This window comes from Lepidothrix coronata, unplaced genomic scaffold (genome assembly GCF_001604755.1).
Source record: "Lepidothrix coronata isolate B3197 unplaced genomic scaffold, Lepidothrix_coronata-1.0 Scaffold58, whole genome shotgun sequence".
In the NCBI taxonomy this organism is placed as follows: Eukaryota; Metazoa; Chordata; class Aves; order Passeriformes; family Pipridae; genus Lepidothrix; species Lepidothrix coronata.
Window position 1 is genome coordinate 4818148 of NW_016690238.1, and position 71016 is coordinate 4889163.

The following is a 71016-nucleotide window of genomic DNA, read 5'->3' on the forward strand; positions in this document are numbered from 1 at the left end:
ATGTGTATGTATGTAGAACAGAGGAGATACATATTTGTTAAAGGTCTAGTCCATATGTCCTTATTTATTTTAACTTTCCCATTTTGTTTTCCACTTTTGAGTATGTGTTTTGTCTAAAATTTGAGTTGGGTGGTAAATGAGGATATTCCAAGGTTGGATTTAGATAAATAGTATCCATTAATGTTTGTTTTGCAGAACTGCATTTATTCTTCTTTTAAAGACAAATGTATCTGTAATGTGGATTCAGTTCTCTGAAGTTAGAAATCTTCCTGACTTAAAGTATCTTTGGGGTTTGGGGGGAGGTTTTAACTCTTGGGTTTTTAAATGTCTCATATGCATCATGAATTATCACAGGAGTGGTAAAATACTTCTTGATGAAATGTGAGCTGTGAATATATCTTATCACTTTGTGAAAACATTATAAATAAATTAGTTATTGTGTACCAAAATAGAAGAAGAACAGAGGAGCAGGTATGTGGCTCAGAGGATGCTGATTCTTTGGCCTTTCAGCTTGCAGTGTGGGAAAAGGCCAAATGTTACTTATTTATCATTGAAAACAGGAAATAATGTTGTTATTTCTACACTGATAACGTGTGGACAGGTAAGATACAATGAGGAAAACCAAGCAAGAGAGTAAACCAGGTTCTGTCATTGAAAAACCGGAGAAATTACACTCTTTGAAAACACTTCACAAGTGTCTCATATCTGAGGTGCTGGAAACAATTTTCTGGCTTGGCAGTACTGGAATTCCTAAGAGGAAGAAGAAAAATACATAGCACAGTATTACTGAGAGCTTCTTCCCATAGCTGGAGAGTTCCTCAGGAATTCTGAACACTGGATGATTTCACTTAAGTGTCTTTTCCAATTTTTCCGTTGTCCATCTCTAAATGATCCGTGACATTTAATCTCCTAATATGTGGTATGACCTGAAATATCTCTGTCAAAGAGATGGTCTTGGTACTCCTTGTCCTGCAGATGGAAACAGGAGATAATATAATGGAATCCATGGATTGGAAGTAACATTCCATGAGAATGGAGCAGGAAACCACAAATATTGTGTAGAAGAGATGGCAGCTGAAATCCAGAGCACAGCAAATAAAGGCAATAAAAGAGGAATTAAAAGACTGGGAATGTTAGCAGAAAGATAGGCTTGTAAGGCCATTTATTCAGAATGGCATAAGCCAAGCACGTCAGAAATGCAGTGTTATGAGGCAAGTTTCACTGACAAGTGTCCCATAGAAAATGCTGTGTTCATGCTTGTACAATGACATTTTAACATCAGGAAAGTGTTTGTGTTTGTTGGGATGTATGTTCTGTAGAGAAGTTAAAAATGCATATAAATAATGTGGCCAGATTTTTTTAACAACCCTTTTAACACACAGAGAGCTTTCTGATACCGATTATCTTGTAATTAATGAGGTTTTAAAAGGGAAAATTTGCAACTTGGTGGCTGGTTGATATTTAGAATATGCTTGGCACGTGCTGTGAGTGAGGGTGGTGCTCTTTGTGCAGTGAATGTTCTGCAGTGGGGCTGCCTGGCATTCCTGTAGGAAAAGCCTGGTTTGTAGGGTTGTTATGGCAGCAGTGGTGGCCTGTGGTTGCCTAACCTTTCCACTTGTGCACTGTATTACAGTTCTGCTGTTGCTGACTCACATCAGAGTGCTATTTTAGAAATGCCCACTTCAGCTTTATAATTTTTCTATACAAGTGTTGTATCCTACCATAGAGTTATAGGGTTTATGTGAAATGTAGTGTATTTGAGGTAGTAGTTTTGCTGATCCCATGTTTGTCTGCTCTCCATATTTAATGGAAATGATGTTTCTATTTTTAAACTTGAAAAGCAATATTTGCTATGATTTTTCCCTTCCTTAAAAAAAACCCTCACAAAGAGCTAATTGTGTACACAGTTCTCCATTTCTAACTATATCTTACTGTGCAATAAGAGAAGCATTTCTTCTCTTATTATTTAACAAGCAGCCCAGTATATTGAATTGCACTGCAATTTGGCTGCCTGGAGAAAATGTTATCAAGGGTTTTATAACATTTCCGGAGTCAAAAGCAGTGGAACTGCAGGGAGAGAGTGATGTGTTTGCTGAGCACACAGAGGGAGCAGTGGAGCTCTGTCTAATCTGCCATCAGATACAGGGTACCTGAGGCAGGGCTTGGCAGGAGGCTGCTCAGCCAGCACCCCTTGGAACAGAGACTGCTGGCAGGGTAGGAGACAGGCTGGGACACTCCTGGCAGTGCAGGAGAAGACAGGCTGGGACACTCCTGGCAGTGCAGGAGAAGACAGGCTGGGACACTCCTGGCAGTGCAGGAGACAGGCTGGGACACTCGTGGCAGTGCAGGAGAAGACAGGCTGGGACACTCCTGCAGTGCAGGAGAAGACAGGCTGGGACAGTCCTGGCAGTGCAGGAGAAGACAGACTGGGACAGTCCTGGCAGTGCAGGAGAAGACAGGCTGGGACAGTCCTGGCAGTGCAGGAGAAGACAGGCTGGGACAGTCCTGGCAGTGCAGGAGAAGACAGGCTGGGACACTGGTGGCAGTGCAGGAGGAAGCAGGCTGGCTGTGCAGGGTTGCTCCAGCCCCACCAGCCATCCCTGGCCCATACAGAGGATTCCTGTGTCTCCTCCCCGGGTACCTGCTCATGGAACAGGCCCAGGGCCCGAGGCTGGCAGGCTGAGTGGCCTGGCCTTCAGCACACTCTGTTCATGTGTTTGAGAGAAACAGGGATTGAGAAACACTGGTTATTCCAGTGCTGTTTGTTTGGCAGCTCCTGGATACGTTTTTCCAGCAGCAGACCCTGGGGCCCACGGGAGTTCTGGCTCTGTGGGCTCTGAGGAGGCACAGGGTCACTGGGGGTTGTCCCTGTCCTCAACAGTCAGTTTGTACTCCCAGCCTGGGGGGGGAAAGTCAGCTGCAGATACAGGGTTGGGACTCCCAACATGTTGCCAGCTTTTGATACTGACAGAACACTCTTATTTATTCAGGTAGACAAGTTGGGGACTGCAGATTTTTGGTACTGCCATGTGGTTTCTAACAGAGGTAGATAAAAAAAACATATGGAAGTAACACCCATTCTGTGACAGAGCATCTCCCACAGCCTTTAATAGGATGCTGTTATCATACTCTACTCAGGGATTCTTTCTGCTCTGAGGAAAATTTGCAAGGTAGCTGTGAAATTCTGCCTTTCAGTTTGTGTATCTAAGGAAGCTATGAAAAAATGGGATGTTGTGGGCTCTTTACAACAGAAAGCTTTGTCCTGCAACTCCAGGGACAATTCTCCAAGGGTGATAATATCCTGGAATTATGGACAGCTTCAAATGGGGTGAATATCTCATTCTCTGATGAATATCTCATTAATCTAATACCTGAAAGTAAGACTACTGCAATTATGTGTTTGGTGTAAGCAGAAAGGCAGACTTGACTTCTGAGACTATGCTATAATTTGAATTATTTTTAGTGAATTATTGTGTTTTATAATAAAGGAGTTTTTAAATCAAACTCTTTGTAAAGCCATAGACTTACAGCTCTTTTTAAAAATTTACCCCAAGGTATGAGTGTGGAAGGGTGGAACAGCTTAGAAGTTCTTTTATCTTGAAAAGGCTTAATTCGCCATCCCAACCATCTTTTGTATTGTCAAATAAGTGTGGATGGAAAGTTCTCTGGACCTCGGTGTGTGCCCCACAGCTGTTGCTCAGTGCTGGAGGGAGGAATCTCGGCTCAGCCTGGTGACTCAGCAGTGCTGGCCCAGGAGGTGACTCAGAGCCCCGGTGTCCCCAGGGCCTCCTGCAGGAGCTGCAAGGGCTGACAGGAGGTTGAGCTTTTTATTTTCTGTGTTCTATCATCAAACGAGCTTGGAGCTCTGTCTTCCTCTTGCTGTTAGAGCACCTTGCCTGCCTGGTGATTTAAGTCTCCTGCTGCTCAGATAGGCAGTCCTGCCTCTGCAAAGGGACTAATCTCTGTGACAAGTGTCCCAAATAAGGCACTTGTACTTGATCTAAGCAGTAAATAAACTTGGGATAACCTTTGCTGATTAATGGGAGCATTTTACCCTGACCATTGTTCACTTGTTTGCATTAAGTCCCTAAGAGAAACCTTGTGCAAGAATAGTTTACTTTCACTTGAATTCACTTTAAATTAAGATTATTTAAAAAATGGGTTGGAAAAAACCCTGTATGTTACTGTATGAGTAACTTACTGAATGTCAGGTGTTTTCAGTTGGTCACTTCTCAAATATAAGATACAATTATATAAGTTAGATGGGAGTAGTTCATAGGTATATTTTTTTATTATTTTATTTTTTCCCCATTATGTTGTCAATGAGTTTAGAAATAGAGAAGCCTGTGACTTGAGGAGAGGCTGATGAGGAATACAGAACTCAGATTTCTTTTTAATTGTTTTTTTAATGATGACTTCCAAGTCCCTTTTTCCTCTAGTGAGCAACACAGAACATTAAATGTCTTGCACAAAATATGGATATCAAGAAAAGTAACAAATGTGCAGTGTTTAAAACAAATCAGTTATCCTGGTGCATTGTTTTTTTCTTTGTGAAAGTGAAAGTTCTTACTTAGTCTTCTTCCACCAGACATGAACTGCCAGTGACGTTTAGCTTGGGAGGTGAAGTGCTTTGGTTCAGCACTTTTAACTGTGCAGTTGAAGCACTTACACTTCCTGGGAGGGCAGATTTATAGTAAGGCAGTAAATTCACTGAGTAGGCTGGATTTGATTATGCTGCCTTTTCCTCATGCCCCTCGTGGGAGCTGGAATAGAACAGATTTCTGGGAAAACCCGGACGTGAGAGGGAACCAGGGGTGAGGGACGGTCACCACACCCATGGCCAGGCTGTGCTGGGGATCTTTAGTGCTTACCAAGGGAAATGGGGGCAGCCTTCATTTTAAAAATGGGATGAGGAGAGCTTGGAATTGTTGCTCCTCACTCTGTCAAGGCAAATAGTTTTAATCATTTGCCAGGAGCAAGGCTTGAGTTGTAAGTTGGGATTTTTCAGATGAGGAGGGAAAAAAATCAAGATACAAAAGTCAAAATCCCCAGTAAAATGGAATAGCACAATTGTTCATGTAATGTATCAGAATAGAAAAACAAGTATATTAAACTCAGAAGTAAATGTGTTGTAAAAGTCAACTTTGATCTGTCCAGTGAGGGATCACAGTGACAAAGGTCAGGTGAACTTGGGAAGTCACAAACTAACTGATGAGATGAAGGCCATGGGAAAATAAGGTTGTGTATCCCACACATCACCCAAAATGTAAGATTTCCTGGGGTCAGGGGCATCCCCCTGGTTTACAAAGACTGTCCAGCTATGGACGTCTGTACTTCAAGCAGCTCTACATTTTACTGTTATTGTGCATTATTGATAAATGATTTTCACTGTTCTGTGCTTTAAAAGAGTACAATTTTTTTATTCTTTTAAAAATGCATTAGATCTGCATGTTGTGCTTTTACATTTGTTCATTTTTATTTTTAGTGTATTTATTGCATTTCTTTTCAGGACATATAGATGTTTTCACATCAAAGCTTATTCTGCTAGAAAAGATTTCTCCAGAAACTTTAAGGGAAAAACTTGGATTGATCAAGTGAGTATTTTTAGTAAGTTTTTTTAGCAATGAATTTGAAATCCTAACAAGCCTTGCAAAGCTACTACTTTTGGTATTTTTTTTTCTTTCACAGGCCTGCAAATTCATTAAATATACTTCATCACATTTTGAAGAAAGTGTCTGAGTAAGTCCTCAACTCTTGTTAATTGTGTTTATTTGCAACATTCCCCAACTAATCCTGTGTTTTCTGCAGAATGCTTGTCTACTCTGATTTGTATTTCTTCAGACACATGAAATATTTTACAGGTTCTCTTAGGTCTATCATGGCATAATGCAGTACTGTATAAAATGTACTCAGCATTACAAGGTTTGTCCAAATAATGCAAAATAATAAGAATTTGATTTTTATGAACCAGTTTTTCAGGAGAGGAGACTGGACCCTTCTGAGCTGATTGAACAGTTTGCAGGAGTGAGTTGGAATATTATGTATATAGGCTGACATGTAACATTTGGGCATCTGCTTTTGTTAGTCTTTTTGCTTAATTTGTAGAAATAATACTGTTTGTGTTCACTTCTGCTTAGTTTGACTTAAAACAGCACATCTTTCTCTGTACAACACTGCAGCCTTTCCCCTGCTCCTTTATTTAGCTGCTTCAAGACTTTCAGACTGCAAGTGGTTTAGGTTTTTTGTGAAGCAGGTTTCTTGCACTGAGTGCAACTCTCAGAATTCAAATTACAGAGGAGTTTTCCTGCACTTGATAATTTTTGTAGCTTCATGGTTTGGTTGACATTTACCTTCCTGCAAACCTGTTTGCCCCAGTGTATACTGAAAGCACGTCTGTGCTTTGTGTCTGTGTCCACAGATGTATTTCTGCTTTGTAAAACACTGGTTAAGGAATTGGAGTTTGCCCAATGTGGATGGCTTTCAGTTGCATGTTTAGTTGAATATGATGACAATCTGTACATTGCTGATAAATTAGTACATTAAGAATACATTATAAGCACAGTAATTAGTGTGTATTTATCAATACAGTTTAATTAATGCTTTCTTGTCCACAGTCTTTTTATAAAACAGGGACTGATAAGTAAATATCTAAAGATGTTTTGCTTTGCATTAAGAACATAATAGCTATTCAGATCAAATAAAAAACCAAACCACCCATTTAAATACTGTTTTTCATTTTGATCTTCTCTCTTTTTAGTCTGCAGGAGGGCTCTTATTTATTGTCTCATGCTGCAGGAGATTCCTCCGTTTCAATTTACAAGAGTTCCCTTGACAAGAGCACAAGATCATCCTATAACTTACACAAGGCTCACTGTGACCTGCCTGCTGTCCCTGCCACTCTGTCTGTGCCATGGGTGCCCCTGGATCCCAGCCTTCCTTTGCCCTACCACATCAGCCATGGCAGAGTGCCCTGCACCTTCCCACCCGCCCCCCAGGAAGGCTGGAAGCACAGGGTCAGTGTCCCATTGCTAGGAAAGCAGATTAGTAGCTTAGAAATGATTTCTTTCCATGGGGTGTATAACTGACATAGTGACCTGTTGTCTTTGGGAGCAGAGACCCTTTGGAGTTCTGGATCCACTACCAAACATGAGAATGAAAATGGTTTAGGGGAGGTTCTTCTCACCCACCTTTAACCATGACAGTGTGGAAAAACCTTTAGGTTTGTTGTGCTCTTAACAGAGGGAAATGGAACGTTGTGTAAGATGCATCTGCACACCAGGATGGGCCTCTTTGACTGTAGGACTCAGGCTGTTAGAGTTGGCATTTTCTCTCTAATGACTACAGGAGTGACAATGATTAGCACAACTGTAGACAGGTAAAACCAGGGGAGGTGGATTCTGCTGTTAGGGTCTAATCCATTGGGCTCTTAGTACAGTTCTCTGGGATACACTGCATTTTGTTTTGTTTTGTTTTTTTTTAATCTTTTTTCTCTCATCTGATGGCAAAATTCTTGCAAAATGAAGTTTTGCATCTTTAATATGACCTAGTGGTACTTTTGGACAACAGAAATAATGTGGCATTTGGCTTAATGAAAAGCTTTGTAATTCATAGGCTTGCAGTACAGCTGAAATGGGCACAATATTTGCATTTATAAGGATTTTCTAATTCTGCCTCTGTGGTGGTGCTTTTTGTTGATGCACTTTTTCTTCAAATGCTTTCAGGAAGGACCTTTTAACCTGGCTTCAGTTTTTTCAGTTCTGCCTTGGTCTCTACTTGTCTCTTTGTCTTTCCCCTAGAACTCAAAATCTTTAACTTAACTGTTTCAGCAGAAACTGGTATTTCTTTGAGGGCTAGGACACTAAAGTCTTACAAGTTTATTGGGAATAACTGGCTGGGTAGAGGAGAGGAATCCAGATTGTGCTTCCACCGTGGAGTGTGCAGTGAGCACTTAAACTGTAAATATTTGATACCCCAAATGTCATGGAGACAAGGGGTTGTGAGCAGATCAACCACACACAGAAAATTGGCAGTTTTTACACTTCTGTGTGTGGCAAGGCACAAAAACAAGTGACTTTAGTCTTTCCTGAAGGTTTTAGTACTTCCCTCAGTCCCTTCATGCCATTCTTTGAAGGCTTTTGTCTTAACTTAGTGATTCCTGCTTTCTGCAGCTGGAGTGGGGGAGAGTCTTGGATCAGTTTGTGGTTGTTTATAATTTTAAACAAAGCTCAGGTGGGGATAACTGTTTGTCCACAGCAAAAGTCAGTGTTCCCTTGAGCCCTCCAAAGTGTGGTAGCTCAGTTGGACTCATTGCCATTGATCATCTGCCTCTTCACTGAAATTCCTGTGGCTTCCCTGACACACAGAAACTTCAGTTCTCATTGCTGTGTTGCTCCCTGTGCAGCACAACATTCATAACACAGATGCATGATACTGTTTCTAAAGTAAGAATAATAAGTTATTTTATATTAAAGGCATATATGGTATGTGTAGAGGCATGGAAGTACCTTACTGTAGGAGAATACATATGTCTCAGGCAGAAATATGAAACTGTGTATGGGTGGCTTCCTCCTGTTTACTGAAAATTTTATACAGCATTTATCTTCTGCATTTCTTCAGAGCAAAGTTAAAGAAATAAAATATTTTAGGTGTTTGATGTCATCTTCTGACATAGGATAAGTGAAAGTTAATATAGCTTAAAGTCATTAATACCTCCTTTTTTTTGCTGTTGTTTTGAAAACAATGTAGAATTGATTATGAGAAGAATTATCTGCCTCTAAAGAAACTTCTGATAGAAATTTTTTAGGAGTCCATGGTGCTTTGTAATTTATGTTGGTGAGGTAATGATGCCTGTCATGCTTTGGAAATGCCCCGAAGATCCCACTCTAATGTGTTTGAACAGCTAGTTATGACACTTCAGAAGTGAGAAAATTTCCAAGCACTGTTTTTCTTCAGCAGACCTTGACTCGTTTGTGTAAAAGCCCTGTGCTAACTATGCCTGGCTTGGCAGGCTCTGGGATGGTTCTTAGGCCCTGGTACACGTTTTAGCCACATCCTGACTCCATTGAGGGCAAACTGGAGTCGTGCATCTGTTCCTGGTTACCTTGGGCACGTTGGGTTCTGCCAAAGGAAATCCAGGCATGAGCAGGAGGCAGGACTGGTGAGATGTCACTGTGACAGGAAACCAGCTGGGCCTGCCCTCCAGCCCAGATGTGGCCTGGGAGTCTCTTTGGCTCTGAATGTTTTTGTATATGTTTGTGCTTACTGCACATTTAAGATGATTCATTCTGGTTTGGTGTTCTGAGTTGCTCTTTCTTTGAATTCTCTCCCCCTCTGTGTGTAGATGTCTGGGGCAAAAGGACAGTGGAACACACCCTGTGAGGGACAGCCAGGAGCTGTGGAGACAAAAGGCAAGCCAGCAAAGCCTGTGAGAAATGAAGGTGTGGCTCCAAAGAAGCTGGGGAAGAATTTCTGCAAGCAAAGAAAAATGAAGAAAAGATGGAACACTAAGTACAACAAAATGCAACTGAAGTAGGAATGGAGAACAAGAGGCAACAACAAATCTGGGGCTTTCTTGCATCTTCAGAGGAGGCAGAACAAGCTGGCAGGGAAATGGCTCCTTGGCTGGAGCATTTCCTAAACCTTTAACCCCTTCGTACCTCAGTGGAAGTGTTTCAAGGGAAAATCCCAAATTCAGTCAGAGGAAAAAGCAAGTGGCCCCTTGGCTGGTTACAGGGGAAAAGTGTCTTCTCTTGGCCTTGGGGTTTTTGCACACCTCCATCATGAAGAATGAAGCAGTGGGTGACAATACTATGATTCCACATAACAACCAGAAATATAACTTTGCAGTTTTCTGAATTCTTCCAGAATCGCTGCAGATTTTTATTCTGGCATATTTTAAAGCTACATTTTACTTTGTGTATTGTGCATAAGGAGAACAACTTCAAGATCATTATCGAGCCTTTTTGACACGTGGTGTCTCCCAGCTCTTAAATAACTTAAACGTTTTCTCTTTAGGTTGGGGTAGCAAATGAGGCTTGGGGAACAAAAGCTGTGTGTATTTGAATAGCACGTGCCATAAATTTGCACTGGGAAACACACACAGCTAAACCATTACATTTTGCACAGCTAAAGAAATTAAATCTCTTTTATGCTTCCCCAGAACAATTTCCAAGAATTGTTTGAGTTCTGGTGTGTCCTCAGAAATGACTATTGCACTTCCTTACTGTGTTTCTGAATGGCTGCAGCCTGAATGTCCTCTAAGATCCCTTGGAGGTGCAGCAGTGCTTACCTGGGGTGGTGATGTTTACCTGGAGGAACAAGTGATGGGATCAAGGCCTTAGTCATGTTCCAAAACCCTTCAGACTCTGCTGTGCATCAGCAGTTTGAGTGATGTTTGGAGCCCCTGCAGTGAGGAAAGGAGTTCCTTGCTGTCTAGGAAAAGGCCAAGCAGTGTGATGTGGTTTCCTGGAGCACGGGAGTTGTGTGGGAAATTAAAGTTGTTTGGAATGCTGGTGTCCTCTGTTGTGTTTGCAATGGGGTTGCTGGGGAGGGAAGGTTTCTCTGCATTGCAGCTGGTTTAGGGTATGTACTTGGAGTATTTCATCAAACAGAATCTCAACACAAACAGGCCTTGAAATCGAGGCTTGAAAATTCTATTCTGTGATTCTGTTTTACATTTTCTGGATTTCTCCCTGTAATTCCCGTTTTTAGAAGAGCTCGTGAATTCTAGAGAGCTCCAAGAATGAGTCCAATAATTTTTTTCCCATTTTTGTCTTGTAAACAACACAACTATTTTAAACTGTCTGAGCCAATGTTTGTTTGATGTTCTGGAGAGCTGTTTGGATGCATTGCTTAAACTGCTGTCACAGAAACCAGAGGCCTCAAAGGTGTTCTTCCAAGGTTTTTGTTTGGATTAAGGAAGTTACCAGCACACACATCTGATCCAGCATTCCTCTGCTCACTGTGGCTTGACATGACACGTTTGAATGTCATGAAGGTAAACACAAAGAAATTGTTCACTGGAGTTTATCTGTTACAAAATCCTGAAGGGAGGATTTTTTTTAAAATCAGGCTGAAACAGTGAATGTATATTAAAAACTGTTCTTCATGAAATACAGAGCATTTTGTGATGTGGGTTTTTCCCCAACTGTTAGATATGTTCATGGTGTTATTCAGTTTATTCTTTTTTTTTTTCCACTGCTTCTTTTAGCTGCAGTAATAAGCTAATGACAAGCTGAACTGGGGGTTGCAAATTACAAACGGTTCTGATTCAAAACCCTAAGTGCCCTTAGTGACTCCTCATAATAGGAATATTTTAGCTGTGAGTCATTTTTCCAGATAGCTGACTCTGTGTGGAGGATTCAGAGCAGTTTTCAGTTTGTAGATGTAAAAACTTTTGCCAGACTTGTATAGAATTTAGTTTCCTGGTGCAGTTTCATGTGTCAGAAATGGATGGTCTGTTTGCCCATATATCTATATGCCTAAAAGACTTGCTTTTTTCTCTTAATAGTATACTGTTATGTTACACTAGTATGTTATTAATGATAGCATATTAATTGTAGTTTCTTATCTGTTTAGAACAGGTAGAGACTCTGGAGTTTGGATACAACACGTGAGATGGTTTTTTAATTCAGTTATGTTTTGTTTGATCTCTTTTGGATTAAGTGGGACTGAAGTAATTTGCTCTGAGTTAGTGCTTTGAAAGGTTTTGTTCACGTGCCACAGGTGGAAGTACCAAAGTATACTCCATTTATAAATAAAAAATAAGTCTATTTAAAGGAGTTTCATGAGAGGAGAAGGGAAAAGGGGTAGCGTGTTTCTTTCAGGCAGTAACATCTGAAATTTGAAACAAAGAAAATGTGTCAACAAAATAACTGGTAAAAAGTGTTTCAGTAAAGCCAGAAGATGTGCTGGATATGAGTAGCTGGGTCACTGGTTCTGTTTGGACTGTTCCTGAAGTGGTGGTTAGCTAAAGAAGAAAGAAGGAACCGGGGGAGCCTGACTGTTGTGATGCCACCAGAGTATAAATTCCTGAATATGACGTGGGTTGTAAAGCTGTGGGAAGCAGGAAACCACAGCTGAAGGAAGAGTGAGTGGGCCTGGCTCTTACCCTCCAGGTGAGTGTTGCTCTACAGCAAAAAATTCCTGATATTTTTTATAGCCTCAACCCACTGAGTTTAGGAGAAAAAGCCCACAGATCTCACAATCCTGTCCTGGAATTTCAATTTTCAGCTCTGTCTGGAGTGGGGTGTGTGTGTTTATGTTGCAATTTGTACGGCTTGTTTCTAAATATAGCTACTGCTTCCCAAATCTTCGTTGGCAAAGCCTAGCCATGATGATACTGCTTCTTGTCACTGTTGTAAGAGTATCTTTTCTGTCTCTTCATCTACCCACTGTACCTGCCTCTTCTGCCATGGGCTGTCATCTGCAGAGTGGGTGAAGATTGATTCAGCCACGTTATCAGAGGGCAGAAAAGTCCTGAGCAGGACTGGGCCCAGGGCCAGCCCTGAGAGCTCTGCCCGGGACCAACTCAACTGGTCACTCAGCTTGGAGCTGCCAACCACTGCCCTAGACATGGGAGGAGCCCTCTGGGAACAGGGGATAAGATCTGGTTCTCCCCGTTCCGTGGTGGTTGTTAGGAGATTAAACTGATGGCTTTGTGTCATGGTCAGACAGTTTGAAGTTAGTTTTGGGGGACTAGAGGCATTTTTCCCTGGCAGTTGAGGTGACTGGTTGGCATATGTGCAAACCCATGTAGCTTTTATCAGTTCTTTGTGTTGGTGGGAATAACTGCATTGGGCTATTGGCTGTGAAATCTTAACTGTTCTTCTATGGTATAAGAGGGGTTTTTAAATTTCATTTGCACTGTGCACCGATGAATCACTTACAGGCTGCTTTCATTCCCATCTGGGACTGGCAAAACCTCTTCACCTTTTCTGTTGGACTGCAAAAACTCCTAGGACTACAGTAGGCGCTGTCTGTGTACAGGATATTAGGAAAAGATTGACTATATTTTTTTCTCTGTCTGCTGGTGCAGCCTGGCACTGGAACACAGAGAGCTGGGACCAAGTGACCAGACATCCATTCTGTGCTGGCAGGTGGGAGATGCCAACAGCAAGGGGCTCTCCAAGCCCACGCTGGGAAGTTCAGGAGCAGCATTGAGCCATTTGAAGAGGGATTTCTTTTGCTTCTGTTTTGCTTGCCCTGTGTTTTAAATAGCACTATGTCTCCAAAAGAATATAAAAGTCAGTTCAGGTGTAGTCTTTCAGAATGTTTAGTGCTGACCTCCATTTAAGCTTGCTTTTAATTCTGCCAGTGAAAGCTGGGCCATTTTCAGTCTCCTTGTCTGACTGTGTGTGTAACTTCCTCAGGTGCTTCTCTGAGAAGTTCCATAACTAAGCTCCTTCTTTCTTTGTAAGATACATTCATTCTTACAGGTGTGGGTACAGTCCTTCCCAGAAGCTTTGTTGTTGCTTGGTATGTTAAATTTCTCTGTGCTGAAGGTATGTTTGCCTTTTTGGTTGGTTTGTTTGTTTGTTTGTTTGTTTTTAATTGCTGTTAAAATGTATTTTTCTACAGAGATTCTTGAATTTTGTTTGCAGGTTCAAATTCTGTTACTCTGTGTCCACATTACACTAAAATGTTTTCAAACATATATTCCTGTATTGTTTATCCCAAATTAAGTTTCCTTCTCAATGCCAGAAAACACCTTTGATGGCCAGGTGACCATCTGTTTAAGCACACACACATCGTTTGAATTACACCCCACCTGTTGTAGGTGGAAGACTGTCATTGACAAAAAGCTGATTGGAGCCATTCTGAGCCTCAGGAAGGTCTCCTGTGGGTCATCTCAAGGCTGCTCATGGCTGTGTGAAGGCAGGTTAGTCCCCACCCAGCTGTGAGCCTGAGAACACACCATTGTGCTGTACCTTGGTGAGGGACTTTTTGGCTGTTTTTGTGGAACTCTACAATATGCTGGAAACTTTTAAATTGTTTGTAGAATAGTTTAGTGTCATGATTATTAATCAGTGTCAGTCCTAGTGCAGCCTTCAGGGCATTTCTCAGCATTGATACTTCTCTCCTCTGCTTTTCCAGTGAGAGAAGGAAAAAGAAAAGGCATGAAAGCCTTGTTCTTCCCCAGGACAGCATGGTAGCTTTGTATGAACTGTAACAGTAGAGGTAATACAGAGGAAACAATCTTCTTGTTATTCGAGATTAAAATCTTCCAATAAATATTAAAAGACTGCCACTTTTGTATTGCCACTTAAATATTAAGAGATTGTGACTTTAAACTCAATATTAAAAAGAATCAGGTAACAATAACTGTGTTGGGAAGGGAGGGGCTATTACAGCCCCAGTGACACATTCTCTGATGGTTGAAGTGGAGAATAGCAGCCACATCCTTCTGTTCACTCACAGCATACTTGTACAAGGGTGCATTTCCTATCTGTGATAGCCCTAATAGAGGAAGACCATTTATTTATTTTTCCAAGGGCAATGTCCTTGTTCAGAAGAGCCAAAAGGAAAAATGCACTGATATTGTACCTAAGATATGTAATGCAGTGAGCCAGGGCAGCTCCCTGCAGCGTGACAGTGGGGGTTCCCATGGCAGTATTCAGAGCCAGCTTTCCCAAAGAGGTGTAAATACATCTGGGTTTCACTGAAACTTGGCCAGAGGTACTGAGCTAAACAGCTTGTCACCTGTGCATGAGATTGCTCCGTTGTGAGGCAGCAGGAATGGGCAGGAATGTCCCCTGCCCTGCCTGTGCCCCAGGAACAAGCAGGTACCACGTCAGTGCTCTCATTGCTCAGCTGCCACCAACTGAGTGGGATCAGTGAAGACAGAAAAGAGCAAGCTCTACCACAGCAGTACTGTCACAATTCTGTGAACAAAGGTAATGATCCTGACTCTTAAAAATCTAGGGGTTTAAGATAATTCTGGGGTTTGATAAACCTTGACACGCTTTTGAGTGTTTCAAAGGTGTTTCAAGGCTTTTGCTACTCAAGGACATGTAACCCAGATTCCATTTTTGTAGTTTTACCTTGCAGTGAGAGCTACAGACTCCCTGTCCATTCCCTTGCCACTGCCTTGTCCAGAGCATCCTGAATTCTTGCATCATTGCAGGCTTTTAGGAACTAATGCCTCCAGGGGGACAGCAGACCTCTCTGGGATACTCCAGTGGTGCTGATAATATGATCTAAATGCAGTCAGTCCTTTGCTGGCACTGCCCAGTGTGAGCACCCTGAGAATAGTTACAGGTGTATGTTTAGGTAGGAAAGGAGCCAGTTAGTTCCTCGACAAAACAATATCAAAGATGATAAAGTGCCAAATGAAGACTCTCTCCTGTCTATGCAACATGTACTCAGGGTGTTCCTGGGGAGGTCTCAGTGGTATAACTGCCCATCTCTGCACAAACAGAGTCAAAGTTTGGGCATCTCCTTACAAGGTTTTTGTGATCTCATAGTAGACTTCCAGAGTTTATACATAGGTTCATGTGCAAGAACTTTTAGGTGACCATCTATTAAAAAAGGAAAGTAGGGACCAGTCTAGTGCTTTTTCAGAGCTGGAACTGAGGTACAAAGTGTCAAACTGTGCCTCTGGGTGCAGAATCTGTTGCTGGCAGCAGTTATTCTCCACTGAAGTTTGTTTCTAGATGAATTCCCTGACTTGAGGGTGCATCTGTGTACCTGAGAGCTTGACTGTTCTCCCAGACACATCTAACACAAAGTCTTGCCTGTGACTGTTCCTCTTGCCTCCCCCAAGGTTTGCTGCCCCCAGAGCTGCTGCTGTAGAGCATTTGTGCTGTGATTTTAAAGGATTGTCCTAGTGAGACTCCCTGGCTCTTCCCACATCAGTTCTTTCTGATGTACTTTAAGCATGAAAAGAAGAACATAAGGATTTTCTGTAAAAGAATTTGTAACTATCCATGCTAATAATCAGTGCTGAGATCAATGCTTGTATTTTTCAGAAACTATTTTAAAGCATCTATAAATGAAATGAGAATATTTGTTTAGAATTTAATTTCATCACTGAAAATGAGATTTGGAGTAATGGTGCACCCTTGAAAATAACTCAAGTTGTTCATGACTCTTAATCTAATGCAGGCTTTAACATTTGTTTGTCTCATAGTTAAGGAACAGCATGAGTGCCATCCTGTGCCAGGCCTGCTGCAATTGATTCAAAAGCTCCACCTACCAGAGCTTTGCACAAACAATTCAAAACAAAAAACCACCAGGAATGCCAAAAAAAATTCCTACTGAAATAAGTCACTCATTAGTCTGTCTAGTGTGGGCTATAATGCCAGGCAGACAGAGCACTTCAACAAATATTTTAATGATCTGATTAAATTTGAGCTTAAAAAAGAGGGAAGGAGAAGCTGCCAGAACCCCATTGCTGAGCAGATCATGTAGCCATGTTAAAATCTACCTCAGCAGTCAAACCCCATTTATTTCAGAACCGTGTAGTCAACTGCAGTTCTGTTCCCTTGACTGACAGGAATCTTGTGCAGCTCTCTGGATATTCTTTGTAAATAGCAGAATAAGGAAATAAAAAGGAGGTACAGTTACTGCAAAGCTGCATGTGCTACTTTCAGCAGCTTTTGTGGTACTTCCAAATTAACAAGTGCCCACATCACAGTTGAAATTCTTTGGCTTCTTTTAGGTAACCTAAGCAGAATGCACAGTGAGATTGATTAGACTGGCTTTTTTAATCCAAAAGCAGCACATTGAGGTTAAGAAACCTGGAGAGAATTTTATACTGACACTGTCATTATGTCTGGAGAAAAACAGTCTTGTGGGTCAGTAGACCTGTCACTGCAGCCTCTTTGGTTGGTTGTTTTAATAACAAGCAGTAAATTTATCTGGTGGTACACGAATAACTAAGTTTTGTTTCCTGCCTTCTTCAGGGAAGATATTTCACACAACATCATATTTATCAAAAGAATACATTGTCTTCCATTTACAGGTTTTCCACCAGCCCAAATAGACAAACTGAGAAGGTAAAATATTGTACAAATTTCTTTGGCTTAAAAACTGTCCATGGCTTCATGCTGCTGTGTGTGTGTATATATTTCAGGCTGAGGCTTAAATTTGGGGTTCTCGTTTTCCCTTCTGGCAAGACCTTCCTGCAGCTTCCGTGGTCCAGGCTGTGTGTCCCAGGAAGGAGGTGCCTGCCTGTCTCTCCATGTCTGTTCTTCACCAGCCCTCTTGGCTTCCCCTCCTTTCCTCTGCTGCTTCAAGCTCAGTTATTCACCACACACTGGGGTGGCTGCTCATCCTTGTGTTAATGACTTCTGGAGGGCAGGAGCAGTGGGAAAATAAACCTTAGTGCTGAGAACCTGTTTGAAAATTGTCTGTGGTTGTGTTGGCACTGCAGCCTTTTGTTCTGTCCCCCCCGTCCCCAGTGTGAGCACTGGCTGCGGGTGTACAGACACAGCCGTGGAAGTCACCCAGCTCAGGCACAAGTGTTTACTGAAGGCATGTTTGAAAGCAAATGTTAGTGAAAATGTTAAGTGTTACATGTACTCCTTCATGCTAAAACAACAGGCTTTTAATATATGTTTTTCTGATTCATTAAAGGAAGAGATCTCTGGTTTTAGAATTCAAACCTGCGCTTCTGACCTGGAAAAGCAAGTCAGCCTGCCTGGCAGAAACAAATCTCTTGATAACAGCCATTCCCTTTCTCTCAATCTACAGCTTTTTTGAAGTCAAGTTACTTTGTCTTAAATTTTCTCTAAAACTGTAAGATGCCACTTGAAAGAGTAACAAAATCACCAGTGTAGACAGTCCTGTGTAATCAAGAATCTGTGATGTTCCTTTGTCTTACAAGGTATCGTTTGTTCTCAGTATCTCAGCTGAGCCTGATTTAGGTAATGAAGTTCAGGCCATGTAAGAACTTTCTCAAAATCATGTGTTTTATGTGATTTTTTTGCTCAAACAGGGTTGATGTTTTAAAACAAATAAGCTGCTAAAAAACTTCCCTATAATTTCACAGAATGGTTGATTTTAACAGAAAATTTGCAGCTGTGTTCCAGATTGCTGTAATAACAGTGTGCTGACTTCTGCCAGGGAACTTTACACTGTCAGTGATTTTCAAATTCATTTCCATGGGTCGTTTCAGAGGTGGCCTGATGTTAAACAACAAGGAGATAATTTTTGCAGTATGCAGTTATCAGCCTGCAGATTTGCCGTAGGGACCTGTGGTTTAAGGATTTTTAGAATAAGTTTAGGTGGTGCTTAATTAGATTGCTTGAAACTTTCAGAATTATTCCCCAGGATTCCCAGGGACATATTTAAGGTGTGACAGCCTCCCCAGTGCTTTGGCAGAGGCCAGGAGATTAATCCAAACCATGGGACTGTTTTTGTTATGAGTCACTAAAGTGGAAAGAGCACATAATGATGGGAAACAATGAAGCAGAACAGACTTGGGTTTACATCAAACCTTTTTAACGCTGTTCCTAGGAAAAAATTCCCTGAGGACTTTTGGCAGCTTCCATCTTTTGTAGCTGTTTCTGTCCTTTGGCAAGACAGGCCCAACTCTGCAGTGATTATTTCTGCTGCTCTGTTCTGGGTGATGTCAGGGGCTCCTCCTGCCCTGATGATGTTTCCTGCAGTGTTTTCCAGCGTGGGGCAGTCTGGGGAAGTGCATTCCAGAGCTGGCAGCCTGGATCGTTTTAGACCTGGGACATGTAAATGGATTTAAAATGTCCCTTAAGTAGCCTGTTTATGCTGGCAGCATTGTGCTTATATTGGTGAGAAAGCTGAGCTCAGCAGAGTGGGTTTGGGTTTGACATGGGTCTGTTTAACCTGTTAGAGGACTACTTAAAGGATTAGTAGTAGGGCTAAAGACAGCATGATACCTAGGTTGGGATGGACCTACAACTCTCCAACCCTAAGTACTTTAAACTGCGATTGAGGCTGTTGATGATAGTCTGAGAACAGCAAGTAAAATTCTTTAATGTCTGACAGTGCTTTACATCTTTTTTTGTCTCAGACCATCTGATCTTTGCATTAAAAGGCAGCCGGCTCTGAAGCAGCCTCGGGAAGTCCCCTGGGGGGCTGAGGAAATGCCCTGCAACGTGGTTACACACATAGTGACTGTTTGTTTCTGTATCCTGCCACTGTTTCATTCAGTGTGAAGACGCTGAGTGTGTTCCAGCTGCCAATACCAGCGCGAGGGGTTTGGCAAGTGTTTCATTGGTGTTTGTGTTTGTATCCAGGCGACCTCTCCTCCTCACCAGATGATTACTCTCTGAGGCAGCTGAAAAACCAAAGTGCTGGTGATTCAGGGTTTAGGTTAGAAATGGGATTGAGCTGCAGAGACTAGTAATGCTCATGCTGAATGTGTGCCAGAGGAGTTCCTTTGCTGTTCTTTGCTACACATGCGCCTGAATTGCTGGTTTGGCGTTTGTTCATGGTGCATATTCCTCTCTGGCTCTCTGTCTCACTCGAGCATAAACCTCTCTGGCTTACTGTAATTACCATGCCCCAAACAGGAGAGAAGGTGCAGGAGCCTGGACTGAGTCACAGAGGAAAAAAGCCTATTGCACCTTTGAAGTTGATGGCCCTTGTTGTCACCGTGTCAGCCAGATGAGAGTAACAAAGGGCTTTGCTTCCTTCTGAGCACCTGCACAGAGCAGAGATGAGTCCAGGTTGTTTTCTGTGGACAGTGGACAATGAGTTGCACCACAGTGACCTAAACTTTACAATTTTTGTCAAGTGGTAGTGACTTTATTTAGGCTTATGTGTACCCTGAGACAGCTTCGTTTATCATTAGGTTTTGTGAATATTTAAAGGACTTTCTTTCTGACTGTAACTATAATCTTAGCTAATATTTTGCTTTGTTACTCTCTTGTCTTAATTTGGGATCCCAAGTCACCCAGGCATCTGGTTCTCTGTGGAGGCAAACTCCTTGTGCCCATGGGCTTGGAGTGGATGCAGCCACTGAGAGTGAGAGATGAAAGGGGGAGAATGATGGTGTTATTTGCACTGGTGAGGAGGAAAATCTTTGAAAATAAATGAGAGTTCAAACTAAGGTTGTGGTCAGATGTGCATGAAAGTGTCACAAGAGGGAGACTGAACAGCAGACAGACATTAATTAGCAAATATAGAGTTGAAAAGTGTAAGAGGAAACTTTTAGAAGTCAAGTGCAAGATGCAGCCAACTGGCAGAGGATGGAGATAGATGTTTTATTGGCTATGAAGAGCATTTGCTGTCAGGTTCTTATGTGTGAGGCACTTTGAGATTCTGCATGGGAAGTACCTGTAGGACATACTGCCTGTCATGTCTTTGCCAGTCACAATGACTGCTAAAATATACCCTTTAAGAAGGTTATATCAGCTTTCATGTTATGTAGACTTTTTATGAAACACAGGAAGGTAAACTGGAAACAATTTGATTAATCTAATTTATTCTTGTGTCTTGATGAAGTAATTTGTGTTCTTTACCATTTTCTTTAGCAGATGTAATACTTAGTCTTTGCCCTGAAGAGTCAACAGTCAAAAAACAGGCCCTGATCAAGGCAACAGTGTAAGATCACCCAGCAAACCATAACACTGCAAGGCATCCAGTCCAGGGGCCAGGTTCTATCCAGGATGACCTGCTCATCTCACACAACCTCTCTGTTCCCAGACTGGACCAGCAAATGCCAGCTGCCTTACCATTTGTGGAACACTGGAGATCTGGCCAACACACAAGATCATTCCAGAGATTAAGTCTAGCTCTTTAAAAGGGATTATTTCAAGTAAATGAAATTCTGAGTGGAGAATAACATTTGTGCAGGAATGTGCATGTAGTGTAGGAATGAGATTGCACAGAATAGAACTGATCCGAGGGCTTAGGTGGTTAGGTGGAGCACCTAACAAGATATCTGGTTCTCTGGTATTGTGTTAGATAAAAGTTGGCATTGGTATTCTGGGATTTAGTCTATTTTTCAAAAACAAGCATTGGGATAACAGTTCTGTAATATTTAGAATAACACTCCCTCACTCCCTCCCCCCCCCAAAAAAAAAGCCAAACAAATCAAAACACAACTCCTCTTCCCTCAGGTAAACAAGTTAAACACTTGCAGTGTTTAGTTTTACTAGGTGTGTTAAGCAGGAGTCCTTCCTCCTTTCTTCTGTAGCCATAGACATAATAACTTGCCAATTTGTTCCCCTGGGAACCTAACTAGCCTAACTTATAAATTATATTTAACTTTCTCTGTAACCTGTGATTAAGTGCTAATAACAAATCTGTGTGTATTTGTATCGTGGCAGTTCCCAAATTAGACCTGATAATCAAGATGCAAAAACAACACCCAGAGATCTGCCTGCTCCATATGCTAATCAGAATGGAATTTATATTATCCTCTTGCAACATAACACATTCAGGGATACAACAACAGTACACAGAGGCTCAGTCACACCTAAACCAGAAAGTCCTTTCTCCTGATCCCTCCCCCCCTGTTTTCAGCTGAAGAAGCAGGTTTAAGTAAGCAATACACGTTGACAGAATTGTGGCCTTCGTAGCTTAATGCACTTTGTGTTTTGTAGACAGCCTCCTGAAAGAGTGTGAGCAAGAGCTGTGTAGATGAAGGAGCAAAACAGTCAGACAGAAGTGAGAAAAAAATCAGCTGGAGTGACCCCAAATGCAAAGATTTTATTGCAAAGGTAAAGTTTGGGTCAGAGGGGAGCTTCAGTTGAGTATTCGAGTTAAGCACGTCAAGCCTCCAGTAGTATAACATAATAAGAAGGTAATGACTGGAAAAATCAAAGGTGTTGGTGGGGTGGAAAACAATGGTGTCCTGAATTGAAAGAGGGAGAAAAAAAGATAAAATTAATATCAAACAATATTAAGCAATAACAAAAGAATGGTAGAGTTAGCCATGATAATGTCACTGAGTCTGAGAGGATGGAATGGCTGGACCTACAGCATGTCTTTAGATTACAGGATGAAGCTCAATCAGTGAACAATCAGAAGGGTAAGTGAGAAGTTGGCACAGTTGTATTTGTTTTTCCATCCCCAGGACTCTGTGGAGCTCCAGTCCAGGCAGTGTGCTCTCTCTGATTGCTGTGGGCAGCCTGCAGGAAGCCAGAGGTCACAGAGAGGGAATTGCAGCTGAAGGAGTTGCTGGTTATTTGAAATATGACCTTCTATGCAGGTACTTTAGGGGAGTGCAGGGACTGAGCAATGCGAGAACAAATCGAAAACGTTTCTTGGCTCTGCCTTCCTCACAGGCTTGTTGAAGCATGTTTGCTTCCAGTAAATCTTGTGTGAGGCAGACACAGAGACACTGGTGTCCCAGCCTTTTATCCAGGCTCATGCTGACATGGTTACTGCAGTGTAGTGCCCAGGAGCAGTGCTCATGGACCACAACCCCTTGTGGTAGGTGCTGTACAAACCCTCCAAGGTTTGGGTAAAGCTTCAGAAATAACCTGTGTGACATACAACCTCATGTCTCATTTTAACAAGTGACTCAGGCACTTGGTTACTGATTTCCCATTAATTAATTTCCTTTCCCTGTTTGGCTTTCCTGTGTGCACAGGCTGATTGCTGCCTGCCTCGACTCACTGCTTTTGCAGAGTTTTTTCTTAAAGGTGTGAAGAATATATTGTAATTTCATGGGCAGGATCCATGGCCTTGGTATTAGGGGATGGCTGGTTGTTCTGCCAGAAGTGTGGATGTGTTTTCTGCTGTTCATCCTACTCAGAGTCCCCAGCTGGTACAAGTGCCTTTGATGTCAGTTGACCTACATAATCAGAGAGCAGTTGAGGGAATTTGTAATATGTTGGAATATAATGTTTGTATCTTCCTTACTCTGAATATAGTTGCTCTTCTTTTTTTCTTGTTGTCACTCTTTTTTCTGTTGAAATCACTTTAACAGTCCCTAAAGTTTGTGTGAGTTCAGAGAGGCTGCTGTCCATTTTAAACTGAGGTGAATGTGTGATCCTGAGATTGAATAACTGATGATTAAGTTGGATGTTAGAGACAACATTTCTGAAGCTGTTGGCTATAATGATAATAGCTCACTTGATATCCAAGTTTTTGCAAACTGTTCATATGAAGATCTAGTTAGCCAAAATTAATGATGGTGGATGAGCTACTTCATATTTTAGGTATTGAATTATTAAAAAAAATATTTCTCAGGAAGTGAGAACAGTAGTGCCATTGGAACAGGCTGAGGTAGAGGACTGAAAGGCAAGTGGATGTTCAGTTAAGAGAATGAATATGTTCCTCTCAATTCATTAATATGTGACTCAGCAGATTGTATACAAGAGTGCAACATACATATATTGCATGTTGGTAGGTACATTGCATATGTGAAAACACTTTCTTTGGCTGAGGATGTTGTAGTTATGGTTTTCTGCTTTTGTTTTAATAATGCTTGACAAGAGTTGGGGGTTAAAAAAACTGCCCCTGAGGGATTGTGCAGCCATTAGTGGGCAAATTGGCTCTCTGGCCTCTGCTCAGCTGCTTATCCCTGTTTAAAGCCCCTAATGAATATTGCAGTACAGAGTGGCTGTTACTTCTAGGATTTTAAGAATTTTTTATCTGTGAATCACATTTCCAAGTTGTCAGTGATTTATTTTTTTTTTTCTAAGAAATCTGAAAAGCAGGGGGAAATAATCTGTTTAACTGTTAGTGACAGACACTAGTTGAAGTGGGATAACCGGGAATTAATTTTGAAAGACAGGTTCATTAATACACAGAGAAATAATGACAGCGGCCTTGACAAAAAGAAAGCTAATGTGTCAAACTAGTGCAATCCTGGCACCAGTGTTCTCTGACAAAGCACTGCTCCATCATGTGCCTTTTCCTATGGCTCTCCCCTTCATACCAGTTTTGTTTCACATGAAAAGGTCTGTTAACATTATTTTCACCTTCTGCAATGACCAGCTCATGTGTCCACTCTGTTGCCTCCATGTTTGAAGTCGTGTAATATTTCTTAGTATTTCTGCCTTTTTGTATCACTGATCTTGTTTCATCCCAGCAATTGCATTGTCTGTCAACCCATGTTCTTGTCTCTTTTGTGTTTGCCAGCTTTTGCTACCACTGTTTTTATGCACCTGCATAAGCCTAAAACTTTTTTACTCCCTGCATCTGCCAGAAGGCATTTCTGTCTATGCCTACAAAGAAAGCCTTCTACCAGAAACAGATATCTCTGTGCAGAATCAAAACCACTGTGTGACAACATAGTCTTGAAAGGACTACCTGAATCTGTTCACCTGCAAGGACTTTAGAAAACCACACTGAAATTACAGGAATAACTGCATGCCGTGGGAGTAGGGAGTGCTTCCTTTTTTCTGAAGTATTTGAGATCGATCACCAGTAAATTGGCCACACTGTTGGGCTGAAAGTCACCTCAAGTGATCCAACTGAAGATCTGCAAATACTTAACTAAATCTTGCTTTTGTTACCGGTGTAAGACCTGGGCTTCAGAAATTTCTTTTTCACTGCTCAGACTGGCAGAAGCTTTGACTTCCTGCCCCGTGCTGGGTGTGGTGGCCCGTTGGGGTTATCTGAGCGTGATTCAGTGAGACTCGGCTGTGTCTCCCAGGGTTTATTGCTGGTGGCGGACGTCACCGAGCCCTCTCCCAGCTGGGACTGCACCCTGAGCCCTGCCCGGGGAAGGGGCTTGGCCGTGGATGAGCCCAGGGCGGGAGGAGCCGTTCTGAGGGTGGCAGGGAGCGCCCGGCGGGGCCGTGCGGGGTCCGGGCTGTGCGGGCCCGGCCGGGCGCTGCACAGCGGGGCTCGGGTGCTGCCCCTGTCACCCTGCTGCGGGGAACCCAGAGCCCGGGCTGCCACACACCCGCTGCCCCAGTACCGCAGGGGGGGGTTAGGGGCGGGGTACGGGGGCTGCCTCCCCCGGGGGCACCGGCGGCTCCATCGGAAAGGCGGGCGGCCCCAGGCAGCTGGAGAAGGGGGGCCGAGGGCTGAGCCCCGACCCTGCACCCCGGGGCGCTGCTCCCGGTGCCTCCTCCGCATCCCCAGAGCTCCCCGGGGACGGGGACAGGGCCCCGCGGGGCCGGAGGGAGGGGCCGCTCCTGCCCAGCCCGTGCCCACCGCGCCCCTGCCCTGTCCCGGTGCCGCTCGGGGCGCGGCCGGTGAGTCAGCGCCGGGGCGGGAGGGGCCGCCCGGCCCTACAAAACCCCGCCCGGGCGGCCGCGGGCCCCACAGCCGCTGCCAGAGCCGCTGCCAGAGCGCCGGAACCGCTGCAGAGCCGGAGCCGCCCAGCCCCAGCCAGGTGAGCCCGCGGCGGGAGCGGCCGGGCCGGGTGCGGGCGGGGTCGGGAGGAGCCGTGCGGGGCAGGGGCCGGTGCGGGGCAGGGGCCGGTGCGGGGCAGGGACTGGTGCGGGGCAGGGGCCGGTGCGGGGCAGGGACNCGGGGCAGGGGCCGGTGCGGGGCAGGGACTGGTGCGGGGCAGGGACTGGTGCGGGGCAGGGACTGGTGCGGGGCAGGGGCCGGTGCGGGGCAGGGGCCGGCGCGGGGCAGGGGCCGGCGCGGGGCAGGGGCCGGCGCGGCCGCCGCCCTCCCGCACCCTCGCTCCGCTCGCTGCCCCGGCCCTGCCCGCCCCGGGCTTTTCCGTACCCGGTCCCACGGTGGGACTGCGGGGCCCAGGGCGGGGCTGTCCCCGGGGCGCTCCGTGAGCCCCGCACCGGCGCTGGGTGTGGCGGCCGCGCTCAGGAAAGAGGGACCGGCCCCAAACTTGGTGAAACTTCCGCAGATGCTCATTCCTGCTCCTCGCTAAGGTGCACGAGGGCTCGGCTGGATCGCCCGTGGTGCTGTCAATTCGCTTCCCAGCGGTGCCGGCCGCTGAGGGCGGTGTTCGTTCGGATGGAGCGGAGCTGGAATGACTCCCGCGGGCGCGGCGGAGCCCGGACCCGCCCGAGCCCGGGGCAGCGGCCCCTTCCCTTCCCTCCTGCCCAGGGTGCGGCTGCGGATGTGCCGCTGGGTCGGGCAGCGGGGACCCCTGGCGCGGGCAGTGCTGCCGGGGGCACAGGGACCCCTGGCACGGACAGCCCTGCCCCGAGCTTTGCCTGTCCGCTCCCCCCCGAGCCCCGAGCGGGTCCCCGCTCGCTGAGCCAGCCTTGGGCGCGGCTCTCCCCCCACCCTGCCCTGGCCATGAGCAGAATTGCTGAGGTCTCGCTGGATTGTGAGTCAGCTCGGACACCACTTCCTCCTCGAGTGAGGAGAGGTGGTAGGCAAAGGAATGTTACCGTGTATTTTAACTGAAAGAGAAGTGAAATGATTTCAGGATAGTCACGCGGAAGTGAGCTGTGTGCTTACACAGGGCAGCTCTAGTTCTATTTAACGTTACTTCTTGTGCTCATATTCGTATGCTGTGTCTGCAAAGAGATGTGCAGACCCCGACATACAGGTCAAGAGGAAAGACTCTTGGAAGGTCTGTGCCCCTGGGTGATTCATCCCCGTGTTTGCCTGCTGTTGGTGGAGATATCTGTGATAAGCAGCCCTAGGGAGTGTACTTCCATTAGCTCACATTTGGTATGGTTTGCCTGGATTAAAAAAAAAACAAAACAAACCAGGTTTTTCTGTAAAGTTTCAGAAGTAAGAATAACTTGTATTTGAAGAAACAGAAATCCTGAATTTCATATGTGCATAATAGCTCCCTGGAATGGGACATCCTGGGTCTTGTTAGCAATGTCTGTGGAAGAGAACGGTTAAAGTATATTTGTGGTAGCGTAGTTTTAATGGGTTTTGAAATTCTTTCCTTTAAAGCTGATTTTTCCCCTCCAAAAAGTGGCTTTAAATGATTTGCTAAACGTTATTGGGTGATTTGGGGGAATACAAGCCTGGCTTATTTGTACTTTTGGTTAGCACTGTATATAAATGGATGATTTTGAGTCCTTATTTCATTTACAACAGATATTGTGGATCTTCCTTGCTCTCTCTCATCTCCTCTCGTGATAGACCTTGCCCTAGTTTTTGGAAACCCAGCACAAATGTGCTCCCAGTGAAGGAGTTTCCATTCCCTCATTCCGGGGATGCCGTTTCCTTGGCTCAGATCCCTGGGAACACCCTTTGGTCAAATCTCTGTCTAGTTGTAATAAGGGCTTCTTAAAATGCTAACTGTGCTCCTTGAGCAATGCGGTTGTTTGTGCATACCTGAAAGTGTTCTCCACGGAGCCCATGGGGGTTTTTCTGCTGTAATGGCTGGGAGCTGCCCCTGGGAATCGAGACATGGGACTGCTTTTAAACACACATTCTTCTGTTGCCCCACAGTTATGGGGATAAGGGAGTGAATAGAGACTGGGCCAGTGTAATAACAGACCTGCAAACCAGTGCCTTCTGTGGGGGTCAAGGCCAAAACATGCCATTTCTTTTAGCAGAATATCGTAATTCAGGATTGCATAATGTGGGTTTAGAAACTGGTTGTAGAAACTTGCCTTAGGGTAGTGAAATATTAGTTTACAGCTGGAAGGTAAAATTTGGTTCTTCTCCTGCATGAGGAAGAACAAGTTAGTGCAGGTATTTTCTATTTACATGTCCAAACCCATCCAGAACTTGTCCAAAGTATTTTAGATAGAATCAGTCCATCAGGGAACAGTGAGAGCCTGTTCTCCAATCTGAGTGCCTTACAGAGCAGGATGAGACAAGAGAGGTGTTTGTTCTCTGAGTAAAGATCTTTCTCTCCAAAGATTCTTGCCAAGCCTCCCATTTCCCCTTTGCCAACTCTCTGCTCCTGGGCAGTGGGCTGCTCTGGCATTGTTGTGTGTGGTGATATGAACCTCCCATTCCAGCTCTACGTGAGGGTGTGTTAGGCCTGTTCCTGGACTCTGACCAAGTTTTTGCTCCAACAAGCCTGATTCAGTGTGGTTTTTAATGGGTTTAGAAACAGAAGCCTTACTAAAAGCTGTTCAGTGATTCTATTTCTTCTTAATGTGAAAGATTATACTGCAGTTGCTTTGCTTCACTCTCACCAGTGTTTTCTTTGTGACAAGCAAAACCAAAGGACTTCAGTCACCCATCTTTGGAGTTGGCTGAAATACTGTCAGAGTGCAAAGGTCTCTCTGCTTAGGCTCTTCATTTTATTAAGAGTAAACATCAAGACTTTCATAACGCAGTAGTATATCAGTCCCCTCTAACCAGCTTGATTAATAGTGCCAACAGCAGGTAGCAGCTTATTACGACTTCTGCAGCCTGTCTTTAAAGGCTTGGGTTGGATTTTTGGTCTGAAAAAAGATTTATTCTCAAATACATTGATGAATGACTGTGATTTTTGTTCTCTGTCTTATTTTTCATCCCCTTGAATCTTAATTTCTGTTTGAAGTTAAGTTGCTTTAGTTACTTAAACCTGGATTGTTTCAGTAGATGAAAGGGTTTCTTTCTGTATTCTGAGTGAGGAAAGGTGTGATTACAGCAGTTACACTGCAAGAGCTGTGTAATTGTGTAGATGGGTTTTATGCTTATAGCACTTGCTATATCTACCAAAAGTAAAAGATTTCTCTGCCTTTTTCTTGATTTACAGGAGCTAAAATAAAAAATAAACACTTGTTCTAGAGTTTTAACCAGATCTTCATTATTAAGAAACTATTTCAAACTTCTTTCTGGTTCTCCAAGCTCTTAATTTCAGATTGATCATTGAGTGGAGAGGAGATTGGTCTGGGAAATTTGCCTGGGTGGCCTGAGAAAGCCCCCATACCATCAGGAGAGGGACTGATGGAGGATAAAAAATAAACCTGAAGGCCAGCTGGAAGGACATGGCCAGGACTGGCTGCACAGTGCTGGGAGGTGGTGGGAGGGCAGGTGCCAGGGAGCTGGACTGGGGAGCAGGCACAGTGTGGCAGGGAAGGGATGGCAGCCAGCTGGGCATTGTGCAGGGTTGGTACCAGCTCAGATATCAGTGCAGAGTCACTGGGTTTGAGGTCCTGCTGCCCTTCTCTTCCACTCTTCTGAAGCCCAGCTCTTTTCCCTGTGGAACAGTGCTCTCTGCACCTGGACTATGGAGATCCTGGGAAACAGGGCTGAATTCCAACAGGCAAAGTAATGTTTGCTGCAGGTGCCATCCTGGAGGACCGGATGGTTGTGTGAGTGGTAATGGCTGTCCTTTTCACAGAGAAATGTGAGAGCAGAGCTTTGGGAAAGCATCAAGCCTCTGAAATATTGCCCCTGGCTCATAACCTTTGGAAAACCTTTCTGTAGTCGGGAGACCCTTCCAGTAAAACAGTGGTACAGCTCTGGCAAACTTCCCTGACCAGAAAACAGAGTTTAAACAAGACAAGGTGTTGTATCATGAACATATCCCATCAGAGTTCATTTCTGCAGCATGTCTGATCTGTCTCAGGCTGGGGTTTGCTCTGGTTTTTCATGCACGTTAGCGAGATGTTCTGTGGGTTCTGGCAATGATTCTCTTGCCTCACTGGCTCTTATTTTTGGAGCTGCCATTTTAAGGGAATCCTTATTACCTGGTGTCTGACAATCATGTTACTAACTGGTGTTTGTACTGGGGAGCCACTACAAAACCACAGGACGGTGCATCCAGGGTTAAGGATCAAACAGATACAAACATTTGTGTAAAATGCCTGTGTGACAATAAATAGTCCCACTGTGTTCCATGAGTGCCTCAGGCACTGAGTGTCTGACTTGTTGCTGCCTGTTGGCTTTGAGCTGGCCCAGGCTGTAATGTTTCTGCACCATTTTTCTGGGAAGATTTGTGGGCTTAGTCAATTCTGTTTCTGCGATAGAGATTCTCCAGTTCACAAGTTTAAGTATTTAAAATGCAGAAGAAATGCTTATTTAAGGAATTTTTATTGTACAATAGAATGAAGACCTCTCACTATTGCATTATTAATGGTGGTGTGGCTTGGAAACTCTTTAAATCTGCTTTCTTGCTTGGGATTGGCAGATCCATGGGATGGTGTCACTAAGTACTGCAGTGTTCCAAGACTCTGTAACACAAATGTAACTGTAAATATATTTAAGTCCACTTTGTCTCTTTTTCTCTCCTTCCAGCATCCTTTCAAGATGTCTACTGTTCACGAAATTTTAAGCAAGCTCAGCCTTGAAGGGGATGTAAGTATTATTATCTAAACAAGAAAAGTTTGTTTTACTGAAGTGTCGCATCTTGTTTCTTTTACAGGACTCTGTGCCAACAATTGCCCTGAGCTGTACAGTTCATAAAATTCCACACATCTCCTCTGCTTAAACTTCCATTGGCTAAAAACCACAAAACAGCTGTAAACCATAGGACAGTTATATGAGGTGACTGGATTTAATGAGGAACAAGTGAGTTAAGGATGATAAGAGCAGATGGAAATATGTTTGGTTTTGCTGATACCCTCTGAGTTTCTATTTTTTAAAATTAAAAATGGAGAACATTACTTAATAAGAATAAAAATATTGGGGATTTTATTCCTGTAATGGTTATCACCAAAATCAAACTATTTCTTGAAAAAGACTTTTCTCAAACTTATTTTCTTGTTTTCTGTTTTAGTTTTGATTGTGTGTTTTCCACCACATCTGCACTTGGTTTATGGTTTTATTGAAATGCCAGAAAGCCACAGTCTTTGTTTGATTTCTTAAGCTGCAGCATTAGAAGGTAGGTTACCAGTGTGGTATCAGCATATCATGCCATGATTTTGTGGTTCTGTGATTGGCACTGAAGGGGAAGTGAATCCTATCTGTGCATTATTTCATCATGTTGCCTTTAAACTTGCTGTACTTGTAAATCTTAGAGCTGGTAACTCCAGCTCTGAGCTCGGTACCAGCACATTTTTTGGCCAGTTTTTGTTACTTGTTGTGCAATGAATGATCCCAGACAGTGTTTGTGAAAGAGCTGTTGCAATGAACTGGCCAGTGCCCTGGAGGTAAGTGGTAGAACTGGTTTTGTAGTGCAAAAGCAGTCAAGTTTCAGCTTTCCTGGCTCTTCAATGGAGAGTTACTTGCAGAATAATATTTAAGTAATCTATTCTCAAAGGCAGAAATGTTTATTCCTTAATGCTTGCAAATAGTTGAAAAAGTGAAATTTGAAAGTGTTCCATGCCAGCATTTTCCTCAGAAATGCTGCCCCAGAAATCCTGTAAGAAGTGTCAGGCAGCTGGTTTGTTGTGTAGGTCCTAAGCTGGAAGCTGGACTCCCTGAGCAGCTGTCATGCATAAAGCATTGGACCAGTTTCCCCAAGCAGTGATTCAGCAAGTTAACTGACATTAAACATAGGGTTTGAACCACCCATTTCTCTCTTAAAAACTCCAAGTTTTCAGTCTTAATGTTATAGAAAGGTCGTGGCTGAAGCCAAGTCCTGTCCTGTGCCATAAGGAACTTGTGTGATCTGCATCACTGGTACAGAGGTTGATTTGGGTCAGGGGGAAGAAACTGCCCTGCTTTCTTCAACCTTCCTTCCCTTAAGGAGAGGATGGAGCTGAGCTGAGGTTGATCTGTGCTTGCAGTTTCTACATCTGTGGCCAAGAGTAGAGAAAGCTTCTCAGAATCCTGAGATGTAGGTGTTCTGAAAGGGTCCTGGTGTTTATAGAAGAAATTGAGCCTCTTCAGCTTTCCTGTTTGTGATATTTGCTTCTCCATCAAATTTTATTCTTCCCAATAGAATTAAATTAGTCAAGCTCATAGGAGGTAAAACAGTTGGAGGACCTCTGAAGGACACTAGATACATGGGGAGGAAGCATTCTCTGCTTTAGTTTGGCCCGGGCTGTGGTGCAGTTACACTCCAGCTGGACTTCTACTGCCACATTGTAGAGAATTTTATGTTGAACCAAATGGAAAGTCGGTTGGGAAAGGTCCTGTCTGAAAACATCCAGTACCAGTACTATGGTATTAGATTACTAAATTAGTAATTTGAGTCTGTATTGTCTGGAATTTAAATGGCTGTTTTTCATAGGCAATCACCCTGCTAAGACCTGTGTCAGGTGTCAGGGAAAGTGAATCTAACTTGTTGCATGCATTGGGTGGAGGGACACAGTAAAAGGTGGCTACCCACTGCAAATACACTGTGTATCTTGTTAGTGTATGGCATCATCTTTACAGTAAAATACTCCATCCAAATCACTCAGAAAATACTCAGAGTGGGTGGAAGGAGAGGTGCCCAGCTCTGCCTGGTGACTTGCTTCAGGTTCTGCAGTGTGGTTAGTTAGCAGGGTGTGGTTAGTTAGCAGTGCCATGAGAGGTGTGCCTTGGGTGAGGGATCTGTCAGGCACACAGAGGTCTCCAAGGCTCCTTGCACATCTCCAGTTACTGTTTCTGTTACCAACCTGCTCTGCTGAAAGGCCAGTCTGTGTTCTGTGGTGTGGCTCTGGGCCAAGCTGGGGCCATTTTGCTGGACTGAGCTGATGGTAAGAGACAAAAGAGAATGGCTCAGTTTATCAGTGCTTTTTGACTCCCCATCCCCACAGCACAAAACAGACTGTCTCAAGAGGGCACAGTGGTTGCTGCCAGAGGAATCTGTCCAGGACAGCCTGACCTCTGCAGGAGAGAGACAAACCTAGTCAGAAACCATGGAATATTTTTAGTTAAAGGTTGTCCTCTTAAAAATTTGCAAGTAAAAAGATTCTCCAGGGATATTAAGATAGCTTAGTCCTGTTCATGAACACAGCCTTCTGTTGGAGTTAGGGACAGAAACAGGAGTTTTGGGGCTCTTTGCCAAGAAAGCTTAGCTGTTCATTCACTTAGGAAACAGCGGGGGCAGTGTCAGGTGTTGGTCACTACACCTTTCTGCCAGAGGTTTGGATCTCTAAACTGAACTCAGCAGGGTGGGATTTGTGAAGATTTCTCATCTGTTTGTATGAAAATCTGTGGTTTGGTTGAACCTGCCCGTGGGAGGTGATAACAGGCTAAACTGTTGGCTTACACTGAAGCAGCTGAGGAGATTTGAATCTTTATTCTGGTGACCCTCTGTTTGAAGCTGTAATCCTCAGGAGAGGACCATAATAAACACTGCTACAATCTGGTAACTTCTAAACTGTTGCATCTGTTTACTCAGTGAAGTTACCTGCAAGTCCTCTTACTCTTAGCAGAGGTAATTTGAAATGTCGTTTGGTTTTGTTATCCTCATGCTGCTTAAACCAAGTATCTGCAAGCAAAGAGTTTCAAAAGGACATTGTGAGTAACTTTTGCTTTCTAGAACTACAGGCTTGAAAAGATTTTGTTTGTGTTATCTTTAAAGTCCATGAGATAGGGCACAAAACTTGTTCTGACTTACTCATTAATCTTCCATCTCCCTCTACTTTTTTTTAATCGTTGTTTGTAGCCTGTAATCCAAAGTAAAGTATAGGCTTCAAATCTAAAATACTTCAGACTTTCATTTTCTTTGCATTAGCTTTCTGTAGCCATTTTCCTTCAGATCTAGCAGAAAACTCCAGATTTTAGAATATTGAGGTTTAGTGAGTAAACTTGGAACGTGGTAGGTTTTTGCTGCAATAAAATATCTATTTGTCTATATTCTGTGTTATGATAAGCATGGCTGTGAGTGGATTTCTGGACAACACACTTCAGGAGAACAGAGTTGGTGGCTCTTCGTAGAATTCTGTTTTCACCTTCTTGTATTTAAACATTTGGCCGAATACCAGTTAACTGAGAGCCACGTGTTTTATTAACTGCAGCAATGACACATTACACAGTTTAACTTGGAAGTTCTTTTCCTCCTTTTCCTTCCAGCATTCTCTCCCACCAAGTGCTTATGCCACAGTGAAGGCCTACTCCAACTTCGATGCCGACCGGGACGCGGCGGCGCTGGAGACGGCCATCAAGACCAAAGGTGAGAGCAGGGCTGGGCCTCAGCTCCCTTGCAGGACAGAAGGCTGGCCTGCAGGAAAACACAAAAATACTGTGTCTCAAGACCAGTGTTTTCAGATCCTTTCTCAAGGATACCTGTTTTAGGAGGTGTTGGATTTCTCAGACCTCACTGATGAAATCTTGACCCAGCTGGAGTTTGAACCCTGTAAATGTGTGCTTTGAATGTGCTTTTGAGTTTGTAGCCATGAGTTGTTGAAGTTATCACTGAAAGTGTCCACTTTTTCTCTTTCTTGGCTCATCAGTACTTCAAATTCTACTACTTTTCTGCCACTGAGAATGAAGTGTCATCTTCTGTGGCAGAGACTGGGGACCAGGCTCTGAATCATGGATTTCTACTGGATTATTGGACTGGACGTTTCTTCTTCCTTTCAGCTCTCCAGACAGCTGCATAGGGGTGGTTTGAACACTTTTCTCCTGGGTTTTGAACTAATTGCTGATGTATCTTGTATTAATTTGGGGTCAAAGAAAGTCCTAGAAACTCGTTTGTGAAATGAGTTTGCAGTACTTCAGGCTCAGGGCACTGTGAGAGTCCAGGCTGTTGGGAGGCCTCTCTCTGCTCTGCTGGAACCATCAGGAGTGCAGGGAGCACGAACTCCAGCTCTGAGAGCATTCCTTGGTGGTACTCCCAGGGCTGTGATCCTGTCCTTGTCCTGCTCTGGGACACAGAGGGGGTGCCACACCTTCCAGGCTTGTTCAGGCCAGAGAGGCAACAGCTGGGTGGAGCTGCAGCTGACAAGTTTTTTGCCTACATGTCAGGAAAGGGAGAAATTTAAAAGCCAAATAGTTTCTCATCAGAAAGAAATGCTATGTCTTCCATCAGTGCCAACAAAGCACATGGTCGACTTGCTCTAAAACGTAAAATGTTTCCCCACCCTAACAAGCAATGAGGCTTCCTTTCAAAAGATTTCTTAATTTAACTGGAGAAATACCTTACTGAGGTAGGGTCAGTTGTGATTTCGAATCATTTCTGGTTTGCTTTTATTTACAGAAATCCTCTTGTGAGGGAGGTGTACGTGCCATCATGTTTGGCAGAAGAGGCTGTGTGTATATGTAGAGTTTTGTCTAGACTTCATAATTTTTTGCAGCTCTGATTGTAGGGCAAAACTAAACCTGTCAAATCAGGCCTGCAGGATGGTACAAATTTACACATTTGAACACTCAAGCTGTTAATTACTGCAAAAGGAAATTGCAATGTCCCAGGCAGTACAAAAGCTTTTCCAGGCAGGAAAGTCAAGTTCATGTCGTTTTTTCACTTTCTTCCAGCAAAACTAATCAGTTTGCTGAGTTTTGGTTTTAGGGTAAATGGAAACATTTCATCAGAGAGATGATTTTCAGCTCTCTGAACAAATAATAGGGGAACTTATTCGTGGACCTGGATGTTTGTAGGATTGAGCTGATCTCTGCTTATTAGTTTGTTGTCCAGAACTTGTTTTGGGAAGGTGGCTTTGAAGGTGAGAATCTCTTAATGGTTGTGATACTGAATCTTCCACCCTAAAGAATTTCACAAGGGAAGTATTCCTGTGGAAAATTAAAAAGTAGTGTTATGACCCTTTTCCAGGTACTGTTTCCTTGCACTTTGAATGCTTTGTGAAAGGATATTTTCATCTGCTAATTCAGAAAATGTGCTACAATGTGTGTTCTCTAAAATATACATGGGGTTTTGCCTAAAAGAAAATTCTGAATTATCTGGACAAGAACTGTTTTTTCCTGTGGATAGTGGTGTAAAGAGCTACACAGGGAAATTCTTCTGCAAGAACAAGTTTAAAAATATTTCTGGGAAATATCAAAGTATTTTTTTGAGCCAGAGACATAACACCCATAATGAACAAACTCTATATCCAAGCAGCTCCCATTTTCCTAACCATTCATTTGCACTGTGTGTGGAAAGTGGAAATAAGCAGTGTAAGTTATCTTAGAATAGTAAAGAGTGACACGACCTGTTCATTTTGTTTTAAGACATCGAGGGGGATAACAGGTTATAAATACACATGGAAGCTGTTTTGTGGTTGAGGTGGCAACTTCAAAAACACCAGGCACGTCAGAACCAAGCATTTGGGGGACTTTACTCTCTGCAGGATAAAGGACTCCTGGTATCTGAAGCCCGTGTTCTGAACACCAAGGAGTGTCCCTGCTCTGTGGGTCTCATCAGAGCAGCCAGGTGTGTCCTTTATAGCAGTGCTGGGGAAATGAGCCCTGCTGGAGTCTGATCTCTGGGTATCCCCTATATAAACAGTGCCTATAGAAACAGGGGGGGGTTTGCCATCAGAGCAGGCTGCTTTGGCCCCAGAAATTATTATCCAGCTGTTCCTCAGCCAGGGAACTCCCAGAATCAGTCATCAATTCTGTTTTGGTGATCGTGTGTGAAATGGGTAAAACTTATTTTACTGCCTAAACAACAGCTGTATGTTTGTTTTAGACAAAGATCTAGGGCGGAGTTCTGCTCTATATAATATCTAAATATTTCAGCATTCATTCCCACTGTTGAGGTTCTTTCCTCTGAGGTTGGTTGGCCATCTATGTACCTCTGCAGGATCTGTGGAAAATACTGGGATGTGTTTATTTGGGCTCAGATCTATCTGCAAAAACTGTACTGGACAAAGACATTGTCCAGCCCTTTGCTGGGCTTTGAGTGGAGCAGGGGGTTTAAATATATCCCACAGGGGAATGTGCAGGAATGGCTGCAGGTGATGTCAAACCAGTTTGCAGTTAGCAATCCTGCAACCCAGAGGTTGTATAATGCAAATAACTTGTTACAGTCCTGGCTTGTTCCTTTTGTAATAAATGTCTTGGCTGTGTTTCCTTTCTATGCTGTTTAGTGTTTCTGTAGAAATTCATCTCAGGCCTTAGCATGTCCTTTGTGAATGTTGGCTTTTTGCTGTATAGGACAAGAGGCTGTTTAATTTCTGTACAATGCTCTCTTGTGCCTTGTGTATAGATTAGCTGATGTACGTGAGCCTAAACAGAGGAAACTAAGTAGAACAGCACTAACAGAGCTTATGTTAGGTTTCCTTTTCATTCTTTTGTAGCAAAGACAACTGCTGAAGTGTCTCTCTTTTTCAGAGTTATTCCCTTTCACTGAGACTTTGTGTGCCTCAAGTACTTGTTAAATAATTTTGTCAAAGTAGGTTGTGAATAATTAAGTCACTTGCAACCTTTTATTGAGGTCTCACAGGATACCTTTTTTCCCCATGACTGGCAGAATTCAAACAGATCTACAATAAATTCGTTCTATCTAGACATTGGTAAAACCAGTAGAAATGTAAACCAGTGATTTCAGTCTTACAGAAAGGTCTTCTGTTTATGTGGTATATTCAACATGCCCATACCTTTTAGCAGAGTTTTTGATGTTACAAAGTAAAAGTTTTTAGACGAAACCTGCTGGCCGCTGGTGAGGGAGGATAGTGCCAAATAATCCCCCAAAGTGCATCAGTCACATATTCCAGGTATTAGAAGTATCACTAAAGAAATATCTCACTGCAGCATGGTTTGGGTTTGGTGAAATCTCACAAAGCAAAATAGCAGAGCTGAAATGACATCTGGTTTTATCTAAATTTTTCCCTTTGACTCCAGTGGGATCAGGTTTTTTCCCAAGGAAAATAAGACCCTGCAGACCATGAGCTCAGTCAAACAGTGCCATTACTGTGCTGGTACCAGTTGAGGCCTCCCAGGTCGGATCATGTACATCCCCCACATGTACATCCCCCACATGGGGGAGCTGCTCCCCATCCCATCCATCCCTGGACGCTGCTGATCTCTGTAGGACCTGGGTGCTATTGGGTCAGAACCAGTTCTGGTGTTCTGCCCATGCTGTGTTTGAAAATGAAGTTCAAGAGAGTAGATTTGTAGTAAATGAGCTGAGTGAATGGGTGCAGACAGAAAATATGTCAGCTCTGTGCTCTGTTGTCCTAGAAAGTTGAATGACTGTCCATACCATCCAGAACAATGCTGGTGCTCTTGATGTGGCCCATGGAGATTCAACTGCAGTGTCTTCTAAACCAAAAAATGAAAAACTCCAAGTGATCCTTTTGGTTATATTTATTTCCTCTCCTTTGCTGATTGAGCCACAACACTGCCACAGATTGCCTCTTTCAAAAGAGGTGTTATTCATCAGAATTTTTCTTTCCATGGCCCATTGATAGAGATGCAGTGATAAAATCTGCCTAGACAGAATAAATGTGGAGATAAACTTCTGTTTGACTGCCCTGAAACTTGCAGAGACTTTAGTGAACAAAGAAAAGTGTTTGAGCTGCTGTCCTGCCCTGCCCCACCTCAGCAGATGTGAGTCAGCATCCTGTCTGTGCAGCAGCATTCCCAAGTGTGAGATACAGGCACTCACTTTCCCCTGAGTGCCAGAGCAATGAGTTCACTTCATTTTTCCATCCACAAAGCACAGCATAAGAAACTGGGCTGCAGTCATCTGGGGGCTGCTAATTTGTCACAATTGTGATATGAGAAAACTCGAAAATGTAATTTCTCTTTTCAATGCCAAGAGCTGCTTACATTTAGAATTTATTAAAAAGCTTAAGACATTGGCCTGTGCTGTGCTGAAAGGCCCAATGTCTGTGTGTGGCCTTTTCTGGACTCGGAGAATTTGTTTTCTTTTATACAGTGGGAACACTTGAAAATGTGCAGGAGTAGGTTGTGGCTGACATGTGCAGTCATCATGTTTGCAACCCAAAATTTGTAACTTAGACACATGATGCTGTCCAGGGCCTTTTGACATCGTTTGCAGGTCAAACTGTGTGAGTAAGAGCAGTGCTGTAGGTCTGCCCCAGGCACGAGCTGAGGACACCAGGCTGAGTGTAGTATTTCAGCAGGAAAAATGTGATGAAGAAGAAGAAAGGAATTTTGGATTTCACTCATAATTTTAGATCATGCAGCTAGGGGCTAGATGGCCTTTTGCAAGATTCACATTTGATATGATTGCTTTTTATAATATCTGTTGCAGTTCTTTGTTTCAAGTTGCTGTGAGGTTGTGTTGGGTAATAGGGAAAATAAATGTAGCTGGATTCTGGCAGGGATCTGAGTCCTGCTGGAAGCTGCTGATCCAGTCCTTACTTTCTGGCTTTTTTTTAATAAAAAAATCATCTTTTGTAGTGACCTGTGTGCAAATGTTAAAGAAACTATTCATAAGACTTGTAATAAATGGAGAGACCCGAGGCCAAACTCTGGGCTTGTTCTGACCTCTGGAGCCCCCTGTTTGCTTCAAAACCTCACCAGAAAACAGAGTACTTTACCTTTCTGTTGCAGAAAATATGCACTGCATTAGACATGCAATATTTAGAAAGAGTTTTGCCACTTGTAAGTCAATGTGGAAATAGTCCAGAGCAGGTGGTTCCACAGCACAGCTGAGGGTTCAGCTTGATATTTGAGTGTCATTGTGAGAGCTGTGCCAGGTGTCTCTCTGTGCAGCCCTTTATGAGCTCTGCTGGCTGTTCTGTTTGGAAGATGTTGTTCCCTGGCCATCACTTCCAGCTGTGCTGGCATTCTCCACACAGCTTTGTTTAAGCAATAATGGACATGAATACAAATGGGCATTTTACCTGGGGGCTGACATCAGTGACACAGGCACTGGAGAACTGGAGAAGGGCACTCAAATTCTTTAACTTGTTCATTTTTACAAAGCATTCTAAGAAAAGTCTGTAAGTGTCCTTCAAAAACAGAGTTGTGTTTGCCGTTTTAAGCGAAGTTAAATTAAATTAAATGCAAAATTAGATTTTACCTGAGCAAGCTGGTGTGTCCTCACCCAGGCCTTTGGAAATTCCAACCACCTGCCACAGATGTACCTGGGCTGACCTTTGCAGTTCTGTTCAGACACATTCAGTGTAAAAGTGTGCTGTGCTGCTTTTCCTGTTTGTTATTCCAGCTATTTTTTCCCTGGCTATTTTGTATCTGTGGCTAAGAAGTCTTTTTTTTCATCTTGTGGCAGGGGAGCTTTCTTTTCTAAACATGTTCCTTTGATAGAGATTGACTTCTTGCAAGGACAGTTCCTGTAAGGTCTCATAGTAAGAGAAAGTGTTTAATACCACTTGAATGCTTGGTTAAGGGAATGTGCATCAGCTTATTGGGCTTCTCTGTTGGTGTGAATAAACAAAGGGTGGCTGTCCTTGTAGAGAGCACTGGGAGAGACAGGGATGATTGCAGGGTGTGGGGATTTATGCCCGTGGGGTCAGAGCCCTATCACAGGATACAGAACAAGTCAGATGCTTCAGGTTCATCTCAAGAAGCTCAAGAGCCTCCAGTCCAACGAGGCTCTGGGGTATCCAGAGCTGCCAAGACCAAGCTGCAGGTGAGAGTTGTGATCAGAGGAAGAACTACCAGCCCAAAGAATTCAAGTTCGGGAGAATCCAGTTAGAAAGCAGCAAGTGAAGTGGGGAAAAGGAGTGGGAATCTGATGTGGAAGTCAGTAGCAGTAGGAGGAGCAAGAGGAAAAGTCCCGAGGTGCTGCCTGCAGTGAAAGAACAGAGTGGCAAGTGGCTGTGTGTGGGAATCCTGCCTCCCCTGCAACAGCAAAGCCTTCTCCATGTGCACTGCCCTGCACTGATGGCACTGCAGGATGTGGAGCTGGGGTGAGCATTAGGTTCTGTTACAGCCAGAGGATCTAACCCCGGATGCTGCTTTGGCTCTTAACTTGCAATAAATCTGAATGAGCTCCTTGCATTCAGCTGCAGCTGCATTGAAGTGCATGGATTGGGAATGCTGCACTCGAAACTAAACCTTCACTGACACGTAGTTCACTTGTCTGAAAGATAAGTTGGGAGTTTGAGCACCCAAGTCCTCTGGGCCTGTTGGTTACAGCTCAGAATGGATCTTTCAGTGGGCATTTCCAAAAAAGGAGCACATATTCTTCCAGTGTCAAAAAAACCCTTCTGTCTCCTGAGCCTCAGAGCTGCTGAGAGAATGAAATACACTTTATTTTCACATTTTTATGTTTGGAATGATAGATTAAATGGGTCAAGTAGAAAATATAAGCCTTAGTTGAAAACACTCTACTGAAATGATGAGACAGGCTTTAATAAGTACAAGTTCATGTCAGTTTTAAGGTCTGTGTTCTGGAGCAACCTTTTGCAGAATTGTGTGTGCCTGAACACAAGTGCACAGACTCCCAAGAGAGGCAGAAGACAGAGCAGCAAAGCTGGTCACAAAGCAGACTTGGAGAGGTGTGTTGCTGCCTGTGTACACCAAGGTCTGCATCTCCTCAAGAGCCTGGGCTGTAACTGGTTGTGCTTTCTCCAAGGCCAGGACATGACAAATACTAGTGAGAGTGTTGGCTCTGCTGCAGACAGCACAGTGCTGTGCTTTGAGTGTTGGAGAACATCTGGATACAAAGAGAACCTTGCCAGGAAAGCTGCTCTGACTCTGTCTCACGTCTCTGTAGGTGTGGACGAGGTGACCATCATCAACATCCTGACCAACCGCAGCAACGAGCAGAGGCAGGACATTGCTTTTGCCTATCAGAGGAGAACCAAAAAGGTAGGCAAATATAAACAAATACCAATTATTCAGTATTTTTTCTTGTGGACAGTTTGATTTTTTTCAGGGTTTATCTTTTCTCTGAAATGAAAAAACTTGCATTGGCTTTGCCCATGCTGTCACCTTTTAGGACAGGTGGAACTTCCAAATGTGTTGAGTGTATGCACAACTGGGACTGCAGTCTGTTGGAGGCAGTGGTTTCCCAGCACCTCCAGCAGTCACGAGGGGAGCCACAGGATTCCCTGGTGCAATATGATAAACAATATTGAATAGTCATTGGTGTGAAATGCCTCCATTTGAAGGAAAAGATGAAAGGGAGATGCTTTTGGGGATGGACTTTTGTTTGTGGTTTGGTTTGGGGTTTTTTGGGGGGATGTTTGGATTCTTTGTTTTATTAAGACAACCTGGCATAAGGGAAGTATTCTGATTCTGTTCAGAGCTGGCTTAGTTGAGGAAGGACTGCAGTCAGCTGTGCTATGAGCACTGCAGATGTGAGCCAAGTGATATGATGAGTTAACTGTCACTAATTCCTGTCAGAAGTACCTTGGATACTGATCTATTGATGGAGAGAAATCTGTAAAACGTGTGTAGAATTCTGCACAATGAGTCTTGCTATCTGGAAGGCAGGAACTCTTCTCTTTTGAAGTTGTCAGAATCTTACCATAATCAAAATTTCATGCCCACGATAAAGAGGAACCTTGTATAGAGTTCAGATTGTGATGGATGTATCTCTTCCAGGTTTGCCAGACCCCAAATGGTAGTCCTCCAACAGCAGCCCAGAACACTCATCTGAACCCAAATGTAAATGTAGAGTTAAATTTTGGAAGTTCACCAGCTTTGCTGCATGACTGGTGTAGGCACATGCAGAGGCACACAGGGGTTGGACACGTGCATGTGTGCCCACATCTGCACCCCTGTGGTCCTGCCCTTGGGCACTGGGAGAATGAGTCCTGCACAAAAGTGGGCTCTAATTGTGAAACGTGTCACCTAAAGCTTTGTTAAATTTTGCATGACCACAGAAATGCACAGTCAAGAAAATCTGCAACTTTTTTCATTTGTTTCTCTCTCACCTTTTTTTCTTGCTGCAACTCAAGAGCAAACTGAATTTATCAAGTTTAACAAGTGCCAAAGAATAAACCAATCTGTAGAAACAATGGGAATTTGCCGTAGAAACCACTGAGAAAGAGAAACACGAGAGGAGGCAGTGGGATATGAAAAGACACGTAGGTACATCTTCTAGGGACAGTGTCTCGTGGTTTGCTTTGCCAATGGGTTGTGCAGTTTTGGTTGGCAAAGTCTTGTGTTGTTCTAGGCTGCTCGGTTTGTTTGTTGCAGGATTTATCAATAGATCATAGTTTTTAAATGTCACATGTCTTTTAATTCTTTTGAGCTGAGCACTGTCTGATGGAAACTCTTGGGAAGCTTGAGGAATCTTTCCCCATCCCCAGTGTCAGTGGAGCTCCCAGTGCAGACTGGGCATTCTGCATGTGTGTCTTCATGTGTGTCTGGTCAGTCCTGACTGCCACCAGTAATCCCTGGCCTTGAAATGAACTGCTGATATCCAGATACTCCCCTGGAACACTTAGGGAAACACTTTCCATTTGCTATTTATAAATAATTGATTGCTGTCAGTCACTGCTTTCTGCTTCTCCCTTAGAGCACTCTGAGCCCTGTCAAAGAATGGCGGGGTGGAGACCCTGCTGGCCTGGCAGGGGCAGAAGACCTTATTCTTCCAGGAGGATGCTAATATGAGGGCATGTTCTTGGTTCAGTTAAAGTGTTTAGTTGAAGTTCTTTTAGTAAATGATCAAATGGTTTGGGTTGGAGGGGATCTTGGAGTCCCAAGGTGGACACTGTCCACTAGACCCAGTTGCTCCAAGCCCCATCCAGCCTGGCCTTTGAACACTTCCAGGGGTGGAGCATGCACAACTTCTCAGGCAGATTGTTCCCTACAATTTATTCCAGAGATATGTGGTGGTGTTGCTGCTTCATCTTATGTCTGAAGAAGCTGTTGTCACACAAAGGATGGAGCACTGTATCCAATTGTTGTACTAAAATGTGTCTTAGACTAAAGCAGGTAGATTCCCCAAACCCACGTTCAGTCCCTTGACAATCCATGCAGGGAGTGAACACAGTATTACACAGATTAGTGCCTGCATTAAATGAGTGACTCTGGAGATTACCTCAGTGCCTTGGTTCTTTATCTCTCTGGCACAAACTTCCCTGCAATCCAGCTGAGCTCCCTTTCTCTGCCCCCTGCTCCCCTGCCTCCCCAGCTCACACATTGTTAGTGGGGAAACCAGCAACTGAAAGGCAGCAATTCCCTTCTGAATGCTGCAGATTTAACTTCAGCTTGGGGAATACCTGGATCTGGGTGAACCCCAGGCTTGATCCAAGGGGCTTCAACTTTGTAACACACACTATGGTAAAGCTGATAATTAGAATTATTCTAGTTGCATCTGAAACTTGTAAGAGGACATGGCTTCTGGCTTTCTTTGCTGCAGGTTGGCAAGCATCCTGTGAGTGAACATACTTGACTGTTTCTTTCCCTAGGATTGCCTGACAATTAACAGTAGGGATTTAAGCTACAGTCTTCTGAGAGTTTCCTTGAAGACAGGAGTCATTTTTCTGTGCTCAGGGATGATTTTTTTCTCTGGAGCTGAGCTGTTTGGGAGCTGGGCCTTGCAGTGGAGTAACTGTGCAGTCAGTTTTCTAATGTCTTAGCTAGTCAATGGTTGGGATAATAGATAAAAACACACAAATAATACAGTGCCACTGGGAAAACTCTGGGAGTAAGATGGAGAAGCACTGACCACAGGGAGTCAAACTCGGATCCAGCTGGGCTTGTTAGTTCCAACAAAGCATCAGTGCTTCAGCACTGAGGCAGAGCTGCTCAGATGTGTCTGCACTGTGCTTCCCAACACTTTGTCAGCCACTGGTGCATTTCTTCTTATTTTCAGAGGATTAGAAAAAAGCTCCTTTGCCCTAATTTCTCTCTTAGGCTTTCACAGAAGGAAAGCTCTTTGTGTTCTGTTTCCTTGTCAATTGTGTCAGAAACACTGTTGCAGGCTTGGAGACTTAAGCACCGCGGGTTAAATTCTCTGGAGATCAGAAGTGAGCTTTAATTTTTTTTCTTCCATTGTCCCTCCTGTTTCACAGGAACTTTCTGCAGCACTCAAGTCTGCTCTGTCAGGTCATTTGGAGGCAGTGATCCTGGGCTTGCTGAAGACACCAGCACAGTACGATGCCTCTGAGTTGAAAGCTGCCATGAAGGTAAATAAGCTTTGAAATTTAAGGTTCTCAGTCTGATGTCACTGTCTCAAGAATGAGTATGGACTTCATACCCCAGGCTGCAGTTTCCAAACGTGTACACTGATTGTTATTTTTTTTAGTGCTGCAGTTTAAGTATCCTTAGCTGCAAGGCATCCAAAATGACAGAAATTCTGGAACCATGTGATTTTTAAACTGTTAAATAAATCTCTTTAAGGACAAAATTATTCTTGTCAGCTCAGGAGTGACTGATAGGCTGCTCTGGCTGGTTGCTGCTTTGCTGACCGCTCTTAGAAACAATGTACAGGTTCACAGTACACAAAACCATTAAGAGAGCAGCTGTTAGAGGAGCATTAAATCCTCTGCTAGCATTTATAGGCTTAAACAGCTGTTTCCAGTTACTGGGTTATTTTATCACTGATCTTGAAAGAACATCTTGTACCAGACCTGCCCCTGTGTAGAACACGAGGAGGGGCATCAAAAGGAGTCTTTGGAGAAAGAGCCCAGCAGGGAGTCCCTGTATTCCCCCCCTGCAGTCACAGGCAGGGATTGCTGGGTCAGAAATACCTGTTCTGCAGCCACTGAAACAAGGCTTGGGAGGTGCTCATGCCAGTACATTCACCTTTTTAAGCCAACTAAGGTTTGGGAACTTGTAGTTATAGCCATCACTTGAATTCTGAATGTTCTTGATCAGGTTATTATTTTAAATAATTAAGAACAAGTACTAAGGTATGTCTATTGAAATTCAGAACATGACAAAAACCCAAGTAACTAACTTCTCCAGACAATTAGAAGGGAGTTAAAAAACTAAGAAGAAAACAAAACCATCCCCTCCACTAAACACAGGCATAAACACACACACTACACACACACCCCAAAAAACCCCTTGAATTCCTAAAACCAAAAACCAAACCCACTGTGGAGATGGTAACTCTTCAACTGTGGGCCAAACCCCTTGTTTGAGTTATCAGCTGCTGCCCTCTTCTGGCTTAAGTACGGGTTATCCATAATTTATTGGGAATCACTAGTTTGGGAGGTTTTTTTGTTTTAATGTCTTACACCCGATACATGATATTTAGGATGACCACGTGCCATTTATGTTGTATTTACAGCCCAAGGACCAAGCAGTGGCCTCAGAGTGGCCCCAAATGTAGACTGTTCTACTCTCCCATGAGTTGCTGTTCCCAACTCCCCAGGACCTGCTCTGGTGCTCGGAGTTGGCCTGAGCTTAAGTTTGGCTGGATGCATGAGAGCATTATAAGCTCTGACATGGGCAGCAGAGTTGGGTAAAGCAAAATTATTGCTGAGGAGTTAATTATTTGTCTGTTACACATTCTTGCAAAATATTTTAAAAATATTTAGAAAACCATACCTGTTGTTAGCCTTCATTTCTTCACCAGACACCCACTAGAACCATTCTGTGGCAAGCTGTCCTACTTTTCTTAGCTTTAAGCCATTTTTATAAAATTACTTGGGTTTACTCTTGTTTGTTTGTTTGTTCGTGGTTTTATTTTTTTTGAGGGGGGGGAAGTTGGGGTTTTTTGTTTGTTTGTCCCCCTCTCTTCTCCCTTCAGTAGAAACACTTTATCCAAAGAGTAGTTTTCCACATAATTGCCTCCATTTTCCACATGCTAAAGACTGCATCATGAGATCTTTTCCCAAGATGTTACTGCTCTTGGAGTCCCGTGGAAAGGATGCCCATTTTTGCCACATACAAATGACATTCTGTTACCAATGGGCGTAACAAACAGCATCCTAACAGGATTTCTAAACACACTTTCTTCCTGTGCTCCCAGTGGACAGAACACGATCACATTAGGCCATGAGAAGCTGATCTTACCCAGCTGTGCTGGTGGGGAGGCCACTGGGTGTTAGACACACAGCAAATGCCCACTGCCCAGAGATCTGCAGGATCTCAGAGCCACTGGAGGAGTAGTTGGCAACTAAAAGTGTTCCATATATTGCTTCTCGGGAGCAGCTGGCAAAAAATATCCCTGAATGGCTGTGAAACTGTTGGAGTGGAAGAAAGGATGTCTGTACAGTATCTTTAAACCATCCAGCAAGCCTGTTCATTTGTAGCTCCTGACTGAGTCTGGGCTGTGTTGCAGGGCCTGGGAACTGATGAAGACACACTCATTGAGATCATCTGCTCCCGAACAAATCAGGAGCTCAGTGAGATTAACAGAGTCTACAGGGAAAGTAAGTTCACTGTGCAAGTGTCCATGTCCTGTGTTTTTACACCGAGTTTCCTGGATGAGTTCCTGTTAGTGGGTCATTATTAGACAGCTTACCCAAATCTGCTCAATCTCTGGCAGTTGGACATAATTTGTACTGGTGTCCTGGGTGTCTGTGTGTGTTTTATAAGTCCATCTTGTTGCTTGGTAGCAAACAGATTAGAGAATATTTACCACTCACACAAGTTGTCTAAATGAATTTCTTTTATAAGCTACCAGCATTCTATGCATAGTGACAGGAATAATGATGTTAGATTTGTGGATTCTGGGATCACTTATGTAGTAAGTAGGTGAATCTGAAATCCACTGAAGCATGATGGTAAGCTTGTTGGGTAGATCTGCCAGAAAAGACATGAAATAAAACTTCATTAAAGCATATATTCTGTTTTTCAACTTTTCTAAAGCATGTTACCTGATGGAAGCTAAAATTCATAGTTGATTGTAAGTAGGTATGAGCGCTCCAAGATCCATCCTCAGAAAGATTACTTGTCCTATAATATTCCTGGTGTTTTTACATGGGCCCATTCTTGTTGGGTTTATCACAATTTTTACCTTGAGCTTCCAGTTGAGCTTCCCCACAAACAGCCTGAAATGCAGCAAATCACCGTGTGCTGGGACACACGGATTGTCAGGCACTGCTGGTGAGGTGCTGGCTGAGCCAAAAAGGACAAGCAAAACCAATCATCATAAGGGCCAGTGTCAAAAGAAATAACATGTATTGGCAAAGAGAGTGTTGCTGCTGTAGATGAGATTGCTGTTGGAAAAAGAAGAGACTGTAATTTTGGAGCAGTATAAGGTATGACCGCTTGGAAAGCAATGAAAATGTTTAGACACCAGAGCAGAATCACACAGAGCATTCCTTGGATTTATCCTAAAGGCTTTTGGTCTCTTGCATTCAACTTGTAACTGTAGTTGTCCAGTCATAAACCCACGAGATGAGAAGGCCTAAATGCTTTGTTTATCAAACAAGCAAACATCAACTGGTAGCTAAGAATGATCTAGCAGGACACTGAGCTTAAAACAATATTCCCCCTTGTTTTAGTAGTCTCAGGTTCTCCTGGTCTCTTCCCATGGCAGACTGCTGGTCCTCATGGCTGGCTGGTGGCATCGTTGGGTTTGATGTAGGCAAGCCTGCATTCATTTGCATCATCTTCCCTGTGTGACTTAGGTTGTAGCTGTTCGTTTATGTGCATAAAACGCAGTAATTAGCAGCTGGCTTCCTTGTGAAGGTGTATTTGTAGGACACCATTTACTGGAGAAGAATGTTGTGTTTTCTAGTGTATAAGACAGAGCTGGAAAAGGACATCATATCAGACACATCTGGTGACTTCCGCAAGCTCATGGTTGCCCTGGCCAAGGTGGGTCTACTCGTGTTTTTCCACATTTCCTAAACATGCCTGCTCTTTGGTAACTGCCTGATGGCTGCCAGTAAAACACTTTTAAATTCACTTTTAAATTTCCCTGTATTTTCACTGACTTTAGGGAAAAACTATTCCAAGTTGAAGGGCAAACTGTTTTGACAGAAATGCAGCATGAATAGCAGCAGCTTCATAGTGGGGATGGAGCATTCTGTTATTCATTTATCAAAGTTAGATTAAAAAATTAAAAAGAAAGGAATATGCACATAGCACACTGCTTACATTCTGTGAAACCTCTTCTAAATACTGATATCCTTGTTTGAAGGGCAAAAGGTGTGAAGATACCTCTGTGATTGATTACGAGCTGATTGACCAAGATGCCAGGGTAAGTGCTGGTTATTAAATATCTTCAGTGGCTCAAGCCTTGGGGGACACTGAATGTACAAATCCTGTGGCAGTGGAGAGCCTTTGTGGCAGTAGGGGGGTGTGTGTCAGATTGTTTGCACTGTGATGTTGGCCTGGCATCAATGTATTGATATCACCTGCAATCCTGGTACTGCAGTTAGCAGTTTTCACAGGCTACGTACCCACCAGAACCTCTGCAGGAGCTCTCTGGTATTTCCTTAAGAATATGAAGAGAGAGCCTTTAACAAAAGGAAACATGGACATTGCAATGAACTCAGTGGCTTCTGATGCTTGTTTGGTACATCTGTGTCTGCCAGGAGCAGTTCTGCTGAGGGACACAGAGCTAAATATGGAGGAGAACTGTAGGTAGTGGTAAATCCAAAGTATTTAGTTTCAGATTAGATCCATAGATGTTGTCCTGGTGACCTGCCCAAACATGTGTTCTTTTGTTTCTCCCACAGCCACAGTTCCAGTAGTGCTTGTTTTTCCAGTCAGGAGATTATTCACATCTGCAATGGCTTTTTGTATAACTCCTGATTTTTACAATTTTGCTTTTCCTTCTAACCCCAGGACCTCTATGATGCTGGTGTGAAGAGAAAGGGAACTGATGTTCCCAAGTGGATCAACATTATGACTGAAAGAAGTGTCCCCCACCTGCAGAAAGGTACTATTCAAGATTTTTTTTTTCTGTAAGAGAAAGTTACAATGAAATGGGAACTATTTTGTCCTAGATATGATTGAAATGAGCATGAGAAGCAGTCATGAAACATATGAGATGCTGTAAATCTTAATTAATCTCCAAGGTGTTAATTTTTTTCAAAAAATAGTTATTTCTGTGGATGTATTAATCTCACATTTTGTGTATGTGTACAGCTCTTTTTTACACAGGTATAGCAATGCTCAATTATATGTCACATAGGCTGAAAACAAAAATGTTACAAATCTAGAAAACATGGATGCAGGAGACCTTGAGAAGTCCTTTAGCTCTTCCCTCTGTGCCAGGGTAGCTTAGTCTACATCATGTGTTTAACTCTGACAGTGCAGGCTCTCCAAAGCTGCTCTGATATTGCTGGAAGCAGCCCATGGGAAAAGCCATTGGAAGACCCTGTTGTTTCAAAAAATACTAGTACAGGATTAAGGTGGTATTTTACCAGATTACGGAGGTGTTCAAGGAAAACAAAAAGGCCATGGCATGGGAGCTTTACTATTAGCTGGCAGACATGGGCTGTGTTTAAGATAAAGCTCTCAGAAGGACTCGAGTAGATATTTTTTGATCCCATGTCTCTGCACTGCTGTCTCTGTTCTTGCTTTGGGTGGTTATTTCTGCCAGTTCCTGGCCTGGTTTTGGTTTCACCCATTTTCTCTCTCGTGCCAGTGTTTGACAGGTACAAGAGCTACAGCCCCTATGATATGTTGGAGAGCATCAAGAAGGAGGTCAAGGGAGATTTGGAGAATGCCTTTCTTAATCTTGGTGAGTTGCCCTGAAGTAAAGTCTGTCTTTATACAGGGTCTTTCCAGTGCTCTTGCAGTGTATCATGGTAAGGAATGGGGCCCAGCTTCACCCTGCTGGATGGGAAATAATCAGGATGTGCTGGTGTTATTGGATCAACTGGTGTATTTTAGGATATTGCAGGTATTGAGAAGTAGCTTATTTTTGCCCTTTGCAAAGCACAAACTGCTTTTGAGATTAAAATAAGTTCCTGTGTGTTGTGATCTGCCTGTAGTTCCACTTCTATTTGATGCAGAGGCTTAATGTTTGTTTCCCCAAGCAAACCAAAAGGTTGAAACTGTAGCTGAGCACAGTGAGCATTCAACATCAACACGGGCTGGAGAAGGAACGGGGTGGGGGGGGAGAGGAGAGGCCAGACAGGCAGTGGGGGATGAGAGAGGCTGATGGGGGAGCTGGTTTGACACTGAATTCTCTGAAAGGGGGAGGCAGGTGTAAGGCTGGGACTGTGCCATGGGGTGAGGATGACAAGGATGTCACCGTGTCTGAGAGGGGGCTCTCGAAGAGGGAAATCCATTGCAGACTAAGGGTGAACTGGGAGCTCTGAAATGCAAATGGAGTATAAACAGAGCTCAGCCTTGAAAGGGAGGCTTCCTATGGATTAGCATACAAGGAGTGATTCCAGAAGAGGGATTGCTTATAGAAGTGGAAGAAGGAGTTGTGGAATGTGTGGAGGAGGTTTAGCATTCTGAAATGACACCATCCATGGAGGGAAATACCATCTCAGAATGTAAACATTTGTGGCTCAGTCACAGCCAAACAACTTCTAAGTAACAGCTCAGGTAAAAATGATTTCTTCATTTCCTCTTTTGGAAGAACTTTTGCTGAAAATCTTATTTTGACTACTTATCATATCTTTCAAAATGGCTCCATTCTGTGTCCTGCTGTTCTGTGTATGGGCCGGATATTTAACTATTCTCTCTCTCTCTCTCTTCAGTCCAGTGCATTCAGAACAAGCAGCTGTATTTTGCAGACAGACTGTATGATTCCATGAAGGTAGGAAAGACTGTTCTTTCATTATGCTATTTTTATTTTGCCATTGTTTCATCAAATTTTGATTCCTTAGGCACTTTTATTCATATGATGTATGACTGGCATGTGAATAAATTAACAATTACTTAATATTGTTCAAAAGCATTTTTTAACACTGGATAATCTATTCAGATTTATCTGGTACAGGGAAATATAGGGAAGGGTCTCATAATAATGACCAGTATTAGATTAATTGATTATAATTAGCAAAGTTAGACACATCTTTTGCAAGTAACCAAGAGCTGATAGCAGAAAAAGCTGTCTCAAAACATTTTCCCAAGAAAAGGGATGAAAGAGAAAGGCCTGGTGACCGGCACTGGGCAATACCAGGAAGGCCTCCTGGTGAACCCAAACTGCTGCTTATAGTCTAAGCTCCATTTGTGACTGGAAGCTGGTCAGCCACTGCTGATGAGAAAGGTATACTCATGCTCCAATTCCTGGGTCATCATAGCCACCTTACTTAGAAGATTTAATTCATGGTATCTTTTATTTCTACATCTCAGTTGCTGTCTTACCATTAGATGCAGTGGCTTTTTGTGCCTCTCAGCTGTTGCAGTTCTCAGTGTGTCTCTGCCTGCAGGGCAAGGGAACCCGTGACAAGGTGCTGATCAGGATCATGGTCTCCCGCTGCGAGGTCGACATGCTGAAAATTAAGAGTGAATTCAAGAGGAAATATGGAAAATCTCTCTATTATTTCATCCAGGCAAGTTTTTCAGCTTTTACTTTATATCGTGGACCTTTGCAGCAGTCCTCATTGGATTAGTTGTACCACTGGAGTTCATGGGGGGTGTTTTAGGGGCTGCACTATTGAAAAACCCACCTTTAACTTCACAGTTGACAGCTGGTACAATTCCTGGCAGCCACCTGACAGTGTATGCAGGCTTTGTGCAATTAGCTGGTGTGTTCGGAAGGAAAAGTCTGCTCACCTGTCCCAATCCTCAGATCAAAAGAAAAGAAAAACAGAATTCCTCTGTGGTTGCTGAGGGAAAATCGAGCATCTAAACTGCTGTCTTTCATTTCAGTGCTCGAGGAGTGACTTTTAGCTAGAGTGATTTTTTTCCATTTCAGTGAGTGGACAGGGGCTATAGGTGCTAGGTTTCACTTAACTTGGTGCACAGGTAAAGAGCTTGTGCATCTGTTTAAAAATTAGCCTTCTACCCACCCTCACAACAGCATATGATACATTTTTTCTTGTGTAGATGAAGTTGAAGAAAATATTTAAGAAAAATCTTAAGCCAGAAGCTTTTCCTAAAGACGTCAATTGCAGATAATAAACAAATTTTTTAAATAGTGAACTTGATGTATGATTTTTGCAGTGATCAGTGACAAGAAACAGAACTGAGTCCTTCAGCTTCCTTTCATTGTGTTACTCTTCTTTTCATACCAAAATTTCTCTCCGTTCTTGGCCTTGCAAGAATGATAAATAATTTCAGTTCACACATAAGTAAAACTCAGTCTAGATAGTCCCTTCCAGGCTGACAGGGCTTCAACTGTGAATCATAGACTGTCCCACAGGTTTGGAATATAATGCATATGCTATTGTATTTTGTGACTATTCCTCATATGTATTTTGTATTTTTCTTCCCTTGCTTTACAGCAAGACACAAAGGGGGATTACCAGAGGGCACTGCTGAACCTGTGTGGTGGAGAGGACTGAAAACGGTGATGGAAGACACCCAAACCTAGAGACATGCCTTTTTTCCTCTTCATTTTACTGTAATGCTAGAAAAAGCTGAGTTGCCTAGCTAGCCTTGGCTTACCCTCGTCCCTGCCAGAGCCGTGCTCCTTGTGCTTCCCCGCTCTGTGCGTGCCCCTCTCAGCCTGGCTCTGCCCAAGGAACCTTCCAGAGAAACGAGGTTACACGTGCTTGTGAAAGGCCCTGCCTCTCTGTGCCATGTTTCTAATAAAACAGAATTTAAAATGAAGTTATAGTTTAAGACCTTTTACTTTCAGACCTTGATTTGAAAACTGTGTGAAGAGTTGATACGTATTTAGACTTCGCCATCCATTTTCTGTGTATTTTTTTTCCTGTTAGGGTTCACTGCTTGTGGCTGAAACTTTATCTTCTTCCCTCAAGCCCTTTGTGTGTTTAATGATTCAATTTCTCAACCGCTCCAAACCCATTTGGAGTGCTGTGTCCAGTTCTGGGCTCCTCAGGACAAGTAAGGCAAGGAGCTACTGGAGAGGGTCCAGCAGAGGCCACAAAGATGAAGAGGGATCTGGAGCATCTCTCTTATGAGGAACTGGGCCTGTTCAGTCTGGAAAGAAGACTGAGTAGGGATCCTATTAATAATTATAAATATCTCCCAGGCGGGTGCCATGGGGATGGCTCCAGACTCTTTTCAGTGGTGCCCTGTGACAGGACGGGGAGCAATGGCCATAAACTAAAACTCAAGGAGTTCCACCTCAACAGGAGGGAGAACTTCTTTCCACTGAGGGTGGCAGAGCCCTGAACAGCTGCCCAGGGAGGCCGTGGAGTCTCCTCTCTGGAGACATTCAACCCCCCCGGACGTGTCCCTGTGTCACCTGCCCAGGTGACCCTGCCCGGGCAGGGGGTGGGACTGGGGGATCTCCAGAGGGCCCTTCCAACCCTAACGATCCTGTGATTATCCCCCCTCCTCCCAATAAACGCCACCGAAACCTGAGCCAAGTGCGAGGGGCAAATACTCCCCAACGTTTAAACCCTTCCTGAGCCTGTGCGCGAGGGGAAAACCCTCACTCTGAACCCTCCTCAAGCGCCCGTGAGTACCGAAGCGTTCCCTGCGGTGGGCCCGGGGCGGGGTCGCTGCCCCCCGGGTGTCGGTCCGGCCCCTTCCGAGACAAAGAGGTGGGCGCTGCTGGTTTCCGTGAGGGGGGAGTTCCCCGCCTTCCTCAGCCCCGCAGGGACAGGGACAGGGACAGGGCCGGGCGGTGCCCGAGGGGAAGCAGGGGCCGGGGCCGCGCTCCGGGGGCGCGCTGGGAGCTCCCGCTCCGCTCCGGGCGCGGCGGTTCCGTGCCCGGCTGTGGCCGCGGAGCAGCGCTCCCGCTGGAGTGCACCGCCCTGTCTCACTGCGGCAGTGTCTCCTGACACCCTGTGGAAGCCATGCCCTGACGTTCGGGAAAAGCTTTGCTCCTTTCTCCCAGCTGGAAGCGGTGCCCGTGCCCGCCACGCGTGAGGGCTGAGGCAGCGCCCGCCCCCCGGTGAAGGGACCGTCCTGATACAAGGGCTGTCCCGGTTAAGGGCTGTCCCGGTACAAGGGCTGTCCTGGTACAAGGGCTGTCCCGGTTAAGGGCTGTCCCGGTTAAGGGCTGTCCCGGTACAAGGGCTGTCCTGGTACAAGGGCTGTCCCGGTTAAGGGCTGTCCCGGTGCTCTCTGGGCTCGGGTACCCCCATCCCCAGCACAGCTGTAACACAGAGATCGCAGAGCTGTCACAAGATAAAATTCTTTCCTCCTTTCCCAGCTGTTACTCCCTTGGGAGTGCAGCGCTGCCTGCAAGTGCCGGCTGTGTTCCCTCAGCCGCTGTCCGGGTTGCAGCCCTGTTCCAAAGGCTGTTGTGCTCCTCAGAGATGATTTTGAGGCTTTTTCAATCACCTTTCAGACAGGAGAAGCACACAGTGTTCTGCTTCATGCCACTCTTAAAAAAGTGAGAGATCTTGCTTTAAGTATCATTGGCTGTAGACCACAAGAAATATTTCGTGTAAAAACGCTGCCGTTGATAAAATATAGGTAACTTAAATGCACAAATGATACAGTTTTTCAGGAGCAGCACCAATTTAATGCCTGATGGAGCAGTGTCATTCACACCTGTTTATAAAATGCCTCTCTGCCTAGATTTGTACATTTAAAAACTATTGCTGAGATAGCAAATCATTCTTGGAATCTAATTAGGTAAGTCATCTCTATAAATGTTGCTTGCTCAAATGTGGCCCTATAAAAGAAATCAAACAGCAAGCATTTCTGCAGTCAGTGGAATGAACAAGTGGAATTTGATGGCTGGCACGCTCTGCCTCGCTGCTGCAGGAGGGTCACAATTGCAGGCAGTCTTCAGGAGCACAGCCATGTTAAATAAAGCAGCAGGACTTCAAAGGCCAGCACCACTCTTGCTGACTGTAGACTAGAAAGCAAATTACTCTCCTATAAGATCGAGAAGCTTTCTAGAAATTCAAGTTATCTGTTGGCATTGTTGATTTTTTTTTTTTTTTTAACTATTGATGTTCCAGATAGGAATAAATTTGCAAGCTCTGGTGTCGATCCTGTCATTTGCTTGCAGGCCTGCTAATACACTGTCCATGGAGGTGTATTGCAAAAACCGGGTCTCCTAGGCTTTGAAAGACAGGAATACCTTGAAGAATGGTGTTTGACCGTGTTGCAATGTTGTATTAGTAAATCCCCACCTGGCAAATTGAATATACAAATCAGAAAACCTAATCAAACTTTCAGTTGCTGATAATATAATTCAGACCATTACTCTATCTAAGACCTATTTACCTTCAGAAAAAAAAAAACAAAAATTAAGCTTTGCTTCTCCTGACCTTTGCTGTCCCAAAAATGTGTGAAGAAAGGGTCCAATTCCTTTTTTTTTTTCTTAATTTTTTCCAGGTCAGATCTTGATTCAGTTTCTTGTGTTTGCTCTTTGGTGTTCCCATTTCAACAAACACATGCAACAACAAAAACTTTTACACTTCACTGGCACTGTTTCTTTAACTTTCCCAAATTACACACCAAATAGCAACAATGGGATTTAATTGGATATGTCCTCGTTTCTTACCAGACTTGCTGTTTAACACAGACATTGGGATATAGAGCTGAAGAACTGTATCTTTGGGCAGGTATCAACTTAAACCCACTAAGAAACAGTGATGTTTTCAACATGGTGAGGTGGTTTCCTGTCCAATACTTAAGGGTGACTTTTACTGTTCCTTACAGAATTCCCTCACTCATATTTCAGAGGAATTAATCTAAGTCCGAGCCTAAACAGTCTAACTAAGATAATGTGTGGAACAGCTGCCAGGCCTGTACTGGGACATGATAGGTGCTTGGTGCAAAAATCCTTATTTCTGCAATTTCTAACTCCATTTGCACAGCATCTCAACATATAAAACCGAGAGGTTTGTTAGTGCTGTGCATTGACAAGCAGTCACGCAAGAGGTTTTGCAAGTGAGAAGCACATTTAAAATGGTTTAATTAGATTAAAATGTAGTTCAGTCAAAACTTAAGCTAACATTTACATGCTGGTGAAAGACAGGGTTCCTTGCAAGATGGAAGCTTTAAATCCTTGCTGTTAAAATCCCTTTTTCATTCATGTTAAGAAGATGTATATCGTTTTACTTCTCGGATGGGTGATTGCTCTCAGAACACTGCTGTCACTGTTTTTAAGGACCTTCCTTAAGTGCAGTTTTTTTGACACTGCCCTGAGGAGCGCTGTGCTCTTCAGAAGCACCACACAGAGAAGCAGATCTTGGGCTTGGGTTGGGAGGGAAGGGTGTGTTTTGTGTACATCCTGTACCTTCTAGGCCAAGATAACCGTGCCTGGGTAACCGTTCGGACCCAGGCGTTCCTGTAGGCAGGGTCCTTTGGGGCACTAAGGACGCGCCGAGAAACGAGTAACTCGGAGCGAAACTCGAGTCCTTCGAGCGCTCCCGGCGCAGTGTCAGCGGCTGCTCACGAGAGGGAGCTCCGAGAAAGCGGCAGGTTCTCCTGCAGCCACAACACAACAGAAAATCGGGATCTGTCTCCCTGTATATGAACTCTGCTCTCTCCAAACATTTACATTCCCCGACTCGAAGCCTTCATGTCAAAAATTCAGTTTCATCTTCCAGTATTTTTCCCGGTATATAAAACTCATCATCTGCTCTGAAAAAATTCCCCAATTTTTATAATTGCTCTCTTTAGGCACAGGCAAACTGAACGATTTCTTATGTTCTAATCATGTTATGAATTTCCAAAACCGAAAGGTTTTCTACAAAGAACCTTTCAAAGAGTGGGCGAATAAGGAATTTTCTCCCTTTTCTTTAACAGGAAGTGGTTTTGTTCTTGAAATTACCTGCTGCCTCCTGATTTAAAACAGGTACACATTGTTATTTTCTCAGTAGAAAATGAAATACATCACCATATCTTTTGCTATATTCATACTAGCACTTCAGGATTTAATTGCTAGCATTGCACACTGCATTTTCACTATCTTTGCTAATAATAAAACACCTGTGCCACTAAATTAGATTTTTCTAAAGGAGATATTTCCAGGTATTCATGTGTATTAACCATCCTTTCCTCTCACTCTAACTGATGTGTTCACAACAGGCAATGTTTTTAAAATTATGATACAGAAAGAATTTGTTCAATTATGTGGGGTGACTTTGTTTATGTTCAGTTTAGGCATTGCTAGTGACAAGAAAAGGAGATATTTATTAAACTTCCTTTTAGTACAGTTTATTTAGGATCCTGTTTAATGCTGAGCACACACACCAAAAAAACCCCACCACCGTATCTGGCTACTTAAAGAGGGTGATTGGAACACAGACTGTAGTGTTGGTGGTTCCTGATTGAATAACTACTAAATGATGTGGCCAATACTCTTCTCTCCTCTGCTAAGTGTCCTTTTCTGGCTGGTTTATACGTATTTATTTTCAGGTAATGGTTTACTTGTAAGGTGAAAATAAGCTTTAAGACTTGTGAAGGTTATTTCTAAACATACACAGAACTTATCTGAAAATCTGCTTTTAATATTATTATTAGTGACAAGATACTCACTAAATCTATTTTATCGCTTACATGTAGAAATCAGGATTAATTATCTGATTCAAAATAATAATTGTATTAAATTTTGAATTTATTCAGTGTTTTGCAGTTATGTTGCTTGAAAGAGAAAGGTTTATTTAAAGTAGCTTTAATACTAATTGATTTTAAAATAAATGCAACAAAAGCTGAAGTATTTTAGGTTTGTGAAGCACTAAAGATGGGTAAACATTTGGGGAAAATAGTTTTTAAATACTTTGTAAAAAATAGTAAATTAATATTACTTTACGGGTTTTCTGTGAATATATAGTAAATTACCTTTTGTCTGTGAGAAGGTATGGCAATTAACTTACTACAAATATATTAACAGCTATGTGCTTAAATACATCAGTAGAGCAACAGTTGGCATTATATAATAAATACATTAATAACAGGGGATCTAAATTCTATTTTTTCTTCCCCATTAGAGAAAAAAAAAAAGTGGTAGGAGATCTTTAGGTGTGTTTTGGGTTTTACTGTGACCTCTTAGTCCTGAATTTTCCCCCTGGCTGCAGGAAGGTTTTTCCCTGTGAGCAGGGAGCAGGTTGTGCAGTGTGGTGGTTCTGTGACTGCATCAATGCCACCATTGCAAATGAGCAATTACAGGAGGAGTTTTTTCGGGTCTCTTGGAAATTTGTTTTATTACAAACACACTCAGGATTTCAAGGTTTTAATAGTTTGTTTTTAAACCCTTCACATGAAAGGATCTTATTTAGTAAACCTTTGGGGTAAATCAAGGAGAGAAGAGGCCGATGTAAGTTGGAATTACATCTGGGACAGTGGCAGACTTTTTTCACCCTGGTTTTATTTGTGCTTTTTTTTTTTTAGTAGAGGAACTCTTAATGAAACAACTGCTTTTTGTTTTCTCATTGTGTTCAGTTGTCACGTGCTGCATGTTTGATGTGGGCAGATGGGACAATATTCCTCTTTTTTCTGTTCTTTGTCAGTCTTGGTCTATTTTATTTTACTTTGAGAAAACTGATATAACCTGTCAGTTCAAAACCTGCCTGGGTGTGAGCTGCAGTAGCCTGTGTGTGCTATGTAGAAGAAAATTTAAAAAGATTAATAGGGTGGGATTTACTTTTTCAGTTATTTCCTCCTTCCACCATTTCTTGCCATTGACAAGGAGAGAGGATTGTGGAGAGAAATCAGAAGTGGAGTTATTTCAGAAATAAACTGCTGTATCTGTAACTGGTGGTGATGTTAATGCAGTGTTTTAGAACAAGTTGTTGGAACTGTGTAGAAGCCAAAAGGCTGAAAATAATGAACTTCAGTAAGGTAACTGATGAACTGACAAAAAAATTCAGGCTCTGTGTGTGTACGAGTCGAGCTCAGACTTAGGAGAACAGAACATGGGAAATAAAATTGCAATCTGCTTTTCTCTCTCCTTTGTTTCAAGGAGTTGTGGGCAGGTATTTTGGATTAGTGCAGGTCATAGCTCACAAAACACCTTGATGTGAGATGAATAAACTGCAGAGATGCCTCTTGAGGTTCTGTGTGTAAGAACTGGATTTTAGAAGGACAAGAAGTTGGGTAAGTAGCAGATAATTCACATATAGAGATTGATCTCCTCTGATTAAATATTAGCAAGAAAAGGGGGGAATGTTGTGTGCAGTTTATCAAAGGAAGCCCATGAGATGGGACAGCAACACTGTGATCCCTGGGGAGATGTGTCTGACAAGACCTAAAAGCCTCCCTGAGCTGTCCAAGGAAGGGAAATGTTGCCTCCTCACAGCAGCCTTGCCCGGGTTCTGGAGGGTTGCAGGCCCTCCAGCCAGGACAGAGCCCCACTGCCCTTGCTCAGGGGGTCTCCTCACCAGGGCAGACCCTGGGCTTGCAGACACCCTGGCTCTTTGATCCCAGAATTCCTTTGTCTCTGAGCTTCATCCTTGGCATCACATATTCTTATGCCACTGGAAAATCTCATTGTTTTAGAAAAAATCATAACTGAAAGAAGTTGTCAGCAATTATAAATGGACATGAATTGGGTTGTGAAATGCTCTTAATTCAGGATTAATACTGTAGTTTCTGTGCTCTGTAAGTACAGCTGTCCTCTTCTCCCCCCCAGCAAGATGCTAGGTAACATTTTCTACATTTTCCCAGTGCAGACATGAGTGCAAGTTTAAAACAGTCTTACCAAGGTGTACTGTTCTCTGTTTCATTAATCTGGCAGCAGTTTGGACTCACTAACAGAAGAAAAAAGGAAACACTGTATGGGACAGAACTATCTGATTGCAGTTCCCCTTGTGTTCCTCATCTATTGCGTGACATTATCCAAGTCATTCAATTTATCTCAGTTTCCCTTTTAAACTAGAAATTAATTTCTTCTTTTTAAACTAAAAAGAAAATATACATTCTTAAGTAATTCCTGATACAGCAAACCTTCTACAGCAATTGATGTGCTGTTTTCATTAAGTGTTTTCAGTTCCCAAGTTCAGTTCTTCAGGACTGATTAACATTAATGATTATGTTTCAGCTCAAATGCTGCCTGGGAAATGTGTTTTGAAGCTTTGATCCAATTTTCATAGCCTGTGTATCTGAGCTGATTTTCCCAGGTGCACAAGTACTTTCCCAGCTGTCCAGGCTGTGGGTCTTGCACTGGGATGAGAGTGAACCTCTGAAAACTTGGGAGCAGGCACCCAAGTGGGAATGCACAGTTCAATGTACAGTGCTGTGGATTCAATGGAACAGTTGGTGGGAGTGCACCTGTCAGACTGAAGGATTTGGACAAGGCTTGTCTTGTGATAGAACTGTTCTGTCTGTGCTGGTCTCAGTGTTTGGGAGCCTCTGTCATCAGTGGTTCCGTGGGGGTTTTCCTGTATCCGTTTCAGAACAACTGCATCCTCTGCCATCCTGTCCCAAACCAATGGACCAGAGAATGCACATAGTTTTTCAGACCTGTTTTCCAATCTACCTGTCTTTCAAACACATATACATAATCTGGGTAACAGGGGCACTAAGCTTTGAGCACAAATTAAAGGTGCTCTCTGTTCCCTTCCTGATCCTTCTGAAGTACCTTCACCTCTCTTCTTTTTTTCCCCCTACGATTCTTTTAATTCTCCCCTCTTAACTCATGTGGAATAAAAAAGTAGAATGAGTCTAGGGCCTTGATCTAAAGCTCAGGAATATCAGTTAAGAAGGCTGATGCTGATTTTGGTATTTAGGGATATTTGAGAAGACAAGGTAAAGGAACGAATTTTCCTTTCCATGGTAAATACCACACGAGATCATTGAAAAGAGCTCAGCTTTGTATTAGTGTATAGATTTGCCATTAGACCATTAAGAGGGTCATTAGACTGATTCAAATTCAGTGTCAGATTTTCCAGCTGGGCTTTGTTGGTATTAGTGGCACTGGTGTGTTCAGAGTGAATGGCAGGATGTGCCCACCACTGCCAGGATGCTGCTCCTGATCCCTCTGCCTGGCTCTACCAGGAATTTATTGTCATTTAGTGTAAATATTGGGGAGAACATAACCTTTTGTAATGCTTAATGTTTTATTGGCTATAAAAGATAAAATATAGAGTAAAGGGAAGTAAAATAGTATTTTGTTAGGTCAGGAGTTAGATTTATGCTCCCACTTACTGATAGAATAATCAGTGAGTCATAAAGATCAGACTGCCTGCCTCCTATCTCTCTCTTTTGTGTGTGTGTGTGTATTCCACAATCCCTTCTTTGTGATACTTAGGCCCATGGGAGCTTACCAAAACACCAGGTCCCTTTTGTCCAAGGGTATTAAATTATCTGTTTAGATCAAGCAGAATGTAGTGGATGCTTCTGTTTGAGACATTAAGCAGTTGGGATAGGACTAAATAGACTGGGATGCTTGACATGTGCAAATGGAGCACTTGCTCACAAGGGACACTCAGCAGCCTTGTGAGCTAATTCAGCACACACAAGGTAGACATTAAACAAATTGTGCATTACCATTTGGTGGGGAGTAATAAGCAAAGAGATCTCAAGTCTTCAGCTTAAAAGCAGTGATAGTGCACGTTTCCCACTGTTCCACGACATGTCTGGTGTGCTCTTATTCCAATAGATGAATAGTGGAAATAGTGTTTGAAGGTTTCTCGGGAAAATGGCAACACATTGAGACTTCTCATTAGATTGAAAATCCCTCTGCTGTGATAAAATTGGAAAGATCTGATCAGTGTTAGAGGAAGCAAAGCCTGAATGGCAGCATGAGGGAATTCTCTTTGGTAGAGAAGATGCTTTGGCAGAAGCATCTTTGTCACAGTGAAATTGTCCAGCAGTGATACAGAGAATTTCATAGTCTATCAGAATGACAAAGGGCTTTTTTTTGCCTTTCCCTCCATAAGTAGCAGACTGGGGTGGGCTTGCAGATGTGAGTTACTCTAAAACCTTTGGTAATTCCATTAGTGCCTTTTGGAAGGGGCTGCTCTGGACACATGATGTTTTGTTGGATTAAGACTTCATTCCCAATTGTCCTGTTAAACCAACTTACTCGGAGGGTAAAATTAATCCCAAAGATTTATTCCAAATAACTTAATTTGGTAAAGCCTGCAAGAGAGTGCCGGTCTCAGTAAAGCCTGGTGTGGGCAGTGCTTGGTATCATTGTTATGCCTTTTGTTAATTGTATGAAGTTTGCAAGAACCATGTGCCTGCTTTTCCTCTTGAAACAAGGGGTTTGGGTTTGCTTCTGATCACTTTTCCCCTCTTCTTTTTCTTACTTAGACCATTCTTTCTACCCCTCAGCAGGAAAAAGGAAACCTCCTCTCTTTCTCCCCCTACAAAATGACTGGTGTTGTGCAATTCAAAACATGAAGAGGGAAAACCTGGAACACACTTGTCATTCTTTCCATATGCACGAGGTAGTGCAGTCTTACATTTCTAGATGTGCAGAAAGGGATTTTTTATATTCAAGTCTCATCCTCCTGCTTACCTGCACTGACACAATTGCTTCCAGGGAAAACAGCTGCAATCCTTGCAGAAGCAGGACAACAGTGGTTATGCACCAGGTCCTTTGTGCTCTGGAGGAAAGTCAGGCTGAGCTCTCAGCTGCCAGAGTGGACAGTGGCACAGAGGCAGGATCACACTGGGCCTGGGCGGTGACATGGGACTTCTTCAGGGCTTTCCTTTAAAATCAAGGAATGCCCTGTGTGCATAGCTCACAAGACTGGCAGTATGGGGAAAAGATATGGAGAGCAATACTTTGTACATTTTTGTTCTGGCTTTTATCCCAAGAGATCCCAGAGAGATTCAATAACTACCGTGGAACCTGCCTTTAATGAAGAGAGTGACAGGCCTCAATTGTTTCAGCACATTTCCATGAGGGTTTTTTCCCCTCACAGAGTGGTTCATGTTTCTATCTCTGATGGGAAGGGGAGGGGGGGGATGGCTGCGTTTGGGGAGGTTTATATCTGTACAACTCTGCTGCTATCCCCATGAGACACAGGGAAAGCATTTTTTGTCTGCAGCTCCGGGATAGCAGCGCACGAGAAGCAGCTCACTGTGGACGTGCTGCTCTGAAAGGACTTGCTCTCTGCAAAACTTCCTTCCTTCTGCAGGGGTGATGTGACCTGCTGCTGCTCCTACACTGAGGCTCACTTGCTCCTGGTGCAGTGAATTGTCTTTGATAGTTCCTGCAGACAGACTGCTCAGATTCAGCACAGTGGAACAAAGCACCCTATGCCTCATAGTGAAAGGGGGGGAAATGAAGTTCTCTCTATACATGTGGTTTGATGGGGCAGGTGACCTAAATGGCCATCTCTCCTTGTCACTAACTGTCACCAGTCTGTCTGCTTTGAAATAAAACACAAGGAGTCTTCCTAGGCCAGGTCAGCTATGGGATTCCCTGCAGCATTAACTCCTTGCCTGGTGGAATGTCTTGACTCTCCTCTCCTTAGAAACTGAACTGGTGAAATGAGAACCTGGGTCACAGGAATAAAAAGGAAATCTTAGAACTGAACCAGCCAAGTGCTGCTCTCTTTGGCTGTCAACACTTCCAGTTGCTGCTACGGAGCACAAGATCCTTTTTAGAGCCCAGTGCTACTAATGAAATATGACACTTTTATTAAATATGTAAAACCACCCCATTGTTAGGTATATCCAGTGTACCAGGACAGCTGAGCAGTGCTCTGGGCTGCAGACAGGGACTTGCCAAGTCTGCCAAAACATCCCTTCAGGACCGGTGACAGAGCCCTGCAATGCACCCTCCTGCACAACTGCACTGCTCGTCTGCCTTCACTGCACCTACAGGAAAGGAGCTTCTGCAGGGGCAGATGTTGGCCTCATACCAACCCTAAATAATGGATGGCACCAGCATTTGTATTCTTCTTTTGTGGAGCCAGTCTATGAGTTGTTTTACTGGCTCCCAGAGCCCAAGGAAATACGGTTTGGAGCCAGCTCTGGTTGCACGGCTCTGGTTTGCTCAGCTCAGGAAGAAGCAGGGGCTGTTTCAGATGGGCCATCTGGCTCTCTTGAATGAGCTTATTAGTAATAGTGGAGGTGGGTCTATTAGCCTGGGACAGAATTCAGAAACAGATGCTTTGTTTATGTGTAAAACATGGCTCCAAGCCAGAGTGCTAATCATGATTGCCTCTGAAGTGTTCTAATCATCTGTGTGCGGCTGCAGTGGCTCTGTGTTGTTTGTACAAGCTGGTAGTTTAGAGGTGTTGTGTACAAGATATTTGTAGTCATAATTTCTCCAAACAGGTTAAGGCAAACATTATGAGAATCAGCATATTAATGTGCTGTGTTTCAAATTAGAATTATAAACACACTTTCCTCATTGGAGGCCTAATCTGCGAGGAAGAAGCCAGATGTTTACTGATGACACCATTATTTAGAAGGACCTATCAAACTAAAACAAATCATTGTTGTTTAACTGGAGGAAAGCCTAGTTTTATGTACCAACTTAGGAAAACAGCTCTGTGCTGAGACTGACTGAGGAAGGTTTTTTCCTTCGGGCAGTAGGACGAACATGAATCCCAGCAGATTTGCAGGTTCCCCTCTGGCCTTGGGAAAGCCAAAGGAGGTGTGCCTGTGTTTCTGTAACCTGTGTGAAATGAGGGGAAACAAGAAATGAATAGTCCTGGCTTATTTTTACCATGAAACCATTCTGAGGCTGAGCAAAAGGACTAAATTACTTTTTAAGATTTCACTTAGCATTAAAGAAAGGTTCAAAATAATAGTAGAAAATTATGTGAAAAATGGAAATTTTAGACACATTCTGTTTAGTTTTTTTTTTCCTCTGTTTCTTATTTGGATGCCTTTCTGAGAAGGGGAAATTATGACTGGCTAATGCATGAATGGTTAAAATCAAGGTTTTATTAATAAATTCTCTCATGTGTTTTGAAATGGTATTTTGTGATTTAAAAAAGTGATGGTTTCAGGCAGGGTGGCTCTATCTGTTCTTTTTTGTTTGTTTGTTTTTCTCCTTTCAAATCTCTGTTTCCATACTTTCTTTAGTCACAGAAATCTGAAATCAAGGCAACTATCTGAATGATACTCAGTAAATGTTTGCTTCCATTAGTCTCTCAATAGAGTATATTCTCATCTTGTATAGCTTTGCATCAAAGCAACTTTGTTTTTCTCCTTCATTATCCTTTCCTATTTTGACAATATATGCCAGTCTTGTCTGTAACACCGTGTTGTAGAAAATCATGTAAGCACATACTTAAAATACTTTTACATTAGTGTGAAGTTTGGCTTTTTTGCTAAAGCATCTGGGCTTCAAAATATGCTTGAAACTTAAGCCAAAATATTGCTATGCCAAACACAGGTCTTTGCTCTGTACAAGGGAAAAAATAAGTTTTGCCTCATGATCCTAATCCTCTAAAGACAAGCTGGAATATTCCAGATATGTGCCACACCTGTATAATATATGTCATACTGTCTGTGGAGACATTAATTGATACCTTTGCTGTGGTCTGGTGGAGTTGTAGAACTATCAAAGGAAAACTACCTTTACTGAATCCTCTGTGTGTGTGTGTTACTCTGAATCATCAGCCTACCAAGTAGGGTATTCATAACACTGTGAAATACAGTCTGAGTTAGCTCCCTTCATTGTTTCCTGAAGGAACTGTGTGACAGAAATACCCAAAATACCACAGTTATGTCCACGTAGAAGAGACATAAGCTGTGCCTTTCATTTAGAAATGTGAAAGCTGTGGTTTAGCTGTGCATATTAACAGACCATGAGTTGTAGCTTCTTGGGATGCCAGGTGGCAGGTAAGAGAAAACAGTGAGCAGGCAGTGGAACAAAACCTGGTACCATCCACCTGTATCTGCTGTTAATTATACCGTGTCAGCTCTTTTTGTTCCTTCTTGATTGCAGACATGTAAAGGTTGGGTGAGTGAAAGCACACCTGTCATCCTTTTGAGAGCATTAGAGAGCTCAGCACTCTCAGTTCTCTCACTGAAATCCTCTCAGAGGTCTGGACTGGCAGGGACACACGAGAGCTCTGAGCAGAGCCTGTCACAGCGCTCGTCGTGCAGCCCTTTTGTGGCGAGACACCGCGGCCCAGGAGAGGTACAAAAATAACTCAGGGCTCACAAAACACCTCCACCCCCCCAGAGTGTGGAGGCCTAATTGGTAGAAATCCCTGCTGCACCTATCCCTGTCCTATCTGTCAGCGGGCTGGGCACGGCTCTCAAAGCACAGAGACGAAAGGAAGAGTTGTTTAATTTCTCTTCTGTGCGTCAGAACTTCCTGACAGCACAGAAGACCATAAAATAAATAGTCCTTCCTATTTTAATTAGCCAGTCCCTCATTTTTGCAGCTGCTTTGACAAGTGCATCATTGGTTTCCCTTGACTTTCACACGAGGGCATCAAAGAGGGGATCTTGTGCGTGCAGCAACAGGCAGCTCTCGTGTTCCTGGCATTGTCCAGGCTGGGAGTGCCATGGTTTGTGTGAGGAGCTTTATTACCAGCCCTGTGGAATTCTCTCTGTGTTGGATGTATTAACGACTGTGGTGAGTTTTCTCTGTGTTCAGTTCATAAGGAGTTCAATGGCATTTATATCTTCATAATGAAATGAGGATGTAAAATACTCCTCTGCTTAGCCGTAGCATCAAATAGAAGATAGCTGAGAAATTAAAAATATAACTGAGCCCTTTATTAAGACTGTGCACTCTTCAAAACTGTGCACTCTTAAGTAGCATGTGCTATTTAGTTGGATATTTGGTATATCTTTTGTTAGGAGTGAGGAGGGTATCACTGTGAGGCCAGATTCAATGGTCCTGCCCAGAGAAAAGCTCCCACTGATTCATGTTCAATAGAGACCACGGAATTTGTCAGGGAAGGAATGAATTTTACCTTCATAGGCTGAAAATGTCTAATTAAGGGCCCAGGTGGGGTTTTTTTGAAGTCAGTTGGGGCTATTCGTGGAGGGAGCAACTGTTCAGCATAAGTAAAGGTGTCTGGTCCAAAAAACTTCCAACAAATGTTGTACTGTGTTAAAATAATCTGAGAGTCAAACACAGACTAAATGTAACATTTCAGTTAATGAAACTATTATACCATGTTTCCCTAGGAAACTTGTAATTATAATTAATTACCTCAAATCTTCTGCTAATCCATTTGAGCTTAGAAAAGACATGAATTTTAAAAAAGTTAATTTTCTGCTGCTATGTTACTGTCTTTGAACATCTGAATATTTGAAGTAACATTACAACTGAATGACTTTAATTTTACATATATCTTCAAATTCTCCTCAAGCTCTCCCAATTCTACATTTAGCTGCTGTTGAGCAAATGCTTATAAAAAATTATTTGAGATGGGAAGAAATAGGGAGACTCTGTATTTGTGCTATCTCAAAAATAGTACTTTTCATTATATTTTCAAACTGTATTAAACACCAATAAAGTTCCTGCATTTTTATATGGAAGTATATGGAAGTGGAAATGCCACCACTTCACCAGTTCTTGAACAAGATATTTTGGACTGAATTTTAGAGCCTCCAACTCTAGTGTCAGTTTTCTACCCAAATTCTTGCTTGCAGGTGAGATAATGTTTTTAAGAGGTGACAAAAAAAAGGAATTTTATAGCAAACAAGTTATCATACCAAACCCATGGTGGGTGTAAACTTTATAGTTGATGGTGTTGCAATTCTCCAGTAAGTGCTAAACTGTTGATTGCATTAATCACTGCAGGTCACCTCTGGCCAGGAAGGGGGAAATAATTGTTCCATTCCTCGAAGGACTGGCTGGAAAAGCCCCATCAGTGACACCTGTAGCAAACCAAGGCAGATGTTGCCACACTCAGTCCTTCAGGACCTACATTCTCCTGCAGCTTCTTCTCTAGGTCAGATTTTCTGGACTGATAAAATGTGCTCTGTGGAATCAACTGTTCTGAAAGCTAACCATAGTCAAGGGAAACAAAACCAGTGAGAACTCCTTATTACACCTATAAACCGGTTTGTTTTAATTTATAGTGAGAACTGAATTACTTGCAACTGAGCCAAATTGCCCTTAAATATCATCTCTTCTGTGACATTGTACTTCTAAGGGTGTGGCTTGTGGCACTTGCACAATTTTACCACCTGGCACTATGATATATTCTTTATCCTAAAAGGACACTAAGTATTTGTGGAGCCAGTGTTTAATATATATGTGGTCTTTGCTTATCTTTTTCCTGCAGAACAGCCTAACATGAGACTTGTGTATTCTTGTTGGTGATTCACTGCTGAATATTTTTTCTCTGCCATTTAAAATGAGTCTTTTAATACCAGAAAGTCATAATGCAGATGGAATAGGAATAGAACTTAGACCTTTCCTCACTTTGAAATAATCTGATAGGTTTAAAAACCAGTTATGATAATGATATGAGTTTTACTTTTGCTGCTCCTGAATGCAGTATAGGATTGCAGAGAAGTGCTGGCAGAGTTTCATTTCCACCTTGCCCTCCAATTAGTTCCAGGAGCTCCAGGCCACGTTCTTCCCTTGCAGCCACTGCAGTCCTGGAGACAGGGAACAGATTGGGAGAGTCCAGTCTGGGCACCCCAGGAGGAGTCTCACTGCACTCACACCAGTCCTGGAGCTTCTCAGAGAGAACAGGGGCATTTTGGTGCTTCCTTCATGTCAGTGTGCCCTGTGAGAAAGGCTGGTATGAGAAGGAATGTGGTGGTGGATAAACAGGTGAGGCAAAGCTGGGGCTGGCCCAAGTTCCTCTGTTCTGCTGCAGTTTCTCATCCTCTTGCATATGAACATCTGCCAGCCTGGAGCTCTTTGTGCCAGCAGCAACTGGAGAGGTCAGAGGGGGCAGCTCTGCTGCTCCACTGCTCCCTGCCAGGGCATGACAAAACCTCTCCTCCTACCTTCACATTGATGTTTGTGGCGCCACTAAAATTCCTGGGCATACAAGAAAGCCTGGGGATCATGTGCTGGGCTGTGAACACCTGTGACTTGTATTTCAGTGGGTCTCTGAGGGTGTGGTGGGGCTTGCTTTCTCTTCTTCCACTTCTATACCGTGTGTGTCAGTGATTTTGGAGGCTTTTGAGGGTTTTGTTTGGTTTTGAGTGGGAGATATTTTTAATACACTCCTTCAGAACTCCTGTTATAGAGAAAAACTTGAAAAATGTGTCCCACTACCCCATAAAACCCCAGAATCCAAAATGCAGATAAAAAGAAAAAAAATATCTGGTTTAAAAAACACACACACAAAAAAACCTCCAAAGCAAAAAATCAAACTGTTTTGGGGGTTGACTCATGTGACTCTACTGTTCTAACTTTTGAATTGCAGCTCATGCCTTGTTCCTCAACAGGTCCTGGTTTTTACCACGATAACCTCTGGTTTTGTATTTGATAATTTAATCCAAATTTGCTGCAGTTGTACTGCGGCCTTTAATTTCAATCTGTTTGCTTTGTTATTGTTAAGGGTAAAATTGACCTTTGAAAATTTGGTATCACCACCTGTGTGCAAAGTTTATCAATTTAAATAGGGCTCATATTCTGTTAACCCGTTGCAGAGATAGCAATGTTTTTTAAGTGACATACTAAAGTAAAATCCAGTGCATCAAATGTAGAGACCATTTGGTGTGATGCTTTTGATTTGGGGTAGTTCCTGAAGGGGTGAGAGATGGGCATAATTGCTTCATATTCTCTGTGTGCACTCTTTGTGCCTATTCATGTCAGAGAAATAATGCTGTACAGAGAAAGCCTGGGAAAATGGCTCCAGAACTGAAAAAACCAGGGCATACTGGCTCTGCAGGTGGAACCAGAGGACTGGAACTAAAAGCATCACTGTTCTTATTGTCTATATGTCTTGGGAAATATGTCTAAATAAACTAATAAATAATCAATGCACTAAGAATTCTGCCATGGAAAATATGGCTCTGACTAGGTCTAGTGGTTTCTAGGAAGTGCTTAGTTTCTCATGTTACTGATAAATGTTCATGAAATCATTACATCTACAACCATTCCTTATCAAGCCAAGCAAATCCCAGACTAGAAGCTTTGGACTCAGAACATTGATTTCAGATTGCTGAAACAAATTTTGCTTTTGTGTATTATTTTTTGCTAAATACTTTTCTGTAATATGCTGTCTCATGGTACATGAGGAGGCATTTTTGGTTTGTCTTTGGGCAGCGAGTAGGGTTTCAAGTCTAGCTAAGGTAGCTGGTTATAATATTCATTAGACCAAGAACCAATTATGTTGCACATCATCTTCTGGTGAAGTCAAAATACTTTTCTTTAAGGGCTTTGCAATGTGGGCAATAGATGAGAATTGGGACCTCTGGGTCTTTGGGCTGTGTATTGTGGAAGGAAATTCTGCTGTCTTTATTCAGGTTTAATTGCACCTTGATTTGCCAGAGTACTCCTATGCCATTATAAGAGACAGCTTTTTGCATTAAAAATTGATTCTGTGAGGAAGTACAGCAAAATGAAGTCCAAAAGTAGCTCTATATTGGACTAAAGCAAGTGTGAAAATGGGTAATATGGCAGCAGAATAGATTAGCAGCTAATTAGCTGGGACTTCTTGTTAGTTAATAAAAGTACTGAATGTATACACTGTCTCCATATAGCATCATGTATATCGTGTATATAGTATAAGTATGTGATATACAGAAAGTTAACTTTAAATATGTTTGTATTAATTGTGATTTTTCCTGAGAACATCTCTAAAAATAATTTCTGCAAACACTGCACTGATATTACGTGAACATTAATTCCAGAATTACACCTGTAGGAAGACAAGCATTGTGACCAGGGATTGACTGCTCTGGAATCTTGTCCCCTACCAGTGGCATTGCTCCAGTATCACCAAGTAGCAGGTATTGGTGGGA

The 71016-nt window shown here is 43.1% G+C and overlaps 2 protein-coding genes across 3 annotated transcripts in view; both read left to right on the forward strand.

The window, feature by feature from the left end:
• ICE2 (interactor of little elongation complex ELL subunit 2) overlaps positions 1 to 11777 on the forward strand; it is a 25703-nt gene extending 13926 nt beyond the window's left edge. For both annotated transcript variants that reach the window (XM_017817012.1, XM_017817011.1), the window contains 4 exons: positions 5510 to 5594; positions 5689 to 5739; positions 6758 to 7013; positions 9341 to 11777. In XM_017817012.1, the coding sequence (XP_017672501.1) occupies positions 5510 to 5594; positions 5689 to 5739; positions 6758 to 7013; positions 9341 to 9532 (584 nt within the window). In that variant the 3' untranslated portion in view covers positions 9533 to 11777. The remainder of the gene's footprint in view (positions 1 to 5509; positions 5595 to 5688; positions 5740 to 6757; positions 7014 to 9340) is intronic.
• A 13337-nt stretch (positions 11778 to 25114) lies between these two features.
• Positions 25115 to 52941, forward strand: ANXA2 (annexin A2). Its single transcript, XM_017817015.1, has 13 exons — positions 25115 to 25222; positions 29950 to 30009; positions 33601 to 33700; positions 41117 to 41211; positions 44370 to 44483; positions 46589 to 46679; positions 47993 to 48072; positions 48398 to 48457; positions 49048 to 49141; positions 49853 to 49948; positions 50922 to 50980; positions 51597 to 51719; positions 52614 to 52941. Exons 2-13 carry the CDS (start codon positions 29962 to 29964, stop codon positions 52671 to 52673), a joined length of 1020 nt encoding a protein of 339 aa, XP_017672504.1. The 5' UTR covers positions 25115 to 25222; positions 29950 to 29961; the 3' UTR covers positions 52674 to 52941.
• Positions 52942 to 71016: the final 18075 nt, after the last annotated feature.

What these genes read in the sequence shown, in the direction of transcription:
- ANXA2 (XM_017817015.1), top strand. Translation starts at nt 29,962, where the DNA reads ATGTCTACTGTTCACGAAATTTTAAGCAAGCTCAGCCTTGAAGGGGAT. An exon ending in ATCAGAGGAGAACCAAAAAG is followed by an intron (nt 41,212 to 44,369) that starts GTAGGCAAATAT and finishes CCTGTTTCACAG; the next exon opens with GAACTTTCTGCAGCACTCAA. An exon ending in TCATGGTTGCCCTGGCCAAG is followed by an intron (nt 48,073 to 48,397) that starts GTGGGTCTACTC and finishes CCTTGTTTGAAG; the next exon opens with GGCAAAAGGTGTGAAGATAC.